General features: G+C 31.7%; 1 protein-coding gene and 1 long non-coding RNA gene across 2 annotated transcripts; both read right to left on the bottom strand.

Annotated features, from left to right (window-relative positions):
- Window positions 1-28,254: 28,254 nt before the first annotated feature.
- LOC134264523 (uncharacterized) lies at window positions 28,255-55,067 on the bottom strand. The gene is made up of 7 exons (XM_062746813.1): window positions 55,007-55,067; window positions 53,425-53,478; window positions 48,474-48,518; window positions 47,508-47,537; window positions 43,359-43,970; window positions 31,565-31,867; window positions 28,255-29,102 (listed from the first exon to the last, which is right to left on the bottom strand). Exons 5-7 carry the CDS (start codon window positions 43,894-43,896, stop codon window positions 28,651-28,653), a joined length of 1,293 nt encoding a protein of 430 aa, XP_062602797.1. The 5' UTR covers window positions 43,897-43,970; window positions 47,508-47,537; window positions 48,474-48,518; window positions 53,425-53,478; window positions 55,007-55,067; the 3' UTR covers window positions 28,255-28,650.
- LOC134264522 (uncharacterized) lies at window positions 50,916-53,185 on the bottom strand. The gene is made up of 4 exons (XR_009991545.1): window positions 52,871-53,185; window positions 52,412-52,512; window positions 51,699-51,749; window positions 50,916-51,318 (listed from the first exon to the last, which is right to left on the bottom strand). It is a non-coding gene; the product is annotated as an uncharacterized LOC134264522 (long non-coding RNA).
- Window positions 55,068-72,089: the final 17,022 nt, after the last annotated feature.

Below are 72,089 nucleotides of genomic sequence, written 5' to 3'. Positions count from 1 at the left end.
ATTTGAAGAATAAATCTTCCTTACAATTAAAAAATATATAACCGAATTTAACCGGCTGTGACATTCAAAGAGAGGTCATGTAGAACACAGTCGAGGTTGTTTTTTCAGAGGTGGTCAAAAGGCCTTTAACCCCCCCCCCCCCTCTTTGAAGTCGCCAAGAAATGGTAAAATATTGATGATCAACAAATATGTTCTCTCATAAGCTGTATTCCTGACACTATGACTATCTCTGCTAAAATGTTGAAGACATATTTTGCAAATATGTGTGAATGACAAAAAAAGATTTTCAAAAAAAGAGAAAGAGGTTTTTTTTAGCTGAAATTCTAGACAATTTTATCTTTACATTATTTATACATTCATAAATAAATTTGATTTCATGCACAAGATGAATGTGAAAGTAATTAATGACGCATAATTAGATACGATCGACAATCCTTTGTTTATACATGGCATCATATCTTGTGTGTGAAATGTGTTTCCGTATAATTTGATTTATTTAGAAATTGCGCATGTTTGTCGTGTTGATGTGGAATTATTATAAATTCATGAATTCTGATACTTTACAATTCTGTTGTTGTAAGGAATGGACATGAGGAAGATGCATATACTTTCAACATTATGAAAAATATAAAGCAAATCGAACGCCTTTTTGTGTGCAGATCATAAAATGTACAGAGCTCCTCGGGTATTTGTTGTCCTGAGCGCATTAATCTTGACGTCCAAATTCTTACTTGGCTAGTGATACCTTTAGAAAACATGTATATCTAGATAAAAGTTAACTCGGCAACATGCGCCATCCCATTGTTTATGTTTGATGAGGTGATTACATCTCCTATATCCGATTTTGCGGATTCAACGATACCCTAAAATCGCTTATTATACGCGATTTCACGGATAATACCCGATTTCGAGTATTCTCTCCGACCTGTTAAAAACATGGATAAGCCGGTTTATGTACATATATACCCGATGAACTTTACTATTGTAAATTACCTGTCCAAATAACTCAAGAAAGAGAACTCTGATTGTATTTATGTTTGACTATGGAGATTTTCAGCACAGCAAACACTCATCAAATTTAAGGAAGAATTTTTAAAGATATCAAGTATCGTAAATTTATTTTCTGTTCATTTAATTTTACGGTTATTTTTTTTATTCATTTAATGCTGTTTCTTTTTTCTTTGCAACATTTTGAATCATTATCCAAAAAATCATTTACATAAATTTTTAGATGGATGCTACTTTTGTACGAGATTAAGTTCTTTAATTTTCACAATACATGGCTTCTTGTCGTATGAATTTTGAAAAAAATATTATATATATATATTTTAACTTAATGCCGTCCATTTTTTTCTAGGCAACTTCAGAGAATCAGAGCTTAAAAATAAATCATCTTCAAAAATTTGTTAAATGTTTTTCTTTTGTTCGAGATAAAATTCTTCTAACTTCAAATTACATGTCTTCTTGTTGTAAAAAATGTACTATGTAAGGCTTGCTTCATATTCCCCAACGATCACAACTAAAATTTCAATATAGGTTAAAATCTAACAAATCGGAATCCCGTAAGTCAAATAAAATATTCTTCATATATTGAAACTAAGAAGTTTGTATTGGATATTGGGCATATCATTCGGCTTGACATACAATAAGGATAATAACTCGGCACATTTGTACATTTAGACAAATTTATACGAAATAGGAAATTAATGCAAAATTACAATTCACTAGAAAGGGGTCCTCTGTTAATGAAAAGGAGACAGTAATAAAAATAAAATAACCCTCAAAGAAATATTAGACTGCAAGAAATTATATAGGGTCAACTAAGTTTAACTTTTCAGTTAGGAAATATTAAAGGAACTATTTAAAAATCAAAATTGCAACCAAATTTTTCTTAAATATACAGGTTTACGGCGCAGGGCATGCAGACCAGTCAATTACCTTAAAACGACTAAACAAATGTAGGAGTTAAACAAAGTACCAGTGAACAAATACTCTTTGCACACAGACAGTACGTGAACGTAGTTCTGTTTATATAATCCTTGTGAATTTACGAAAAAAATTGTATATTTATTTATCATGTACCTATATAAACATACTCGATTTTCAAAGAAATTGCTTGAAAAGCTTCTTTATATACACTTAATGCATAATTTCTTAGGTGAGGAGAAAAATCCAATGTGTTATGTCCACTGGTAGTTATATTGGCCATTAACACTGGGGAAATTCTGAAATCTAAGAGCTGTTATAGTGCCTCGTAGCATGTAATACATAACGAATATTGTGTTTTAAATACATCTGATGCAAAGGAGCAAACACCACTCATGTTTTATACATAATAGTTTAATGTATTATATATTTCAAAAATGATAATTATACAGTTTGAAAACATTATGAAGGTCTTGTTCTTTTAATCCATACTAATTTTCAAATCTAGGTATTAATTTACTTGTCCAGCAAAAAAGGTAGAGCTATTAGAGAAACATAAGGATGTGTCTTATAGCAACTTAGTCATCTAATCTGTAAGTTTCAGAATAGAATTCTTGGACTTCATTTAATGATTCCCTCATCTTTTGGATGTGGTTTATTATTGCAGCCCGGAGGACCGGGCTGCTCTATACATATAAGTTTAAGTGTTGGAGTATGGGGATTTGGGTGGGAGTAGTCATTTAGAATTAAAGGTTTTCTAAACATTGAAAAGATTGTTAATCAGAATGTTCTTTCCGTTTATAAATTACGAGATACATGATATATGTATACTTCCATAATGTGAATCTGTAAAAATATATATGTTTTTTATATTCAATATATAAAGTTGCTTATCATTTACTATCGAAAATGATAGGTCCCTTTTTTTTAGAACATCGAATTTTACTTCTCGGATAAAAACGTACTCTGCACAGTTCGTGTTTCATGTTCTATAATTGAAAATTAATACATTTTCAAATATAGGTGATGCGTGTGTCTAACTTCAATTTATATTTTATGCAGCCAACATTTACTTGAGGAATTGATCAAGTTAAAAGTGGTATCGTTTTTGATTGATTTTTATCCGACTACAAGTTTTCAAAATATTCGCGACCATCGTCTCCATCAATAAGACGCAAACCTTTTCACCCATATCAAAGCGGTTTGATGATCAAGACTCATTTTCAATTTTACTTTATATATTTCCCGGGCGACAATTGATGGTTCATCAATGTCTTCTTGTGTCTTTTCCGAGCCCATACTTTGAACCATTAGCGATATCTTGACTTGAGGAGACGATTTCCCAAATGTCGAAACCTACACCAACAAGAGCAAGAGCAGCTGTTTTACCAATAAGTTTTCCGGCAGTCATCCCGATTCAATTTGCTCTAAATCTCTGATGGCCCTTCTTCTACTCCTAACCCACTCTTCATACTGGTTGACAAATTCTTCAAGATACCTTTCATAATTGTTTATGGCATCAATTTCCTGATCTGACATAATTCGTCTGGAAATTGAAAAATATAATGATTATCTTAAAGTATTAAAAGTAAAGTACTAATAGTTTTATTTCGAGATTCGACCCTTATGATATTCATCTAAGGCAACAATTGTTTCTCCTCCTTTCCAATAAACATTTTTATTGTTTAGCTAAGGCTCTTTATTCCATATTCCTTTTTTTTTTAGATTGCCTCGAACCGTCCTGGGTGCTGCTCCTGCTCTGTTAGGAGACAGATTAATCAGATTTAAAGTTCAACTCCCGGTTTTGATGGAAGTTAGTATACTTGTAACAGTGAATTATGACGTCATCTACATTATTTTTCTTAGCTTTATGCACTTATATTAGCTTAAAATTAATGTAAAATATGTTTTATATATACGTATGAGCAGATTATGTAAATGATATTTCTCTTTTCAAATAAGCCAAGTAGGATATAAATTTTCAATATGAAGAAGTGGAAGCATTTTATTTCTGCCTCAAATGAATCGAACGTTCTCTCAATTAAGGATCGTAAATTTTTTAACATTTTCAGCTTCTTTTGTGTTACTGCTCAGCCAATTTCAACCAATTTTAGCACAAAGTATATATTGGTAAAGGGGAACAAAAATTGCGAATTTCGTGGTCTCTGCCCCCCTGTGACCCGAAGGATGGGTCCAAAACAACTAAAATTATTGTTACCTTTTCAAATAATCTTCTTTACCCCTTGACATCAAGCAGTCAAACTGTTGGCATTTGTAAAAAGCACTGAGTCTTCTACCAAAATTGAGAAATTCAGGGTTCAGGGTCAGAGGTTCTAGTGCTAGGATGGGGCTATATAGATTATATAATAAAATGCATTATTTCTTTAAAAACCATCTCCTCTGTTTCTGGGCATGAAATAAGCTAACCAAGTACATAGTTATGTTAAATAATGCAACCTCTTCCAAAATGTGAATTTCATGGCCCCAGGGTCAGGGGTTCTGGTGTTAGGGCAAGGCTCTATTGATTTTATATTGAAAATGCATTAATTCTTTAAAAATATTCTTCTCTGCTCCTGGGTATTAAATAAACTAACCAAGTACAAAGTTATAAGCAAGAAAGTCTCTTACACAATTGTGAATCTCATCCCCTCACCCCTGGGTCGGGGGTTCTAGTGTTAGGGCGGAATCCTATCGATAATATAGTCAAAATACATTTTTTTCTGTAAAAATCTTCTTCTCTGCTCCTTTTTTTAAATATTGAATAACACTGCTTCTTGCAAAATTGTAAATGTTATGGCTCCTGGGTCAGGGGTTATAGTATTTGTAAAGTGAAAATGCACCAATTCTTTAAAACTCTGTTATTCTGCTCCTGGGTATTAAATCAATAAATTATATACATAGTGAAAATTCAGGGCCTCTTGAACTTTCATTCTGGTATTAAGGGGGCTCTAATGAATACATAGTGAAAATGCATGAATTCTTTAAAAATCTTTTCCTTTGCTCTTGGGTGAAGTTTATGAAAAAATTCAAGAAGATTTGAAATATGTGGCTCCAGCCCCAGGGTCAATGTTTCCTGTGGGACAGGTTGGACAACTTGTGGTTATGAAGTGGAATTGCAGTTTTTCTTTGTTACTCTGATCTACCTCTGGGTCTTAAGTAAGTAAAGTAAGCATGATAAGTGTAAAATAATGGTAAACAATGGTGCTTTTTTTTTCAAAATTTTGAATTTGATGGCCTTTGGTTTAGGAAAGTTATATGATACTAAGGTGACCTATAAGGCATGTGGGCCTCTTTTTAAAGTTCCAACCATGAAGTATTTTTACTTATGGTATAAAATATCACAAAAAAACTTCAAAAATCTTATTTCATCAGAAAAGGTAATGAATGTTGAAATTGTAAATTACAAAGAGATCATATCGTCTTAATAACCTATAATAACCTATAATATAAGGATTTTCTTTTTACATATAAAGGGAAAAATTAAATGTAAAAAAGAATTTCCATAATTTTAAGAAAATTAAAGGAAAATACTTCTCTGACAAGCTCATAGGGTACTTATCGGTATAACAAAACAAAATGTTTAATTTCCTGGAATAAATTACATGTATATCATTTCATATATACTTGTTGTATTTGTATGCACAGTCATCTTTTTTATAAACGTACTTTAAAGAGCTTTTTGATCAGTTATGTCGAATGACCTTGGTTGTCTTATGTCACACTGAGTTATCTCAAAAACGGAGTTATTTGTTTTTGAAAGGCTTTTTAAACGGAATGTTTTTTTTTGCTTTTTGTTTGTTCTATTTTTTTTGTAGTTTATGATTGACAAATAAATAATAAATGTTAAAGGTACATACAATAATGCTGTGAATCAGAACATTTGCTCCCTTTCGCTGCTGGGAGTATCCATAGTGCAGCACAGTTTAGACTACAAAAATGAGTTAGGGCCTGTGGCCCTTTTCCAAAAGAAATCTTACGACTAAGACTAAAATTTTTCCCATTCTACATCAAAAATCTAAGATACAAAAAAAATTATTTTTCTATAACATTATACAATTTTTTTTATTTAATTGCAATGAATTAATTAGGAAAACAATACCTTTATTAGGTCAAGAGTTACAGAGTCATGAAATTTTAGTCTTAATCGTAAGATTTTTTGTGAAAAAGGCCACTGATTTATAAGGGAAATATTTACTTCGGAATTATATACATATAAATACTTAAAATTTCTTTAGAATTAATTTTGAGAGATCTGTAAGATCACAAATTATTTTTACAACCTTACAACTTACAAATTTTTATCGAGGGTATAATATTGGCATTATTAGCAAACTAAATGAGATCATTAAAATCGAATAAAAATAAAAATTAATTGATTTCATGTGTAAAAGATTCTTTAGAGAGGAATTAAAGTTGTATAAAATACTTCTACTCAAGAGATCTTTATATGTCCAGAAGTTTTTTGTTTTTGTTTTTCTATCTTCCATGTGGCATGTGCCGTTTACTAAGAACAGTCATTTGCTGAACTTTTAATATTTAAATTTTGATTTGTGTGCTAGCATGTATGCCCTACCCACTGCTTGGTGTGTGTTTCTCCCCTGAAACAATCGACCACATATTTCACAACTTCACATGATACATTTTTGGGCACAAGGAATTCTATTTTGTTCAACCAATCTTCTTTCGAATGGAGATGATGAAGATTATGATTTCGGGAAAATTGTGTTGCATGTTTTAAGCATCTCCATACGAACTACTCGTATGCTTGTCTCCTCCGTAGAGGTAAAAGAATATTTTCTATAATAGCAACAGTAATAAGCAACAGTAAATTATAAAGAAATAAAGTATCATTTTAAAACATCTTTCGGGATATAAATACGGATTGGTCACAAGATTAAATTCCATAAAGCCTGATGAATTTAATCTCGTACCAACCCGTATATATAGCCCGATAGACGTTTTAAAATGATACCTTATGACTTATATTTTATTTGTGACTTATTCATACTTTATATTTGCCTGATTGTGACTTTTATCGTGTGAAATGCAATATTTTCAAATCTAACGGCATTTATGTAACCCACTGAACGCTTGTCGACCCTCTATGACGTAACTTAGAAATTACGTCGAATGTTTGTTTATACGCACATCTATGACCTCTTGACCCCGTATCGGTATTTATACAGTTATAGATACACATTGCTTTCACTAGCAGGAAAACATTTGCAAATATAAATATTTACTTTTGAATTTCAAAAATGATTATTTTGAAAATAAGATATGAAAAATAAATATAGCACATAGAAGTATACCATGAAACCATATTTAATAAGAATTTTTAAGGAAGATTATGTGAGTTCTAAAAATAAGATTACAAAGTTTCATTAAAATAGAGGGCAGTTCATCAAGTTTCATCCACTTTGACTACGTTGAAATTATGCATTTTACACATTTAGGGCCTCAAGTATGGGTTCAGTAGGTATAACAACTATTTTATTGTCTGATGTACTACCAACTACCATTCCAATGCATACAAAGCGCTGATCGTTTGTTTTATCAGGATTACTTTAGAAAACCAAAGTCCAAGAATCCCAAGATTGTGCAAAAGACAAGTTCTGCATTCCTAATATTTGGAGTTGTTTAAGATATTTTACTTCTGAGCTAGTACTTGAGTTTCCTAAAGCAATTAAATCTTCATTCCATCTCAAAGACATTCCATTTTACCAGAACATACCTCTAATTAATCCGGAAATTCCACCAAATTAAACACAAACATGCATTCGTTGGGTTTTTTCTTCCGAAAGTCAAAAATAGCGCCATTGTCGTACTCTGGGAGCATGTCCAAACTATATCCGAAATGAAAAAGTTAGCACTTACATGATTAAGCTTTGGTGTAAGATTGCAAAAAATATCCTTTTATAGAAAACTATATACAATAATACAAGTGCTCTTAAGCTGACATCAACAGATGCTATTCAACAGTCTCCTATTGACAAAATCTATGGTGTTTTGGAGATCGTGTCTTCCAACAATCTATTGGAATCCCCATTGTTACCAATTGCGCCCCGTTATTATCTGACATATTTGCATTTATATGAAGAAGAATTTGTGCAATTTCTTATGCATGTTCCTGCCGAAGATTTAGATCTCTGTAATTGGATATTCGGAGAACTAAATCTAATTTAAAAATGAGTTCCAAACCGTTCCATATTTAGATTCCGTATGTTTATTACTTTTTCTTTAATTCATACTTTAACATCCTACTACCTCTTTCTTTAAGATCTTCAGTTTATCATAACGATCATGTCTAAGAGCACTCAGCGTTTGTGCTCTGTCGACAGGGGATGCGCACTCATCCATGGCATTTGATACCACCTCTGATGTTTTTAAGGTTGGCGTTTGCTCTGCTTCTGGTTTGTATTGTTTAAAGTACTTTTGAGCTCGTATATTGTTTGTTATCTCCGTTTGTTTCATTTACAGGTTCCTCAATTCAAGTTGGAAAACAATGGTGTTGTTATAATTAGAAAGAATATTTAACTGGACTTCAATGAACTAATCTATTTAATGAGTTAATTGACTAAAATCTGATAAACAAACAGTAAAATAAATTTGAAAAAAAATCTGCAAGAGTTGTCACACAGATCAAAAGGTCAATGCATTTAATCCTTATTTTGTGTCATATTTTTAAATAAAGATTAATTCATACACAAGTTTATAATAGCCTCAAATAAAACACGTGTATACTTACAACCCTATCTGATCATCTCAGACTTGGTTTTGTACCTTGCCTCAAAAAATAACATACTATGATAACTAAGACCTAGTTCTGACGATTTGATACATTGTAGCAGGGTATTCAGTGGAATAAAGATAGTTGTTTTCCTAAAAAAAATTCTTAAGTAATGTATATACATTTAAATCAATTGGAACTTAGTTACTGCACTTGTCTAGTTTTTGTCGAAATGTAGCACCAAAAAGGTATAACAACGATATATATGATAATGAAGTATTGTGTATCTATTAAAAAAGTACATTAATACTATTGAAAAGAAAATTCTTTAACATTTACGGCTTGTAACTTAAAAATAATGCAGTGGGATGTATGCTAGATTTTTGCGGTTTGGCTTATAGTTGGTTACATCAAAAAATGAATTATATCAAAAAATGTTCCTGACTTTCTTATTTCTGGAAAAATTAAATTCTTGTAATAAATTCTTGTCACCCAAACAAATGATGATAAGGAAGTAACCATTTTAGTCATACATTAAAACTTTCCTGAACTCAAGCACGTTATAATATTTGATGTACTGCTGTACATCTATGAATATATAAAAGTTACGTCTTGTTAAAAAAGAATTATCGTCCAAAGGATACTATTAGTTTATATTTTTTATGTTTTTGGGGAAAAAAATTTGAATTTTTGATTTTTTTAATTAAATCTTTTTTGTAGAGACAATGAGCACACACTTTTTAAATATCAGGATTTATTTTATATAAACAAGTTTCCATACTTCTTACAATCTTAAAAAGGCAAACTTCAAGGTCATTTTTATTTCAAATTTGAGGTATCAATTTCTGTAGCGTTTAATATGTTGAGGCCTTTCTTTTTTCATGTGATGCCGAAATATTTCCTTCTTAGATTTAGACGGCCCGAAAACATTGAACTGTTTTAGATGTCTACTATAAACGGTTTTGCATATGAAGTACTTGAAGCTTTATTTTCTCTTTATGTTTTTCCTGTTGTTTCCTGATTCCTGTACCCCGTAATTGTTCCTTTACCAGTCCATTTATTCATTCGTTTTATATTTCAATTCATTTTAACTTTACTTCCTTATTCTTAACAAAACTGCTTTCAATTTTTCCTTGTGAAGATATAATTTTACGAATTTTACGTAATTCTTCTTGTCAAACTAGCCTTTGAGTTATAAATATTCAAATCTCAGTTCAGAATATTTTCTTACATGTTTTTTTTTTTTTGTTTTTTTTTTCAGATCCTATTCATTTTTATTTTTTAAAAAGACAAATATGAAATTATACTGAAACAAGCTGTTAATCTTCAAAAAAAAATATTGAGCATTTATTGCTTGATACAAAAGGGTCGACTTAAAAATAACGGTATCATTTAATTGGCTATATTGATGGTTGCATGCCTTAAGTCAGGAGTAGTATATAGTCAATATCATTTAAAGGGCACATTCGATCTTTGCATAAAAGAAATAAATTTTAAATACACTGAGTAATTAAACAGGATGTTTGCATTCCCATTTAATCAATCTTGTGTTTTTTTAATGGTAGAAAAATTAAAGTACAACCATTTAGAATGGAATGTAATTAATCAATTAATTAAAATTTAACGCTTGTTAAATCTGATTCTGCAAATACACCCTGGCAGAAAAAAACCGAGGGCTGTTAAAAAATTACGTGGACTTGTTGCACAGAAAAATTATTTGACGACGAAATCAAACAAAAAGTCGAGAATCTTATAAACTATTTTAACTTATCAAAATTTCATATTAGAATTTTGTAAATTGTTTAGAATTTTAGATTATCTAACGGGAAATTTCATGATTTCAAGATGCAGTAGAATCTTCGAATTCATAGATTCCAAAAATGTGAGCTTTCAGTTTTTCATAACATTTACCTTCGGACATTTATTTGATATAATAATTAAAGTTTTAGTTTAATACCGTATCGACCACTACGCATTAACATTCATATACCATTTCTGGTCCAGCTTAAAAAATGCCAAACAAGCGTGATCTGGTTTGTGTTAAACCCCCAAAACTGCAAACAATTTGACGTCGGTAACATTCTAAAAAAGGTTTTTGTCGGGTTGCCTTTTAACTCAGATCTAATTATCTTAATTCTTTTTTTTTTTAACTTTTTTATTCACATGTCGGAAAATGTCTGGCTACTAACGTTTCATCAAGCATGCTTTGAATCAATATTGGCACCATGGTACATGTCTTGATAAAAGTGCTCTGATGAGTCACATCATGAGGTATCCTTTTGAAGGAACGTTTGGAGAAAAATTACAATTCAGTTTGTTTGTACTTCAAATAATACGTCTGCAAAATAGATTCACAATGATACAACATTCAAAGTAAATTTGATAGAAACTGTTAATTATTTTTTCAAATTTAAAATAAAAATGTGTAAAATCATTTGTGTTTTTTTGAATTTCGTCAATGCGCCGTCAATATTAACAATAAAATCAAAACAGCAACAATTCTAGCAGAATTTGAGAAATAAAATCAAAACATTTATCTATGATTTACTTGAATCCTTAAAGACTATTTTTCTGTGAAATTTCAATTTCTAATGATGTTTTGAAGAGGTAATGATGACAGAGAAGGCGTATTTTTTAATCATCCTCCATTTTATTGTCCAGTAATAATGCTATGAATAAAACAGAACATCTGTTCCAGACTTTTTAATTTTATAATACTTTCAAAGTACAGTGTGTACCAAATAAATAATATTCATATTTTGTTTTAAGGTAAATAGTATCAAATTTAACTTCACGATCACCTATAAGAATTGTAAAGCTAAATTAGAAGTCATTTTATGTGAAAGACGTTGTGTAGTGTGTTTTCTGTCGTAAAAAAACGAAATCCTATGATCTGGAAGGCCTTTAATCATTTTGTTTTCCAAATTGACGTACCGTTATACCTAAAATACTGTTCAATATCAATGAAAATTTTGGGAAATTTAAGAACCATTAAAATATTTTTTCATGTATCAGTTGAAAACGATATATTAAAAAAATAGCTTATTGGGACAAAAGGGTTACTTTATCCCTAACATATTGTGCATATTAGAATACTGAAATAAAACAAAGGTTTGTCATTCCCAGATTTTATAAAGGGACTCCATCCCCAAGGGAAGGTATAACCAGTAACGTTAATTTATAATTATATCTGATAAAAGGGCACAGTTGGGAGTTGTTGACAAGGAGGACGAGCTACTTTGCCGCCCCGTGATCGCCGTAGAAAAAAGCATAGACTAGAGTAAAGACGCTCGTCTTGAGACTTAGCAATTGTTTGAATAAATCTCTTTAAAACATGAATAAGCCGGTTTATGTACATGTACCCGATAAACTTTGCTATTGTAAATTAACCAATAAAAAAAGAAAGATAACTCTGATTTTATTTATTTTCTATAGAGATTTTGAGCACAGCAAACACTCATCAAATTTTGGGGAAGTTTAAGTTGTAAGATTTTAAGATTTCAAGATTTTAAGAGATTAATATTAAGACAAAGGCAACAGAATAATGATATAACTAAAACTCCTTACATAAAGTCTGCCTGATACGCATCTTAGGTTTCATCAATATTGTTCGTACTAAAATGGTGCATTTTCACATTTAACGCATCAAGTATAAGTACTAAAGGAGTGATAACCGTTTTATTGTCTGAGGTCTTTTTTGTTATGTGATCTCAAAATATTTCCTACCTGATTCTAGATGTCCCGATAACATTGAACTGTTTTCTATGGCTGTTATAAACGCCTTTGTGTATAAAACTCTTGAAGCTGTGTTCTTTTTTGTCTCTATCATTTTTTTTCTGCCTGTTTCCTGCAGTGTTCCCTTACTTGACTATTTAGATGTTTATTTTTATATTTTTATTCATTTTGAAGTTAACTTCTTTAATTTGCTATTATAGGTTTGGTTTAATATCGTATTCACCACTCCACATTAACATCCATGTAGCATTTCTGGTCAAGCTTAAAAAAAACTGTCAAACGAGCATGCTCTGATCTCAACCCCAAACCGGAGTAATTTTCTAAGTATAATTTGACGTCGGTTAACATCACATAATGACATTCTTAAAGGTTCATAAACCCTCTTCACACTCACTTAAAATGTTGTTTGAACCTTTATGACTTTCCATAAGAAATGAATAAATACAGACAATTATAGCATAGCTTGTGAAACAGAATTGGACAAAGAAGATACTTTAAGTTAAACTTTCATGTCATAACGAGTTATCTCTCTTATCAGAGTTTCGATGAACCTTAAAAGAATTTTTGAAGATTATCTTCCTCTGTTCCTTCAAGGAATACCTTTTACTCAGCTACTGAATACCCAGGCCTTATTTTTTTTTTAACTTTTATTTTATTTTATTTTTTTTTATAGAAATTTCGGAATATACCTCTGGCCACATAAGTTTTATCAATCATGCTTTGGATCTTTTTGGCGTCACGGATGTACTACTGAATCACATAACCAGATGTCATTTTTGTAGGTGTTTTGAAAGGGATCACATTGGAGAAAAATTTTGATTTATTTTCTTTTTAATTCAAACATAGATACACAATGATGTATAATTTTTTTTTAGAGAAACTGTAAGATGCCATTGCGATTTTTAAAAAAAATGAAATGTTTGAAAAAAAAAATTTGATCTTTAAAATTTCGTCATGCTCCGAACAATACTTCTAATAATCTCAAAACAGCAAAAAAATTAGCAGAGTTTGACATATAAAATCAATACAAGTATCAATAATTTATTTAATCCTTAAGAAATATGGTTCTGTGAAATTTCAATTTCAAATGATGTTTTGAAGAGTTAATAATTACAGAGAAGGCGTTATTTTTTATCAACCTAAGAAACCTAAAATACGTGTCGAATAAAAAAGTAAAATAGGAGGTGCACAATGGCAATAATATGTAATAAGGATTCTGTGAAAGTTTCATTAAATTTCACTCAGTAGTATAAGAGGAGTTGCGGATAAGAGAAAAAGCGTAACAGACGGACGGACGGACTGACGGAATCCCGATTACAATATACCCTCCCATTTTTCAAGCGGGGGGTATAATAAAATCTTATTTCCATATTCAAAGAAAGAAGCTCGAATCGGTTGTATCATAAGGTTTTACATACAATAAATACCATAACACGACCCTTCTGTGAACTTGGAAGTTACAAAATCAATGCAAAATTACAATTCACCTGTAAGGGGACCTCCATTAATAAGAAGGGATAGTAATAAAAAATAGCCCATAAAGGAAAATTAGATTGTAGAAAATTCTGTATTCTGTAATAAATTTTACTTTTTAGTAAGGAAACAAAAAAAAAGAACTCATTAAAAAGACATCTAAAAATGGACATTGGACTTCATATGTTTAATATTAGCTTGAAGGGATATATTGAGGGAAAAACAATATTTGATATCAATCGAAACAGTGGAATTTTTACGGGAAAAAGACGTACCACAATACATTGAATTAGTTTGAAAATACTCAAGACATTTGACAGAAAAATCAGAATTGCAACCAAATTCTTATTGCACAGCTTTACGGCACAGGGCATAAAGGCCAGTCAATTACCTAAAATTGGATTAAACAGATGTAGGAAATAAACTTAGTACCAGTGAACAATAATTTTTGCACTTTAGGGAGGGAACTAAATGTTGTCCTGTTATATAATTGATGGAATTCTCGTGCATATTTATTAAGTAAACGTTATAATTCTAGTTTTACCATGTAACTATAAACATACTCACTTCTCAAATAAATTGCTTGAAAAGCTTTTATATTTATTCATAATGCAAGATTGACTTGTTGAATTCGTCAATGTTAACAAATTAATTCAACTTGTCATGTGTGCACAAACATTTATATATGCCAGATGCCAAAAGTAGAATTAATTATGATTGACGGAAGCCGATCGTAGAAAAGGAATTTTCTTTCTGAGTACATTAACCCGATAATTTCTGAAAGTAAAGAGAAAAATCCAACTTGTAATTTGTCCACTGGTAGTTATACTGGGGATTAAACCTGCGGAATTCTGAACTATAAGAGTTTTAGTGCCTTGTAGCATGTAATACATGTACACAGCGAATAATGTGTTTTAAATACTTTTGATGCAAAAAAGCAAATACCACTCATGTTAAATACATATCAATGGGGGCTGGCAGCCATTTTTAGACTATTTCAATCTCCTTTAAAAGGAGAGCTCCATATACAAAAAAGATCAAATTTTAAAACAAAAATGTATGATTTTTTTCTTTGTCAAATGATAGTTGACAGCAAAAGATACCGTATCTAAAAAAGTAAGTTAAATCTGGTGGTTAATTTGGGATTAATTTGTTGACCCACCAGCCTTCTTAATATTTTACAAATTTCAATAACGATAATTATAAAGTTAAGAAAAAATTATGAAGGTCTTGTTCTTTCAATCCATACTCGTTTTCAAATCTAAGTATTAAAAAATTTTTAAGTATTAAAAAACTTGTCCACATAAAAAGGTAAAGAAATTAGAAACATACGATGTGTCTTTATAGCAACTTAGTCAGTTATTCCGTAAGTTTCAGAGTGATATTTTTGGACTTCATTCAATGATTCCCTCATCTTTTCGATGTGGTTTGTTATATCTTTTCCGAGCTCAGACTTTGAACCATTAGCAATATCTTGACTTGAGGAGACGATTTCCCAGATATCAAAACCTACACCAACAAGAGCAAGAGCAGCCGTTTTACCAATAAGTTTTCCGGCAGTCATCCCGATTCCTCGACCTCCTTTACCGACCAAACGGGCCGTTTTCGACATGACCTGCGCAACTTTCTTTCCTCTTTTAATGGTTTTGAGCATCGTTTTTATTTCCTTTTTTGTAGATATAGCAACCTCCTTCAAGGTTTCCAAAGCTTCTGTAAAACGATTTTCAACGGTTTCCAAAGCTTCTGTAAAACGGCTTCATCTAGGTCGGTTGTTCTTTTTTGGTCACCTAGTATGATGTTTTCAGATTCCTTGCATTTTCTCAAAGCATAATTCTTATTAATTTGGTCAGAAGTGAGGTTTGTTATTCCACCAGCTAAATCTACCCCCGCTGCTATTCCAGCACCAACGGCGGCAGACGCACCTGCTGTGAAGGGTGCAAGAAGCAAAGCTCCAATCATTATGCTTCCGCTTAACACACCAACGCTACTACCTACAATTTGAGTGACATTGTTTTGAAATTCGCCACTGTCCATGTCGGCCACAATTTGCTCCAAATCTCTGATGGCCCTTCTTCTAGTCCTAATCCACTCTTCATACTGGTTGACAAATTCTTCAAGATACCTTTCATAATTGCGTATGGCATCAATTTCCCGATCTGACATAATTCGTCTGGAAATTGAAAAATATAATCCTGAAGTAATAGAAATAAAGTACATTTAGTTTTATTTCGAGATTCGATCCATATGAAATTCATCAAAGGCTAAAATTGTTTCTTCTACATTTCAATGACACATTTTTAACGTTTAGCTAAGGCTTGTTAACCCTTATTCATTTTTTTCTTAGATTGCCTCGAGCCCTCCTGGATGCTGATCCTGCTCAGCTAGGGGACTGATTCATCAGATTTAAAGTTCAACCTTGGGTAGAAGTCAGTATACTTGTACAAGTGATTTATGGTGTCATCTTATTTATTCTTCCTAACTTTAGGCAGTTATTTAAGCTTAAAAATCAATGTAAGATGTGTTTTATATATACTTATGAGCAAATTTTTCAAAGAGGATATAAATTTTAAATATGAAGAAGTGAAAACATTTTATTTCCGCCTCCAATGAATCAAACGTTCTCTGAATTAAGGATTCGGGTAACTATTTTTGCCGTACTGAGCCTTGTACCTTTCTTGGAAGTGTATTTTCCGGGTTATTTTGCTACGTGATGCATATATCTTCAAATAAATGCCCAGACATTTACAAATTATTTGAATACATCGGAATGTTGTTTTGGTTTTTTGTTCGTTGTTTTTTTGTAGATTTTGATTGACGAATAAATAATATATATATAAGGGTTAAAGGAAGATACAATAATGCTATGTTTCAGAACATATACTCCCTATCGTTACTGGAAGTATTCATAACTCAGCACAATTAACATTTCCTCAAAATAAATTTTGAGAGATTTGTAAGATCACAAATTATATTATTACAACTTTACAACTTACAAAATCTTAGCGACGATAAAATATTGGCATTATTAGAGAACTAAAAAGTATCACTAAAATAGAATAAAGATAAAAAAGTTTAAGCAATTTTTTAATCGTGCAAGCGGCAGAGTCATATGATATTAGATATTCAGTGGCGGAGTTTTACGAAAACATAATCAGTGATAATGATAAAATGTTGTTCGTGGGATACTTGCAACATTGACAATAGGTACATGGACCGAGACTATATGAAGGGGGTTATATTTTTTTCCTATTCCAAACCAAAATTTAGGTTGGAAGATACCCAAATATGGTTGAGAACTTGTGGATGAAAGTTTTTGACAGTGGACAACGTCTATAAACATGCATATGTATGCAGTAAGCATTTCGTTGACGGTCGCCCAAATGATATGCACCCTTATCCAGTGAGCCGAGACTCACGTCGAGTGATTCTAAAGGCAACAAAATCTGTGGCAAGGTAATAAAATAAAGAGAATGTTGGTCCAAGAAATGTGTCTAATTCTGAGTGTAACATTATACCAGACTGTTCAAGTCCACGTTATTTGTAACAATGGAAGAGGGAAGGGGGGGGGGGTAGAAGTGAAGAAGTGTCATTTCAACACACACAGGGTATGAGTAAACAATTTTCACACTCACCCATTCTCAATATAAGGGCACAAAAGCATCTATGATTTTTTTTAAAATGAAGTTCAAGATAACAATTTTACTATCAATTACCTTTGAAAGAACGTATCTGAAGATTTTATTTCCAGATTTTTTTTCATCAAATTTTAATACATGGAATAATGACAAGACGTTGAAGTAGGGGGGTGATTTTACTCAGAAATGTACTTTGAAATGTACGTTACTCTTTCTTCAATGTCCAAAAAGATATGTCAAAAAAATGTAGTCATTAAAATCACAATTGGAATATCTCATCTTAACACCAGCACATCCTACCAAATCTGTCAGCAACATATTTTCTCGGCATACGAACGTGCATTTGACTTTTCCTTTCAAAAACAAAGGTTACTTTTTTGATCCAGATGTATAAAACATTTTTTATAATATATGCTTTAAATATATTCTCTCTGTTTTGTTTAGAGCGATCAGTTTGGAATCTTGTCATTTTCTATAGATACTGGAACTTAACATGTACATGTTGTAAAATTCTATTTTGTAGTTACTGTCTTTTTTAACATATATCCATGCCAATTTAGAAAACTACGTAAATATAACGTACATTTCAAGATATATTTCTATTTAATAAAAAGCTTAAAATTCATCTAAAAATCCATCGTTTTGTTTCAGTTTATTCCAAAAAGTATTCTCAATGTAATCACATTGTATTATATGTCACAATCACCACTATAGAGACACGATTGCCTCAGAATATGAGTAGGTAACATACATTTCAAGCTTGTAATAATATGTAAATTAGTAATAAGAAAATATTGAAAAAAAGCAATTATTGACATAAAAATCATTTCAATGAAGCATTTTAACGCAGTAATATAAGAAATCATAATGTAAAACGAGGTCATTTGTCATCAACTACATGAATGTGACGTCATTTCGGTAACATTCATTTCACATATTATTGGGGAGTCCCCTCCACCTCAGTTCATTACCATTCTTTTGTGCTGTTTCGCTGAAATTGACACCGGTCGTAGCCTAGTTACTTCTGCCTGTGTGCAAGGGTACAGACAAAAAATAAGAGTCAGACTTTTTTTGCTATGATCCAACAAATGCTCGTGTTTGGCCATTGAAATTTAACATAAATCTATTCCGAATATATCCATCGACAGTCTTGTTAACAATTTCATTTAGTATTTTGCAACATCGTTCGTCAAAACACAAACATACGTGCTTTTCAGCAGATCTGGAACAATATAACCAAAATGCAATGATTCAAACAAACTGAGTATTGTGTGCCTTTCAGTATTTGAAATGCACGTGACCGCCTTGTGTTCTGGGTTTATTTGTTTAATTTCTTTTTTTCTTTTTTTTTTTTGTTTTGTTTTGTTTTTTTTTACCAATTATAAGCCTATGCAAACCATGTTTTAAATCATCAACAACAATTAAATTAATATTGACGAAAAGTCGCATATTAAAAGTAAACAAACTGCAAAAAGTTGCCAAAGATGAATTTAAGACACTTAGAAATAAATTTTCTAGCATGTGGTAACAGTCTACCACATTTACAAGGATTTGGGGGTGCATTGAGATGGATTTATGTGGTCAGTTGTCAAATGGATTGTAACGATAATTTTGTTTCGCTCGTGTAAACGCAATCCATTGACTAAATAAAAAAATGTCAGTTAAAAATACGCAAAATGTACGTTACCATACGTAACGTAGATTTCAAATATAAAAATCAATTCTCTTCCACAAGCGTACGTTAGACACGCAATATATTGATACTATATGAACTTGCATATCATAAGAAATGCATCATACAGGTTTCGTATTCATAAATATATACCAAGTATCAAAATTATATTACATATATAATTGACCTTAATATATTTTTTTTCATCAGCAGAAACGTTTCTTTTCATTAATTTTGGGGTTAAGCCAACCTCCAACCTATGAAACTTTCCTTTGTTTACACTCGAGTGTGTGAAAGTATGAGAATACATGAAAATTCGTGCGGGATTCACTTAATTCGTATTTTATGGTAACGTACATTTCAGTCACGTACATTTCGAACGTTCACTTTTCATGTAAAAAATAATTTTTAATTGTGTTAAGCAAAACGTCTTTGCCGGTTTACAGGATACAGTTGGTTGCTTACTCAGAGTCGTCTCATATTTTCTACTTAATATATATTCTTAATGGGAGAATATAGGTAATGTACATTTCTTTCTTATCTCTACGATTGAAAATGTCTTTCATTCCGTAAACATATTTATAAAAGTTGCTCAAATTGTTCAATTTCATGTTACATTTTCTAAGTAGGAGTAATTAATCCTTTGAAATTTCAAATTTAGCCCATCAATAAATAAAGCAGAACAAAACTATCAGGTGTATAATCTTTGTCTTTGCTTGTAATGTGGTTGAAACAGAATTAAGCGACAGGGACATTGCACAATAAAAATTATTATTATCACAAAGAAAATGTATTTATTGTTATGAAAAGAAATATATATGATACAAGGTTTAACTTATCAGAAAATTTTTACTTGAGAATCAAAACTATATATTACACAGAGGGGATTCAGCATAATATTTGCCTCGGCGACAGTAACAAGCATTTCAAATAGGCTACTATATTTGAATTTGGAACTCCTTAAATACCCTTTCAGATCGATAATTATATGAATTCTTATTCATTGTTATATGACTATTTATAATGTTGATTTAAAGGTTACATGAGTGGTATTTCTTCTAAATGAAAATGAGGTGTCATTATTTGAGCCCTTATGGTGAAAATGGGTGAATACAAAATAGCTGCAATGTGATTTCTTAGGATGATTCTTTGATAGAGGGTACACAAAGAGGAAACTATTGACAGATGACATATTCCAATCTACGCTCTGCCACAAAATAAACGTAAAATAATGGTAAGTGAAAAGACGGTAGATGTCATGAATGTGTAACCCGAGTCACTGGTAAACTATAAATGGCTTTGAAGTTCTTATTTACTAAGTAATCGTGTTATGTTTTTGAAAACCAATTCATTTCAATCAAAAAATAGTAAAAGTATTAACAAGAGGAACACTCTGCTCACCTGAGCAATTCGGCTAAACAAAGCACAAATCGGATTAGAACTAAAGAGTTAACTGAAAGGGGGGGGGGGGCTTGAAATTAATACTAGTTTAAAATGCCTTCAAATCGCAGGTACGATAAGGCTTCCCAGAGAATATTGTAGTGTACTCTCTGCATGCACTTCTTTGAACTACACATGTATGACGTCATAATTGAAAATGACGTCAAGTCACTGCATTCTTGAGCTGTAATAATGGGGAGAGTGTCATAAACTTTACACCTTATTTCAATCTGCACATAAAGTCGCAGAGTGCTAGTTTAAAATAAACGTGCTTTTATCACGTTTTAAATGTATAATATATCCGAATAATTTAGATAACTTTGCTTTATTACCCTTGCTTAAGAGTCAGCGTGTTCAAACTACATCCGAAAATATACGTTTGACATTTACCCCTTTTTATACCCGTGAACTAAGGCAGCATTCATAATATGTGTATAAAAGAGGCTGGCGTAGGTTGTTAATGAGGATTTATTTATCTTTTGTGGAAATATGTAAGAAGAGTTTCACCTCTAACTAAATCCTGCTTTGGAAAAATGTACGATGGCTTTGTTTTAAAACAGATGACGAAAATACCCTCAGATTTTTCGGTAAGTTGAAGTTAATATGAAATGAATTGTTCCAAAGTAATAGTATAACTTTTCCCAAGCACATTTCGGTTTCACAAGGATGCAACGAGTTCATTTATGTGACGAAAAGTTAATAATAATTGTGTTAATAACCTGCACCGAACCGATTTATGTGAAACATTTCAAAAAGAAGAAATGACCGTCAAGTAATCACCAAGGTCATGTGACACCGTAGCAAATATGTTTTATATAGCCTAGAGGATTCTCTGTATGAATTTGGCGTACTGAAGTACATAACTTAAAAATAAAACTAAAAATCATCTTTGCAATGCAATGTTACGTTTTAAATGCATTTTAAACTCCGGGAAGCCTTAACAGTACTGCGATTGGTACAGCTTATTACTTTGCTGTTCTTCATATAAAGATTTTTTAAAAAAAAAACATTTCCTTCATACATATAGCTTCATATAGATTTGAAGTTGATTTCCCCTTGTTTCCCTCCCTAACCCAAAGGGTCATGATTTTAATAAATTTCAATCATGATTTGAATAAATTTAAGTCAGGATTTGAACAAATTTAATTCTACACTTCCCGTAAATGCTTCCATATACTGTAAACCAAATGTAATTTGCGTCATGTTTTATTTGCGATTCGTCAGTTTAAAATCAATCTGCGACGATTTATTTCCGCGACCGAGGAAATATTCCTTATCAAAATAAATGGTTCGCGGCGATTAATACTCGCGTTAAAAGAGGTCGCGGAACTCGCGGACATTTCTCGCTGCACGCGAATAAAAGTCGGATTACAGTAAATACTAAAATCACTAATCATGATTTTGCTATTCTGGAGATTTTTTTAAATATATATTTCAATGTAAAACTTGGATCCCAAATTGTGTCCCCATCCTATCCCTGGGGGTTATAATTTGAACAAACTAGAATCTACACTACATGAAAATGATTCGATATAAATATCACTAATCATGGCTTTAAAGTACTTAAGAAAGACGACTTTTAAAGATTTCCCTATCTAGTTCTACGTAAAACTTTCATCAGCTATTTTTGCCCCATCGTAACCCGGGGGTCAAGATTAGAGCAAACCTGAATCTACACTACCTTGAGGATGATTTCAGTTTAGTTTCATCTTTCCTGGCCCAGTGGTTCTTGACAAGAAGATTTTCCCTATATATTAATATATATAAAATTTTGATCGGCCATTGTGGCCCCTTCTTTCCCCGCGGAAGCATGATTTTGAAAAAAAAACAACTTGAATCTACTTTACCTGAGGATGCTTTCACATGAGTTTCATCTTTCCTGGCCCAGTGGTTCTTGAGAAGAAGATTTTTAAAGATTTTCCCTATATACTCCATGTTAAATTTGAAAGACCATTTCGGCCAACCCTATCCCCGGGGGTCATGTTTTGAACAAACTTGAATCTACACTACCTGAGGATGCTTCCACATGAATTTCATCTTTCCGGGCCAAGTGGTTCTTAAAAAGAATATTTTTAAAGACTTTTCCTTTATACACGTATGTAAAAATTTGATGGACCATTGTGGCCCCACCCTAACTCAAGGGGGTCATGATTTGAACAAACTTGAATTTACACTACCTGAGGATGCTACCACATGAGTTTCATCTTTCCAGGTCCAGTGGTTCTTGAGATTTTTCTACGTAAAACTTTCATCAGCTATTTCTAAAGTGTTTCACTATATACACCTATTTAAAATTTTGATCAGCCACCGTGGCCCCACTTTACCCCTTGGCGTCATGATTTGAACGAACTTGAATTTACACTACCTGTGGATGCGTACACATGAGTTTCATCGTTTCATCTTTCTTGGCCCAGTGGTTCTTGAAAATTAGAATTTTCACGATTTTCCCTTAATATTTCTATGTAAAATTAAACTGTTTTTGAATTTAAGCAAGTATTTCAAAGTTATATTACATTTTTAGAAAAGGACAACAAAAGTTGGGGTATGTGTTGTATATTTTCAGATATTACTAAAAAGTATAAATTTTATGATAAATTAAAATTGACTCAATTTTTCTCTGGATTTTCAGAAAAAAAAGAAAATATACTTTCTAGCTTAATTTTACTTATATGGAATTTTATCGTTTTTTTTATTCATTATAGTTCAATCTGAATTGTAGAATCAAGATTTAATGTAAGATTTTATAAATGATGCAGATTCTTTTAAATAAAGGACAGAATCAAAATCTGCTCAGAAGCTCAAGATCGAACGTCCTTTAGAAAAACTTTGTAGTATATTTTAGGATAAAAATGTATATAGGATAATAAAATCTAATTTGGTGGGGGTATAAAACATAGGTAATCAGAGATTACAGAGCTTACCCCAAGGAATGTCGTTTTTAATTAAGGCTAAGTTACACAATAAACCAACATTTTAAAACGTGTACATCCAAAATTTATGTAATTTTGATCTGATAGGGCTTTTAGTTAATTTGGAATAGACCTATCTAAAAACTTCAAAGCAGTCGCCCATCAAGAAAATTAAATTCAAATCTAGCATCTGAAGCTCGTTTGAGAGCTTTCATACTTTGATGCATTATTTTCGCAAGTTTGGTTGATATAGGCCTTATAGTTTGTTGGTGATAGACCTGTGTCAATCTTTTACCTGCATGGTCCATTATCTCGTAAATATATGTCAGCACCCAAAGCTAATCAATTTGTATACATTCTTATATGCATCATCCATGCAAGTTTGCTCAGCATATGACTCATAGTTACTTGGAAATGAAACCTGCTTAAAGTATTATCTTTTCACTCAACTAGAAAATTTAGGTGAGTATCAGGATCCGAAGCAGGCCTGGTAGTATGCATCCTTCTGTGTATCATCCATGCAAGTTTGGTCATTAGAGAGCGCATAAATACTAAAAAATGAACCCGCACCAAAAACATTAAGCTGTTCACTCATCTGGAAAATGTAGGTCAGATTCAGCATCCGCAGCAAGCCTAGTAGTATGCATCCTTCTATTTATCATCCATGTAAGTTTGGTCAAGATAGGACTTATAGTTTCTTGGAAATGAGACCTACACCAAAAAAATCCACCAAAAATGTTAACCTTTTCCAAAATCATTAACCTGCTCATTCCTTTGCTAAAATTGCAGCATCTGAAACCTTGACGGGTGCAATAAAACATACTAGAAGAATCTTCCATCCATGTTAAATCAATATAGGGCATAAAGTACAAGTATTTTAAAAGAAACTAAAAAACTTAACCTTAACATTAGACGCCGACACCGACAACGACGCTAACGCCGATGGTAATATATATGCTCCCCAAACTTTGATGAGGTCAGCTCAAAGTTGATTAATTTGTATTCTTGTCAATTTCACAAGATTACAGAACGTTTATCACAAGATTATAGAACACATATCACAAGATTTTGAATATACATCTCAAGATTATCGGAGAAAGCTAAGTTTAAACGCCATAAAATATGTGTGGATAATTGGCTTCTTTAATCAAGATCAGGCAATGATTTTCACCAATATATTAACCTACAAGACAATCCAAATGATGCCATACATGTATTAATAAACTAAATATAAGAGAATTGCTTTTCACAATCGTTGTTATATTTGCATAATTTGTACATCTTGTTTTAAATAGTATTTATTATTATTAAATTATGTTTGTGAGATATGCAGCATTGTTAAGTCTGAAATAAGGAGGCGTGGCATACTTTATACGGGAATTGTCACAAATTTTTTTTTCTTCTCATTTCTCAGAAAATGAAATAATTTGCAATTTTAAGTTGTATTAGCAGAATAAACAACAACAAAACTTGTTAATGCATTAAAAATAGTTGATTCAATCCCAGGATATTAATAAATCACTGATCGCAACGAATTCATTTTGGTAAAATGTTGAATGTGCAGAAAGAGGCACAGTATTTTTTTGCATAGAGAAATGCGTATTATTAATAAACTGAATGTTACTAACAGATTTTAAATAGTCTATTAATACCAATGTAAAACCTTTGTATGGCGTGATTGTTCAATACTTATCGAGAAAATCAATTAAATTAATTTTCCCGTGCTTTTTTGGACATAGTTGGCATAAATTTAACATCGACGTAGGCAATCAATTCACCTTTTTGCAAGAGCTTACACAATTTTCTAACTATATAATTTTACAGTTATTCGCTTTTTGAAACAACCAAAGAGAGAAAAAGAGAAACGTTCGAGGGAGGAGAAACGCAGATTTGTTTAGGCTGAAATAAGGAGGCGGGGCCTAATTTATACGGGAAATGTTTACTGTGACGTCACACTAAAATATGACTTTTATGTACTCCACATAATACCTGAAAGTGAAATAATTTGCAACTTTAAACTGCATTAGCATAATAAACAACAATAAACCTTATCAATGCATTTAAAAAAGTTGCTAGTTAAATCCCATACAGCTGGTTATAAACAGATCACTGATCTCGATAAACTTGTCAATCATGACGTCATTTTGGTAAAAATGATGTACTTCAAGTGCTGTGAGAGGCAGATTGAGGAATCTTTTAACACTGAAAAATGCGTTTTATTATAAAACAGAATGTTATTTACAGGTTTTAAATAGCTATTAATACCAATGTATACCCCTTTGTTCAGTGTGATTATTCATTAACTATCGAGAGATTGATCTAAATAATTTTGTCGTGTTTTTATTTTCAGGTTAGGTATATTTTAAATCGAGGTGCCTTTTTAAATCGTTCTTTCGCAAGGGCATACACTAAATAAATCTTAACCAATTTTTGAGTATAAATAAAGAATATGTTCCTTAACTTGAGAAGTGCTGCTGCTTTCTTTAAATCGAGAAGTTGACTTTAAATTACATAAAATATTTTTTAAAAGTCAAACATATTTCGACATGCGCCTATTTACTTGAAATTTTAACTATTAAAACACGGATTCTATTCAAAGCAGCAGCACTTTCCAGAAACTGCAAAGTATACAGAAACAATTAAAAGCTTGAATTTTTAATTTCAAATAGGGTATGCCCTTGCGTGATTGAAATTTGTTAAAGACCTACATTCAGTACACGTACTATACATTTTACACGTGACTGTCCATCGATGGGACCAAACTTCATACAGTGCAGAAAAGGTAACACTTTGCTTTTTCCATAAGTATTTAAGTTCTGTGTTAATAAAACAGCGGAATAAAAATAAATTCAGTTTTAAAAACAATACCCGTTTTTGCACTTCTATTTTCCGTTGATTTCTCATAGTAAGCCTTAACAGTGCTGCAAAGAGAGGAAGCGATATAATCTGTTTATTTAGTATAAAAAATGAAATCATTTATTTGCAGGTTTAGTTTCACTTTCACACACCTCTTTCACACATCGCAGTCACGTATAAATGCAGTTGCTACCGAATATTTCCATTTCCAATTGTTTTCTCTTTGATAAACACTACAAAAGTCGATCTTGTTAATTTCTCCGTGAGACCTGTGGCATGTGAATTTCTCTATAAAAATATTACTGAAAGGTCAAATGTCAACCTTGCATGTTAGGGGTGTTCCATATATTTTTCAAAAGCAGTGCTTAACTACAGAGATATGGAGATAACGAACAGTACTCAATATCAAAGTCCACAAAACAATACAAAATAACAGCAGAGCAAAAAAGGACCTCGGAAACATCAGACGTGGGACCAGGTGCCATGGAGGAGTGATCATCCCCTGCTGACCGGTCACAACCGCCGTGTGATCATTGATATGATCAGGAAGTAATGGGAAAATCCGTCGTCAGTTCAGTGTATAAATAATGGACTAACAATAGGTATGAAAACGTCAGTCAGCATTTAACTCAATGATAAATTGTATTTGCTGAAAAGGTCATTGTATCTTACGTAATGATTTTAAACGAGACAGCTGATATTCTTGTTTCATCGACTTGTTTTTCAATAATTTACCTCGTTTTAGAAATTGTTCATACATAGAACATACTCTTGCGTATCGAATCAGCTGAGATATATTTCCATTTCTAATTTTTTCTCTGTGTGATAACCCTTTGAAAGTTAGCGGAGTTAATTTCTTGATGATTCTACCGGAATGTAAATTAGGCATGTCAATAGGTCAGAATTAAGGAGGCCTAATAAGCATGCAGATCTCGTGCGCAAATGTCTCTGAGTCTGACGCCAAGGAAACCAAATATGCATGAAAATCTCGTGCGGCTGCCTTTGTGTTTGACCTCAGTGGGCGAGGAGTATTGAAACTGGGATGGGAATCCTCGTGTCATTTAAATCTATATCATTTACCATTAACGTTTTTTTTTCAAGTAAAATATCCAAGTATGAATCAGATGTGTCAGACTCTGTGGTATCTTTTATCTTAAGCTCACCAGAATATAACATAGGAATAGAAATCACCATTGTAAATTGACAATACGTTGTCGATATATCTAAATGTCGAGTTGAAGGCCACATTAAGTGTTCTCTTCGAGAGGAATGTTCAAGTACATATTTAAAGCACCTGCATGATAGAAATGCAGGTCATTTTGATTGACAGTAAAGGATAGTTTTACTTATTTCTTCATATCTTATCTTGTATCAGACAAGATGATGAGCGTAGATAAATGAACGATAAATCACTTTTCAAAAGAATATGTTTGTCATTTTGAAAAATTTCGACTTGATAATTTTTGCACAGTATTTGAAAGGATGTTTTGATCTGTTTGCTTAATACTTGTCACAAATATGCGTCATTCATAAATTGTCTGCACAGACATTATCTGTTTTAATACCTGCCATCCACCTATTGATTTAACAAAAGACAGTAAAAAAACCTTATTAGTAACAAGAATGGCATTGCAAAATAGTTCTGCACTCCATCATCTGATACAGACATCGTCCCTCAGTCATTACGATCCGATTTCTTAAGTGATTCAACTTCTTCTATTATTTCAACATCCACACAATTCTGTTTCCTGACCATGCTGACCAACTTCCGTTTCAACTACAACAATATGGCGGCAGAGAAGTGACCTAGGGCCTATACACGTGTTCTTGCATCCGACAACCTAAATCTACGTCTCATTTATAATTAAAGTTAACAGGATTGCTTTGATCATAATATAAAATCCTTTTGTTGTATGCTCTTGCAATATAGAATTTTTTTGCCCTAAGCACATGAAATGAAATATTGTTTGTTCCGAATCCAGTATAAGATTTTTAATATCCTGTAAAGAATCTGTGACAACAATATGGAGGCAGTATCACCTACGTGTATACAGTATTAATGATCTAGTCGAGAAAAATCCATCAAAAATCAAAAGTGTAATGTCTATGTAAAAACTATACAGTTAACTAAACTTGAAATTTTATCATTGTTGTACAAGGACAAGTCCAGTCGTATAAATAGTCACTTACTTATCTGTATGAGGAGAACACTTCATGCGTCCGGAAATATGAGGAATAATTTCTGTAACAAGGTCTTTTTAAAAGTATATATTTTTATGATTTATCTTGTGGAAAGGTATACATTTCAGCACCAAATGTCTGGAGTATAGGTACAATTGGGGTTACAACAGTGGAAAAGTTAGTGTTTCCAACTATCATTCCAATGCAGTAAAGTCGATGTTTGTCTTCTTTTGTTGATGAGGAGTCAAGTTGATAAACGAATGCTCCTGAATCCCCAGCATCGGCAAAATCTTTATCAGATCCCTTGATTTCAAGTTGGGAATAGTATTTGATTTCTAGCGGGGTTGAAGAATGGCTTACATCCATTTCATCACTGTAACACCTGACAGATATTTCATTAAAACGCAGATAACCTTTTGTAAATCCAGATTTCGCTCCCAATTTGAAACATGGGTCTTTCAGGTGGTTACCATGATCCTGCATCTGATCATAATCTCGTACATTATCACCTTCACTGTACTCGGGAAGATTTTCCTTGCTTAAACCTGAATAAAAAGACATGATATAATAATTGTATTTATATGATTTTCGAGAGGTTTATAGTGTAAAATATGCAAAGAAATGAACAAAAATAATTTCCCGGCATCTTTGGGGCGTTCAGTTAAAATGTGGTAAATTACACTGTTAAATAAAACAAAGTGTAATAGTGAATTCAAAATTATTTATTTTGTATATCGTGCTATTATTAGCAATTAATCATTTTTATGCGCCCGGATTGATAGATCTGGGGCGTATATCGTTTTTGTCCTGTCTGTCTGTTTGTTTATTTGTCTGTTTGTCTGCAAACTTTAACCTTCGCCATAACTGTTGAATCAGTATAGGTAACATCACAGATGCCGAGTAGTATTGATTATATCGTTTTCATGGGGCGTGGAAACCGAGGGCGCAGAGCGAGTTGAGAGTTGTAAGCAACTTGTCGCATGTCTGATGACGTAAATTTCATTGAGAGTGTCAAAATTCAATAAAACAATTTTGACCTGATTTCTGGCTACTGCAGTGATATATGGTGGGGCTTGGAAAGTATTATCGCATATGTGATATGGGATATATCACCACCGAAAGATCAAAGACAATCACCGCAGATATGCGACAATGAAAGATAGAGACTTCATATTTGATATGCATACTTCACTAACTTAATTCTTTCAAATAGCACCAAGGTCAATGGCCTTGTGACCTTGACTGTGACATGTATGCTAAAAAAAGTTTTTTATCTGCAAACTTTAACCTTCGCAATACTTTTGAACCATGACAGTTAGAGACTTCATATTTGGTATGCGTATTTCACTAATTTAGCCGTTTCAAATGACATCAAGGTCAATGACCTTTTGACCTTGTCTGTGACCTGTATGCTAAAAATAGTTTTTTAGTACCTTAACTTTCGAACCATAGAAGATAGAGACTGCATATTTAGTATGCATACTCCACTAATTAATCTCTTTCAAATGACACAAAGGTCAATGACCTTGTGATTTTGACTGTCACCTTTATGCTAAAAGTTTTTTTCGTACCTTTACCATAAGTTATGAAGCACAAGAGATATAGACTTCATATTTGGTGTCCATACTTTACTAATAATTTCTTTTAAATGACACCAAGGTGAATGACCTTGATTGTGACATACATGCTAAAAATAGCTTTTTTAGAATTCTGTTGCCATTCTGCGCATAGTGTTTCACAAAACGTCTTGTTTTTTTAAGAAATTAACTACTTTCAAAAATATACCATCAATTATACGTGGGTTTCTTTTTTTTTGGGGGGGGGGGGATTTGAAAGACGTTTCTTTGGCTCTTTATTTTAACAATATAAACTCCCCTTTATCCAAGGACGCTTTGTACTATGTTTGTTTAAAATTGCCCTAGTACGAGGGGTGATCAAAAAGTTCAAGAACTAATTGAATAACTTACATAATAGAAATAATATTTGGTTTCAGTGTTGATTATATTTTAAATTAATCCTCTCCGATTTTAATGCACAGCAACCACCGTTTTGCGCATGCGCGAATCACGTGATACAGGCGGTCACGTGACCCCCTCCGTAGCGTTCTGTCACAAAAGCTGAACGATTTTTCTGAGTTCTATATTTCTCTCCATGTAAGCTAATTTTTATAACAAGAACAGTTTATAATGGTCAAATCTCGGCAACAGAATGGGTGGATAAGAATACCCTTTACAAAAATAAGCATGGCGACCATCAAAACCAAACTCTTCTGTCTCGGGAGAAACGTTTATTCAAGGTGGATAGAGAATGGATGCCTTCTTCCTATCATATCTATTATGTTTTAAATCTAAAGTAAACGATATTTTTAATAATTATATTATTGTGAAAATATTCAACTATTTTTCAAATTGTTAATTGGACGTCTTTGATAGCAAATTGCTTAATTAAAAACACACCTCCTTTTAAACTTGCTTTCACTGGGCAACATAACAAGTATCATTTTTAACCATCTACCTTTCTTCACTAAAACGATTAATTCAATCATTGATTGCCTTTATAGGAAGTCATTTGTCTTAATAAACTGTGTACAAATTATTATACGTTTCTTTCAAGGGATTTTTAATAAATATACAATAAATTTTACAGTCGTTTTTAAACGAGTACAACTTAGACAGCCAGTTTTCGTCACAATTGACCTACATAGTGATATCATTTTCACATTGTGAAGTCACAAACAAGGAGCAAAACTTTATTTAGCATATGCTATTTATAGAACTTGTGCATGGCTATGTGTGTTTTCTAATTTGAATTGTGGCTTTGTAGATATAGAGATAGTTCGCGAACTTTTTGATCACCCCTAGTACTTCAAACTGAAAATGTGAAAAGTTAACGGAGAGACGAACGGACGACGGATAACGGGTGATCAGAAAATCTCACTTAAGCTTTCTGCTCAGATGAGCTAAAACTTTGCTTTTATTGAAAACCAGTGCACTAAAAATCAAAATACCATTTCCGAGAAGACAAAAGTCTTCAGCAGTAAGATTTGAAAAAAGGCCTTTTTCAGGTTTTCGACTTTTAAGAATAACAAGAGAAGCATCCATGGTGCAGTCAGGAAATGGTGTCGTGGGAAAACAAGAATATGTATGAACACCGCAAATGTTGTTGCTATAAGCAGGCTGTACGATGTCAAACATCTCTGTTTCATAGCACTTCTTCGATAGGTTGAAGAGGACATGTGCACATGTAATAAATCCTATATCTCCATTGCTTGATTTTACAAATCCTCCAAGGGTACCCATAATTGACGAATCTGAAAAAAAACTTTACATATAAATATTTATACATAAGAAAGTACCCTTTCCCTTTAAATGTTAGTGTGCCAACGAAAGAATTGATGTGGTTGAAATAAACACATTGTCATGTAACTTAATACTTAGCATAGACGTTTCTATGCAAGTGAACTAAAATAATGCATATGGGCTACAAGCACTGATCCAGATTTTTTTTTTCAGGGGGATGGGGATCCACCCCCAGTGAAAATAATCTGACCTAGAAATTTGTTGAGAAGCCAAAAAAAAGATATCTCTCATAAAAGTGTAAATCCTTTTTTATAGGAGGTGTATGGCAGGGTTACAGGGTCGCTAACTTCCAAATCTTCTTGATAACTTTGACTTATCATACCAAATTAACATAATTCCATGTCTTTGAGGTTGGGGTGGGTGGGTTCCAAGTTCTACTTGTTTAGTATATAAAATACATAGCTCTGCAAATTCCCCATTCTAGATCTGTGCATGGGCTATACTTATCACTCGGATAAATTAAAACGTTTATTAATACAGACTTAGTACCTATGACATACAATAGGCTGTAGTTATTTTGACGTAATATTATGACGTCATAGTCCTCTTCTACACAAGTTTAATTAGAAGCTTCGGTGCATACCTTACTTTGTTCCACAAATATAATTATACATTTGCAATATCTCTTTATAGCAAATGGAAAATATCTGCATTTCCGTACGAAGTTTTTTTTACAAGTCATAGGTCATAATGTGACCTAATTGATCTTACGGTGCAATAACATCGACATAAAATTGTTTACTTTAATAAGCAATTAACATACACTTCATGTAAAAAAAGATTATATATACAAAATACTCAAGAAACATAGCAATAGTTTTATTTACAATGTAAACAAATATTAATTACAGTTATTGGCAATCAATTTAGCCGTGAACGCTTAAACTGTGTGTATAAGTTTCATGTCAACAGCTCTCTCTCTCTTCGTTTACTGGACGTTAAGCCTTATTTCTCTTATAGAACTGTTTTTGTTAAATCCTCACCATAAACTCTGCATGCTATCCAATAAATTTTCTTCCATCAAGCTTTACTCAAGAATAATTTGTAAATCGTTTGGAAAATATCGTAAGAATTGGTTCTGGACTCAAAAACTTTTTCATTTTTCCCAGATTTGTACCAAAATATATTTTTTACTGGACCGAGGTTAACTTATCTCAAATAAAACAACTTGTTAACGATGTTTTATAAGATTAAACATGCAATGATACTAAAAAAAATCAGTAATAACTGATTCAGGTGGAAAAGGTGTCACCCTAGTCAATGAGTATATACACTGCTGAAAATTTAAAGATATTTCATGATTTAAATAGCCAGAAGAAAAAAAAGAAATAAAAAAGACCAATAGATACTTTTTATTCTTGACTAACAATTGACCACAGATAGCCAAAGTATATTTCTCGAGAAGCCGGTATTAAACTGAATATATTTAATTCTATAAAGAGCCAAAAAAATCCACTACAATTTAATGCAATGCATCACGCCACAAGTAGCTGGCAAATACTTCGGCGTTGTAGTAACAATGTACAAGTAAGAAGTCGCCAACGTCTCTGTGTCTACATCATAAAGAAATATGTCATGCCGAAATCGTAGATTTAATGTTTTGATCAAATTTTATACTTGATTTCAAGTTATTTGTCTCGGACATGTGTCTCAATCTATTCCTTTCGACCGGAACTCCTCTGACTTTTTTTATCATCAAAATTTGGACATGTTTCTTGTCCCTTTGCAGCATCGAATATCGATTCACACAACTACAAATGCTTCCCAGAGAGCAATCAATTCATTTTAACTGATCACAAATTAAATAGCCTTTTACAAAAACAATACCTTCAAAATAGAATCATTTTTTATTGAATTCGAAGCGTAACCGTACAATGGCCGATATCAACATGTCTAAAATGAATTAAACAACCTGTAATTTTGTCTTCTGTATATGAACATTTCTTATTTGTACACGTACAAACTATAAGTATTTATAAAAGATTTTTTCACCATAATTATACTTGCAAATACAATTCTTTTATCTAAAATTATAATTAGCATACTTCTACTTGACGTTCGATAAATTTTACATGATAAATAAAAGATAAGTGTATACCATAAGCATTAACCCTTAGCAACGCAATTCTTAATTTAGAGGACCAGACACAGTGCTGCAATTTTCTTATTTCTTTTTTATATTGACATCGTTCTTAATACGTTATTGCTTATTGATAGTATTATTATAACAGCAAAGTGTTTCGTCATTGACATCAAATTGGTGTTCCAAAAATTTAAATCACGGCCCCAACTCCATCAGGGATCCAGCCGTTATTTCCAATGTGGCAAGATAGCATTTGTAAGCAAATTACCAATACTTTAATATTTAGTTGGTTTTGTTTGAACGATAGACATTAATAAGCGAGGCATTAAAAAGACGACTTTGATAGAATGAATTTAATGTATCAAATGTATGTTAAAATCTTGTTTCAAGTATTTAAAGACATTATGGAAATTATTTTTCCTTCTGTGTTAAAATTATTTTCAGACGAAAAAAAAAGATAACACTACACGCAAAAACCATTTTTGACTGAATAAAGGTTGAAAAAAGAATCAGATTTTACGATCAATGTGTATTGGTCCCGTTTGACAAACTAGGTAAACCATTGTTTTTTTAGCAAGGCGCATTATTTCATAGTACAATGTATTTATGAGAAAATGGATTGAATTCTACAAATTGTAACTCAAGATATACCAAGACCTCCATGTGTACATCAATACAAATCATAACAAACAGACACATAGCAGTTTCTAGTCAACTTTCTACCAATGCTCTGTCTTTGCAGGCAGGCAATGTTGTTTCCATGTTGAAAATATTTGAAGTAAGAGTTCCAACGTTAAATAACTATAGTTAAATGTTGTTTCAACTCTGAGAATTCAACATTGAAACATCAACGTTTTACAAGGTTGAAGCAGAAACATAATTTCAACGTTGAACTGCAACATAATTTCAACGTTGAAGCTGCAAAATAATTTAAACGTTGAATGCTCTTTGATATTTGTACGGTGGAGCAACCTTAAACATTCAACATATTTTCCACGTTGAATGCTCGCTGATATTTTAAAGTTGAAACTCCGACGATTTGAGAATAATTTTAATTAATTTATGATGCATATCATTTGAGATTTGAGAATAATTTAAATCAAATTATTAAAATAATTTACGATGCATATCATTTGTCGTTAATATTCAATTTTTTTTTACAATGTATAATAAATTGCAAATAATTACATTGATTAAACGTTGAAAATCCATGATGTATTGGCGTTGAAAATAAGGTGCTTATTACATGTACGTACATGTTGATTAAACGTTACTTTTTCTCACTATTTCAGCATTAAACATATTTTTCTATTTTTAATGTTGCTTGAACGCTAAAAATGAGGCATTTAGACGTTTAATAATATCGATATTTTCAAATCTCTTCATTTTGCATCTATATTACAAAACAGAAACACCAACTTTATCGAACAGATCTAGTTGACTGTTCAAAGAAAGAATATATAAGCGATTTTTTTTCTTAAAATGTCATTCATGGCCTTTTGTGCTTGATTAATAGGTGTTTCTTGACCTTTGAAAATGACCCTGATATTGAGAATAAAATACCCAAGTAATTTAAATCTTTTACAATTTCTAAAACATCGTCATTGTATTTAATTGTATGTTTGGGTGATGGTCCTTTTGAAAACAATGACAATTTCTGATTTCTTAACATTAACATGGAGTTTCCATGTTTTGCAATATACAGAAAATTCATTTAATGCATGTTGTAAATCATATGTTGTTTTACAATGCCTATAAGCCATTCGTCCGGTACCATCATAGAGTCAAAGATGAGACAAGAGCAATGAATATGGTGGTACTAATATGTTCATTGAGGAAATGATCGCTTCCGGGAGATTCGTTGTTTTTATTAGATCGTTTACCGACAACAAAATTTCATTCTGCATAATTGGACAATTAAGTGTTTCATCATATTTCATGATTTTTATTGAATCTGTTTCCTCCAAATCGACTTCAATAATATTTTTGAGAACGTTATACTGATTGTTTAAATCAGCTGTACGTGTGTTATTTTTATTTTGGATATTTTATATTTTCTAGTTTTCCTTTCTGTTGTTTGTTTGCAATTTTTTATATTATTTTCTGTGATTGATTTTGTCTATAGTCATTCATTATTGAATTCAAAACTTTTTTATACTCTTTGCTAGCTAGTTTAAATTTTACGTATAGCTAAGTTTTTTTTTCTCGCCGTTCTAGTACAATGACGATTAAACCAAGATTTTTACGGTATTTTTCTTTGCATTTTGAATTTTATGTTTGATATCAAACGATTGGGGAAACATTCATAATTTTTAAAACAGCACTGAGGTTACACCAAACCTGTAAATGAGCCTATGAGCCACAAAGATCACCTAAGTCAACATGACCTTGTGTTCTTCATCATTAGATATTCCTATGTTTAAAATAAAATGAAACCCCATTGTGGATCCCACCCTATACCCCGGAAGTCATGATTTTAAAACTTGAATCTAAACTACAATAGAATACGTCCATTTTAAAGTCTAATTATGGCTTTGCTGTTCCAGAAAAGATTTTTTAAAGGTCTTTTCCATATTTATTCCTATGTAATATAAAACTTAATTTTCGCTCCACATTATCCCAGGGGTCATAATATGAATATACTAAAATACACAACCTGAGGATGCTTCCAAATGAAAATGACCTTTCGTGGCTCTTTTGTTTTTCTTAGGAATAATTTTAAGATCTTTTAGCTTATATTTAAATTCTATAAATAAAAAAACAATGATCCTGAGCTGTATCCCCAAACTACCTGCGGGAATCATGACTTCAATAGTCTTGAAACTACACTACCTGAGAATACTTATTTATCATTATGATAGTGTATGGTTTTTCTGTTCTGGAGAGGATTTTAAAACATTTTACCCTCCATGTTCCTAGACTAAAATTTGATCCTACATTAAGGTTCCATAATGATTTGAACAAATATGAATGTACATTATGTTTTGAATCTTCAACATAGTGTTCAATTGTCTTGGACATTTGTTCTTGAGAAGGATCTTAAAAGATGCCTCAAATTTTCTGATATTCTTGATTTTTTTCGATTTGAAAGAAGATACGACCCTTTATTTGAATAAAATATATTCCTTTTTACCCAAGATAACAACTTAGATTGGATTGGCCGAATGGCTCTTCAGTCGTAGATGTGAGAAGACTACATAAAGACGGAAAGACCTGCAGATAGAAGGACAGATGATAGACAAAATAATTTTCAATCTGTACATATAAATTACATATCAAACATATCAACAAGAGGCCCAGGGGCCACAATGCTCACCTGAGCAATTGGCTAAGAAAAAGCACATTTCAGATTAGAACTGAAAGTTTACTGAGAAGGTGGGTGGGTGGGGGGGGGGGGAGGGCTTGAATTTTAACCCCCCAGGGGGTGATGATTTGAACAAACTAGAATCTACACTACATGAGGTTAGGGTTAGGGTTAGGGTTATAAATATCACTAAGCATGGCTTTGAAGTACTTGAAAAGAAGATTTTAAATGGTTTCCCTATATATTCCTATGTAAAACTTTTATCGGCCATTTGGCCCTTACACTACCCCTGGGGGTCATGATTTGAACAAATTAAAATCTACATTGCCTGGGGATGATTCCATAGGAGTTTCATCTTTCCTGTCTCAATGGTTCTTGAGAAGAAGATTTTTTTTCTACGCAGGGGGGATAAGTAAGCATACAAAACATTCTACCTTGACTTATTCAGTGCTACATTATGACGTCATAGAAGGCGAGATGACGTCAATTTTAAAACACAAGTTTTCGTAATATTGGTATTTAAGAAATAAGGTATCATTTTTAAACATCTATCGGGATATAAATACGGGTTGGTCACGAGATTAAATTCCATAAAGCCCGAAGGGCTTTATGATGAATTTAATCTCGTACCAACCCGTATTTATAGCCCGATAGATGTTTTAAAATGATACCTTATTACTTATATTTACATTTGTGACTTATTCATACTTTATATTTACTTGATTGTGACTTTAAGCGTGTGAAATGCGTTATTTTTCAAACTCAACGGCAAGTATGAAATCTACTGAACGCGCGTCGACCCTTTATGACGTCACTGAGAAATTACGTCAAACGATTATCCATACGCACATCTATGACCTCTTGACCCCGTACCTGTATTTATACAGTTATAGATACGCATTCCTTTTGGTAGTGTTATATAAAGGAAAACATTTGCAAATGTAAATATATAGAGATGTAATTTTACTCAAGAAAATGAATAGAAACGCGTAAACATTAACAAAAATCAAATGCTTTTATTTTGTTCTGCTGTATTTTGTCATTTTGATTAAAATCTACCACCGATGACGTCATATGTGTACATCAAGTAACTTGAGAAAAGATCAAGTCATGTAAAGAGAATTTGGCTTAGATGACATATACAAAGATACGTAAAATGGAGTATAAAGACAAATATCGTGAATATTTTGTGAAATTCATATGGAGTTCAGTTAATAAAACAGGCATGCTAATTTATTTTCATCGATTATATTCACATTCGAAAACAGTTAGCTATATACGTATCCCGGTCGGCCTTTCTTCTGTCATTCTTGACAAAAATAATGCAACAGAACAACAATAAGCTAGATATTTCTGAACATAAGATTTGTACAGACGGAAAGTTTGCCTTCTGACAAACTTGGAAAGTGCTGCTAGAATCCCGAGTTAAGCGTGGTTTTACGAAAAATACCTGTTAATATGTATAAAATTCAAAACACAGGGTAAGGTTTCCTGCGAATGTGTGGATTAATTATTTTACTGACAAAAGACTGGGATTCTAGCAGCACTTTTTAGTCAAAATAGATGTTTTTCAACTACATTATTTACTCAAAGAAATTATTTAACTCCGGGGGTATTGTTGTTCTGTTAGCTTTTTTATTAAGGAATATCTCGCTATAAATAGAAGTCACGTGATCTCGTGGTGGTGGTGCACGTCGCTGTGTTAGACACTCTTTTATCTCTTTGCAATAGATGAAAATAGTTTACGTTAATCAGCGGTTTTGGTAAATTTATCAAACCTAACTTTCTTTAAAAGTCTAATTTTCCCGAAAAATGACTTATATGCTTCCTTAACATACCCGCGTATATATTCCTATGTTAAACTTTGATCGGCCATTTTAGCCCCACCCTACTCCCGGAGATTATGATTTGAACAAACTTGAATTTACACTTCCTGAGGGTGATTCCCTATGAGTTTTATCTTTCCTGGCCCAGTGGTTCTTGAGAAGAAGTTTTTTAAAGATTTTTTCTATAAATTCCTATGTAAAACTTTGATCAGCCATTTTGGCCCCACCCTACCTTGGGGGGGTCATGATTTCAACAAACTTGAATCTACACTTCCTGAGGATGATTGTACATAAGTTTCATCTTTCCTGGCCCAGTGGTTCTTGAGAAGAAGATTTTTAAAGATTTTTTCCTATATATTCCTATGTAAAACTCTGATAGGCCATTTTGGCCCTACCCTATCCCCGGGGGTCATAATTTGAACAAACTTGAATCTACACTACCTGAGGATGATTGTACATAAGTTTCATCTTTCCTGGCTCAGTGGTTCTTATGAAGAAGATTTTTAGAGATTTTTTTTCCTATATATTCCTATGTAAAACTTTGATCGGCCAATTTGGCCCTACCCTATCCCCGGGGGTCATGATTTGAACAAACTTGAATTTACACTACCTGAGGGTGATTCCCTATGAGTTTCATCTTTCCTGGCCCAGCGGTTCTTGAGAAGAAGTTTTTTTAAGATTTTTTCTATAAATTCCTATGTAAAACTTTGATCAACCATTTTGGCCCCACCCTACCTCCGGGGGTCATGATTTCAACAAACTTGAATCTACACTACCTGAGGATGATTCTACATAAGTCTCATCTTTCCTGGCCCAGTGGTTCTTGAGAAGAAGATTTTTAAAGATTTTTTCCTATATATTCCTATGTAAAAATTTGATCGGCCATTTTGGCCCTACCTTATCCCTTGGGGTCATGAATTGCACAAACTTGAATCTACACTACCTGAGGATGATTCCACGTGAGTTTCATTTTTCCTGGCCCAGTGGTTCTCGAGAAGAAGTTTTTTAAAGAATTTTCCTATATATTCCTATGTAAAACTTTGATCGGCCATTTTAGCCCCACCCTATTCCCGGGGGTCATGATTTGAACAAACTTGAATTTACACTACCTGAGGGTGATTCCCTATGAGTTTCATCTTTCCTGGCCCAGTGGTTCTTGAGAAAAAAATTTTTTTAAAATATTTTTTTTTTTATAAATTCCTATGTAAAACTTTGATCAGCCATTTTGGCCCCACCCTACCTTCGGGGGTCATGATTTGAACAAACTTGAATCTACACTACCTGAGGATGATTGTACATAAGTTTCATCTTTCCTGGCCCAGTGGTTCTTGAGAAGAAGATTTTTAAAGATTTTTTCCTATATATTCCTATGTTAAACTTTGATCGGCCATTTTGGCCCTACCCTATCCCCGGGGGTCAAGATTTGCACAAACTTGAATCTACACTACCTGAGGATGATTCCACATAAGTTTCATTTTTCCTGGCCCAGTGGTTCTCGAGAAGAAGTTTTTTAAAGAATTTTCCTATATTTTCCTATGTAAAACTTTGATCGGCCATTTTGGCCCCACCTTTGCCCCGGGGGTCATGATTTGAACAAACTTGAATCTACACTACCTGAGGATGATTCCACATGAGTTTCATTTTTCCTGGCCCAGTGGTTCTCGAGAAGAAGTTTTTTAAAGAATTTTCCTATATTTTCCTATGTAAAACTTTGATCGGCCATTTTGGCCCCACCTTTGCCCCGGGGGTCATGATTTGAACAAACTTGAATCTACACTACCTGAGGATGATTCCACATGAGTTTCATCTTTCCTGGCCCAGTAGTTCTTGAGAAGAAGATTTTTTAAAAATGCCATTAATTTTTCTCTTATTCATAATTATCTCCCCTTGGAAAAGGGTGTGGCCATTTATTTGAACAAACTTGAATCCCCTTTATCCAAGGATACTTTGTAGCAAATTTGGTTGAAAATGGCCCAGCGGTTCTTGAGAAGAAGTCGAAAATGTGAAAAGTTTACAACGACGACAACAACGACGACAACGACAGACGACGGACAAATTTTGATCAGAATAGCTCACTTGAGCCTTCGGCTCAGGTGAGCTAAAAACCTTGAAAACCTAATATTGTAAAAAAAATTATTAAAAAGCAAAATTTTGATTTCTTTTAAGAGGGGTAAAAAGCAATTTCCGGTTATGGAATGAAAATCATTCAATGGTAAAATAACTGATTTGGCAAAGTAAGAGAACTTTTTTGGTACATAGTTTTATCCGGTATATAGTGTTCACTCTAAAATAAGGGTGTTGCGTTTCTATTTATTGTGTGTATGTAAAGGAGGTTTTTGTCTGTTATCCCATGAAACCTGAACTCAACGTAGCTTGCAAATTCAGTTTTACAAATATATATGTACATACCACTGTTAACATAAGCACTATAGTTCGAATTGTTCATAATATAATTAAATATTATTTTCTCAATCATCAGTCTGACATGTCTGTATCATATTTTGACATTTTACTAGGAAAAAATAAACGTTAATGGTAAACTATCAGCTAATCTTCATGATAGACATGTCGTCTTTTAAGTAAAATATATAAATATGAAATGATGTGGCAATCTCTGTAATATCTTTTATTTCAAGCTCACCGGGATATAGCGTAATGACATAAGAATAGAAATAACCATTGTTAATTGATTATATATCGTCAATATATCTAAATGATATAGCTGAAGGCAACAACAAGTGTTTTCTTCTTTTTATATGTAAGAATTTTATCAAATCTGCTTCATATGAATATAAAAAATATTTATGCTAATAACGGGGCACAAGTGATTCCCATGGGATTTTCAATAGACTGATAGAAAAATTGTCTCAAAATACCGCATATACATATTGATATTGTCAATTAGAAACTCAAACAGCTTCAAAATATCACTTTCAGAGTACTTTATCTGTTTACAATCCGAATGCTTTTTAACAAAATAATTTTGCAAAAGACCAAAGACAAGGTAAGCAAATTTACAAATTTACTAGTTTCATTTTATTTCAAAAAGCTGTCAATGATACCAAAAAGCCTTTATTTTATCTTGGGAAATGGTTGTACATTAAAATTTGTAAAAATGTAAATTTTAATGACTTTGATATTTTTAAAATTGTATGATTTCAAATTTTCAAAAGTACCCTTATCTGATTTACACCACCTCTTCAATATATCGTTGCACAGTACTCATGAAGTGTCTCCTAGGTTCACAACTGTTAATAATAATAGTGTGGTAAGGAGTAAAGACATATATTTGGTTGAACATTTACTTCATATGTATCTTTGTTTTAAACATTTTTATAATTTTAGAATTCAATATAGAAATGGAAATTCAAGTTCTTCCGATTAATAAGAATTGTTGAATTATTCAATTTTGACATGATTTTGACGAATATTCTCCTTAGAAAAAGGGCTATGGGTTTCCTTTGGATAGCCACTTGTAGAATTAAATCCCAGTTCTCTAAAATACAATTTAAATAATGAGCATTACAAACAAAGATAATGCTGTTTCCTGCTTTGCCCGCAGGGACCAGTATATACTGAGTGTGTAATCTATCTAATTATTCTTTTTTCACGTCTCAATTACTGAACACGGAAAAATTGTTGGTTTTCATGAACAATTTCTAAAACGAGAGAAATTATTGACAAAGAAGTAGATGAAACAAGAATATCAGCAGTTTTGTTTATAGTCATAATTTCTCAAATCAAATTGTAGAAACAATGATCTTTTCAGCAAATACTATCCATCCTAAAATCAAATGCTGTCCAACCTTTTTTTTATAATTTCTGTTAGACCATAATTACACACGGATTTTTCCATTCTTTCATAATTCTGGCACGGAGCACAGAGTTTGTTATTTTATTGAAGTATTAACCAATATCTTCAAGCCTATTTTATTTTCCAAATTTAAGGAGAACAAAAAATCAAAGAACTGTTCACTTTTCTAAGCCTGTTCGATGATATTAAGCCTCCTCCAAAGAAAAACAAATGTTTGTGTCATCTGTCCTTGATGGACTCTTGTGCTTGAATACTGTTCGTTATCTCCATATTTATATTTATTAAACGCACAAGTTGTACCGAGTTCACAAAAAGAAAGAAATAGTTACTTTCATTTATACATGATCAAAAAAAAAAAAAAAAAACTGGTGTTTTTGAATATTTCTTTAAAAAGTAGATCAAATAAAAGAAATACCTTTTGAGCTAATACTTGCACCTGTCAACAATGGATAAATATCTTCCTCAGACTTTGCAGAGTATACTTCGTTCGTGGATTGATAAAAGAATCCCTCCCTCACATCGGTCTTAATACCGTTGACAGTTGTCGGAAAATTGGATTCCTCAAGCGGTTTTACTCCTTTACAAGAGCAGTAAAATACGATGCATGGTTCAGGAACAATATCACATCCATTTTTCTTAGACCGATATGCAGATGCACCTATCATCTCTAAATTTGAGTGTTTCTGAAAAAGACTCCTTGAATGATTACGTATACAGTTTCTCGAATCTATATAGAATGTTTCATCAAATTCAATGTCTTGTTCTTTGCTAGCCACTTTTTCTCCTTCTTGAGACGGAAACTTAAACAGTTTGCAAACAATAGGGTAGGATTTTCCAGAATGATTGAAAATCTTTTCTTTAATAATCTTGACATCGTCAATAACCAACACAATAACTTTCTCGTTTGATCTGAATGTCCCACATTTTTTCTCACCTATATACAGTCGGACCATTTTTGAGCTCTTGTAATTCTTGTTGAACCAATTCCTGAATGCGAATAATATCTGCTCCTTGTCAAAAACATGACCTTCAAAGAAAAACAAAAATGAAAATATTCTTTAAACATGTAGGGAAAAAAAGCATACAATTTTCAATTTAATAGAAAATTAATGAGGCCATTATTTAATTCCTTATGGATAAATTAACGCAATTTCACAAAATACTGTAAAACAATTTTTATCTGCGAATTCTGCGACCTTCTTTAACTCGCTATTATTCGCCGCGAACCATTCATTTTGCTAAGGATTTGAAGGGAATGTTTCCTCGGTCGAGGAAATTAATCTTCGCGGATTGATTTTAGAATCACGAATCACGAATAAAAGATGACGCGAATTATAGTTGGTTTACAGTACTTAATGGGATAAACTCCAAAATTCAATTCACTTTAGAGATGAATGACGAAAATTTACAATTTCTTAATGTGTTGGTGGAGAATTAGAAGACTAGGATAACTACAGTTAATTATTATAAAACCATTACTTCACATCCATGGGCGGATACAGGATTTATGATTGGGGATAATGTTGTTGAGGCAAGGGGTCTGGGGGCCGCCATGAGGCCCCCAGTGGGTCCAGGGCGAAGCCCTGTTGGGGCCCAGGGGGCGAGACCCCGGGAAGCTCCTGGATTTTTGTGCATTTTAAGAGATAAACCAGGCACAATTATAGTGCATATTAAATTATTTTTGTTTAAAGTGACATATATGTCCGGATGTTTGTATTATTAAATAATAATTTCTCTTTGTATTGTATTAACACACATGCCACTAAAATAAATGATTTACTTACTTATTTACTAATATTGGTATTGGTTAGTTATATACCAAAGTGCGGGATTATTAATACTAGTTATATCATACTTTGAATGGTGGGGGTCAAGGAGTCGAAGCCTCCGGAAGCTCCTGGGTTTTCGTGTTTTTTAAGAGTAAAACCAGGCACAATAATAGTGCATATATTTTTCAATTATTTTTGTTAAAGTGACATATAGGTATGGGTGTTCTTTGAAAATTAATTGTATTGAATGTTTCTCGTTGTGTTGTATTATAACACACGTCACAATAATAAAGGATTTACTTACTTACAAACGGTGGTATTAGTTAGTTATGTACAAAAAAAAATGATGACATTATTATTACTTGTCATATCATACTTTGAATGGCGGGGGCCCAGGGGGCGAAGCGCCCGAAAGCTCTTGGGTTTCGTGTATTTAAGGTAGGATTCTTCTCATATTTCTAATATTTAAAAATTAATGAAATTTTCACAGAATCAAGAAGAAAATATCAGTAAGTGATAGTATCAGTGAAATTAATTTTGACCGTTTTATATTAGAGGCAAGGTCAGGTCAAGGTCATTATCTTTTTCCTTGACATTAAGAATAAAAAAATACTGTTGCCAATCATGTGATACCTACATCTTTTTTAAAAGTTTAAAGATTGTTCTTTTTGCATAAAAACACATTACTATATCGGGTCTATAGCTTGATATTACCAAGTTTACATTAATAATTTAACTTAACTGGATATTGGCTAATCCGAATTTTCTCTGTTTTCCTTAATTTTTTAGGATATATTAGTTATTTTCATATGCTTCCTATATTTAACTTTTTCTTATTTTCACATATAATAAAGTAGTCTTATAAATGTACAAGATGATACAAAAACAAAAAGTTTTGATCGTTTACTAAGAGAGAAAAAATACTTTTTATGGATTTTTGGCTCAAATCTTCACTTTGATTGGACGCGTTTAAAAGCTAACAACGTTCTAGTTTGTTTGAAAAATCATATTTATTTGATATATTTTGAAAGTTTAGTCCCTCTTTATTAATTTAACTTACATTTGAAAATTTCTCCAAGTCTTCGATTGTGTAAAAATTATAACTAAATTCATTGTTCTATTATAATTTTGAGAGGCAGAAAAGAAGATATTTTCATACGCCACCATTCCGCCAAAAATATAGTCCCTGCTAGTTTTCAAACGCAGTTTACCATTTCTATTTAAAATTGTACAATTGTCAAGAGGAAAGAAAAATATGGTCTTTTAAATTCCTTACACCTCAATATATAAGACATATAAGCAAATGTACTTTGAATGGTTCATCTAGTCAGAAACCAGAGAAGAATCCTACCTTAAAAGAGTAAAACCAGGCACAATACGAAGTAAAAAGTAAAAGTGGTTTTGGTTAGTTATGTACCGGCATTATCAATATTAGTCATATCATGAGTGCCCCCCCCCCCCCCCTTAAATCCGCTAGTGACATCAGTTCGATCCACATTATCGCATTGCAGCAGATAAACATTAGTACCACCGTATACAACGCGTAATATGGGGGAGTCGCTAAACAATTTTTCTCAAACACTTCGAAACTATTTGACAGATTTCATATTATTGTTGTTCAAGCGGTAAAAAAATGCATGATTTGCACAATTTACAAATCGTGTAGGGATTCTAAATGTCAAAACAGCAAAAAAGATCCTAGTTTGAGAAAACTAGACATATATGCTAGCCGGACAAATGACCAAGACAAAGCTGAACTATTTCTACCTTGCGTAGGCTATTTGTTTTGTTTTGTTTTGTTTTTTTTTCTTTTTGTTTGTTGGGGTTTTTTTTTTGTAAAAAAGAAAAAAAAACATCTTTCATATACGGGAAAAAGACATGAAGCGCATGTCTTCTGACTTCAAAGCGGTTAAAATCTACTCACCATACACTGAAAACGACTCCCCCATTCTTTTTAATGACTCCCCTGAATTACCCCTTGTATATGGTGAGTACGAACGTGAGACTGTCCCTAACAAGAACATACTATAGTAAACTATAGTTAACTAAAGTTATCAATGTAAAAACATTGGAACTTTGATTTACTCAATAGTGAAAACTTTGGAACTTTGATTTACTTTGGTAAAAACTTTGGAACTTTGATTTTCTGTATTAAAAACTTCGGAACTTTGATAAGGTACTATAAAACCTTTGGAATTATGTTTTTGCTTCCCATTTTATATTTTTATATTTTATTTAATTTCAAGAATAAGATTTATTAAAGTTTCAGAGAACGTTTAAAAAACTTGTCTCTTGCACAGATAAATAAGCAATATTTATGGGGAATAAATCAATAAGATCATTTAGAATCAAAATTTTTGCTTCCTTAATTTCAGATAACATTTTTTATTGTTAAATGTGAATATTGCATTTAAATTAATAACTTTGCATATTTAAATAAAGATGAACAACGAAACCAGCCTAAACAAATCAATATCACCCCCTTAAAAACAGACTAATAATAAAAAGAAAACATAATAAAACAAAATACAAACTTTAATACTTTGATTCACTATAGTAAAAACTTTGGAACTTTGATTTAAATTTAAAACTTTGATTTACTATAGGAATAGCTTTGGAACTTTGATTTACTACGGCAAAAACTTTGATACTTTGATTAACTATTGTGAAAACTTTGGAACTTTGATTTACTGTGGCGAAAACTTTGGAACTTTGATTTACTATGGTGAAAACTTTGGAACTTTGATTTACTTTAGTAACTGTTATAACTTTGGAACTGTTGTTTTCATACTTACGCAAAAACACTTCTGATTGTTCAACAGGGGCTAAAAAATAAAATTATTCAAATATTAAGTTTTACAATATTTTCTGCATATTTTATACATTTTATTAATATTAATAAAATGGATTGAACAGTATACATAAATTACTATGACCGTATAAATTTTGAATTTAGGGGAGGGGGGAGGTTATATGCAAAATTTACAACAAATACTGCACCTTTCTCACCCTAATAAATTCAAAATTTACAACATGTTACAATAACACGTACATTTGAGCATTTAAAATGTGTGAAATGCATAATTATTTTCAATTGGTACACATTTTTAAAATAAACTCTTAAATAAGTATGTGAATGGCTTAAAATGAAAAGTTGTTTACTTAACAATATGAACCAACACCATATAACCATTCATATTAACATTCAGAATCTCCATGTAGTGAAAATTCCAGATTAGCTTTGCCATAGGCTCTTGAGGTTTGTCTAAGCCTTTATATTTGGTGTATCTTTCATGAAAATACGGAGAGAAAATCAAATGAACGCCCTCTATTAAGAACAGAAAAGCTAACAGAAAGGGAACTAAAGTTAACATTGTTTCATGTAATGATTTTCTTCCTAATGTTGATTGAAACACAATTTTATTTTGCAAGTCAATGTATTACCTTTTTTGCGACGTAGCCAAAGTTTAAGGGCAGTAAATGAAAAAAGAGTAACAAACACTGCCAGAGAAATTACAATGACGAAGATTATGGGTTGTCTGTCCACTTCAACTGTTACTGTAACTGGTTCCGGGGTAAATGTAGTGGATGGGAATTCAGTGGTACCCTCAGGTCGTGACACCTTACTGGTGTTGACGAATCTTTAAAAAAAATTATAAATCTTAAAACAATTAAGTGAACGGCGAATAAAAACTTTTATATAGGCACACAGAATAAGATATCCTAATGTAATAAAACAAAAGAAAAAGTAGAAAACTTACAGCAAATGCATCGTTCTTCCGATTTAAGAAGAAGGCAGGCTAAATCTAAACAAAAAAGATTCACTTGGTCAAACATTATTTACAATGAAATATGCATTACTATTTATTATGAGTCCTTTTCATTTTAAATACATAAATATTGGCGTTTGAATAGGTCTGTATTTTAAAGTTCATGTACATGATGCACTCCCTTGAAAACTCTCTATGATTTTTTTTTATTTTACATCTGGTTTGACTTAGGAGACGCTCTTTTGATTTTCTGAGAAGCTAATTAAGGGGTAAAATGCGATTATTTTTTCCATTAAAAATGTTTATTTTCATGTCCATGAAGAAAAGACTATTCATATTCAAGATGAAGGGTACAGGTTACTATTTTTTTTCTTGTCATATGAATGAGAATTGACGACACCAGAAGTGTGATTGCTCAAACTCCAAACACCTTTTCGTCTGTGTGAGAGTATGGGAATATGTATGGAAATAAGGGGATATGTACATGTTACACCTGGTACATGTATGCACAGAATGATTATTTATTTTCCAGTGTCGTAGATCGATTTTGAAAGTGAACTCCTGCCAATATATTCAGTCTTTCTATTCCCTAGAAAATAATGTGTAGGCTACAGCCTTAAGTTTCTTGCCTATATGGAATTTACGCTACTGAATTGGCGATATTGAAACTTCTTCTCTTTTGTATCTTGTCACACTTGGAAACTTTTTTCCAAGACCAAATGAATTTATCTTCAAAGAACTTGATAAAATCATCATAACTGATAATGTAACCTACCCTACTCGTGGAATTAATTGGATAACGGTGCAATTTTTGTCCTGGTTTACATTAATAGATACTTTATCTACTTCAAAAGCACAAAAAGTAGATAGATAATCGATATTTTACTGAGACAGGGTGTGAAACACTCATGTACCCTCTTGTAGAAAAAACAAAATGATCACTGTTATAAAGACTGTCTACATTCTATGTCATAGCACATGGCAAATAAATACTTTTGAACATAAATTACAAGGATAAGGATAATATTTAATAATTTCAGGCTAAGGTACACATTTCTGCTTAAAACTACGTAAATGTTGAAGAATTAATCTGATTTTACTAATAAAGTAACAGAGCTCAAAATAGAAAAAAAAGCTCTCTATTAGAATAATTAATTTGTTTACCCTGATTTTTTGTCTTTATTTATAGCAACCAATGCTTGAAGTATCCTTTAGGCATGATACATTTATTGGTCATCTGTTATTTCACTGAGATATGGGGTAAAACATGCAGGTACCCCCATTGCAGTTCAATAGCTCAAGCCTTTTATGTTGACAAAGATATATATAAATCAGCTTAAAAGTGAAATATTCCTTTTAAGAACAATTTTATCATTATTTACACACCCTTTCCTAACCACAAACATAAATTTTATTCTCAATTTAATTCTTTATTCATTATATACTGTGGATATGTCCACTACTGATGATCTGATGACTTTCCGGGATGCTTATTACTACTTATAAAACTAGAGGTACTGTGAGCAATGAGCTCACTAAATGATACCCCCCGCCTCCCATATGATTATAATGGCAAAGTCCATGTTTTGCGGTGGCCGGGAAACCCAAAATATTTGTCAGATCAAAAAATAAAATAGGAGGTGCACAATGGCAATATGTAATGAAGATTCTGTGAAAGTTTCATTAAATTCACTCAGTGGTTTAAGAGGAGTTGAGGATAAGAGATGGGTACCCCAAAGCGTAACAGACGGACGGACGGAATTAACGATTACTATATACCCTAATGTAGATTTTCCGCAACTTCCATGGAATTCCAAAGCATATTCCATGGAATTCCATGGAATTTTTGTTCCGCGGAATTCTTTAGAATTCTCCGGAGTATTGGGACGGAACTTTTTTCGGAATGATTTGGAATTTTGAATCTAGCCTGGAAAAGAGCGGAACAATGCCAGAATGGAAATTTGCGGAGGAAATCCGTGGAATTCCAGGATATTTGTAAATCTAAGGAATTCCATGGAAATCCATGGAATTCCAGGATTCCAAATACATGTACAAAGAAAACTGAAATAATTAGTGCCAAATAATTACAAAAAAAAATCGATAACATCACAATGTTTCATAGATCAAATCTATATTTTCAAAATAAAAAATTAATTGTTTCTTTTACAATGTTTTTTGAGACAAATATTGCATATGATATAACTCTCAGATGTACAATATAAGCACACTTTCATAAAATACTCTCACGGAGAGTATTTTACATTAAAGGTTATTTACAGAGAAAATATGATTACCGGAGAATCAGTCATTTTGGTCAAATTAATGATAATCATGTTATGATATACATGAATTTAGTAAACTCCAGTCTGCATTTCCTAAAATAAGAAGTAAGTTTTAATAAATGAAATTAGCTATGGAATTGGAATAGTCATTGAGACCTCAACAAAGTATACATTTACAATGAACTGCCAGTGGCTTTTCATGCTTATGTACTGGTACAAAGTTATTGACTAGAGTGACAAACACATGTATTACATGCAAAAAATATGTACTACACAACTATATTGATACAATGATCCCATAAAATCAACAGATGATATTTCTCCTCAACGTACGTGCCAAAGATCCCAATTAATGAAGATCCAAAACTTCTGACGTGTTTGCTAGAGAATCATGCACTTCCTCACTGATATTCTATGAAATTAGTAAATGGTTATGTTAGAAGGTTGACAGTTAATTGGTGTCACGAACGGATTCACTTTCAGTACGAAAGCTCAGAAAGTTCGATGTTGATCATTCCAACAGACACTTCAAACTTTCGATCCTTACACGATTTCTGAAAGAAAAAGATGACCATTAAGATGCATCATTATTGATATCCATATAAATATATGACAAACAATAAACAAAAGCTATACAAAACAATTGATTTTTTTTGACCTGGCAAATCAGTTTACTATGGAATATGAATTAATTCACTATCTTGCAATTTTTTGTTCAAATTAGGATTAATTCTGATGAATGTATAAATGTGAAAAGTTTATAGATGACAGACAACATCAGGCACTGATCAAAAAACTCACTTAGGCCTTAAAATGGTTCAGGTAAGCTAAAACAAAAAGGTTTGAGCTCAAGCTCAATGCCTGACTAACACTGAAAAAGATAATTTCAATTCATGTGATTTTATTGATTTAGAAAATAATTCAGAAATCTTACCTTTATGTTTTTCTTTTCATACACCTCTTGTCCTTGTGAGCACCTGGATTCCTGTAAAGTGCATGTATACTTCATATTAGATGATTGCTATTTGATCTAAAGTAATTAGGCATGTCTGTGCAGTTTTCATGTTTACATTACCTGTCAGAATGCATTGTTATTAATTATTTGAATAAGGAATTTAAGCGTGTTAAGAATATAAACCTTTAAATTTTGTTTCCTTGGCAAAGTTGCAATAATTTTTTTAATAGCGAGCGCAGCGAGCGTCGTGTAGCGAGCTCAATATACTATAACGTGTATGAATGGAGGAAATTTGGGTTGAAATCTTCACGTCGTTCCAAGAAATTTTTATCTCACAGCATGAAAGAATTCCAAACTCCCAATAATCCTTTGCGGTGAAGAGTCAACAGGACTTTTTATTTGACGTCATACTTTCGTCACTTAAACGGCTCAGGTATTTCGGATTTTGTAGGAAGCTTCCGAAAAATTCAGAATCTCTATCCCAGTGCCTGGGAAGTGGGAATTGACTTGTTATTCTGTTCAACTGAGGATAGGCAGTGCAAGTAAAATCTGTATAAAGGATTTTGAAAGTAAATAACTGCGCTCGCCCCCAACGGTCGCACCGTAGAACACATTATTATGCTAATAGACATGGATTAATAAAATCAGAGTTAGTTAACTTGGATTGAGCGATAATTTGAGCTCGTTCTCACCATATTCACAAGCCTAGAGACTGACTGGCTAAGCATCTACATCCACCAAGTTATCAAACGCCAGCGCTGAGGGGATCATCTCAGGCACAATGCAGCAACAGCTATAAAATAATTAAAATAAGAGCTGAAAATTATCATGAACACGCCTTATAATAAATATAATTAATTACATTGTACATCATACTCTGTAAATGTTATCTTGACTTGAACAAAGGAACATATAGGTAAAATTCTTTACACAAGTTCGATCCCAAACGAGGACATTCGGGTTAAAATCCATGATCTTAATGAGATGTTTAGAGTTTTTAAATAATTATTACAAAATTGAAATAGTGCAATAACGATTTCACCGTTAGGCAGTTTATGTGTGACTGTGTGGTGCCCAGACTATAAATGAACAGGTAGCAGAAGCGTTCTTCATTCAAGGACACATAAAATACTGTACAATATTGTACCTACCGGGTCTTAAAATGTCTTCATCTTCTTCCATCTAAAGCTAATCAAGATTCCCCTGTTCTAGACACTCTCTTTCCAACTTTCCTTCTGTGCAACATCAACATGACATTCGATATTTTTGAATTTCGGCTTGTTGTTTAAATTAATTGTTCATCGAGCCCGACTTCGATCCCGATGTTATTGTACTATTGGTCGACAGTTAAAAAAATTCTAAGTAATTTTCCACAGTTTTCCAGAGCAGAAAATGGCTAAGTTTCTCATTTTATCATTTTTTCCAAAGAATTCCACTACTTTCCAAAGCAAAAAATGTCTAAGTCCATTTATTTTTTCAAGTTCCAAAATATTCCAAAAACTTCCAGACACACTTTTCGACTTTAGTATGGAAACGAATGGAATTCCATGGAATTCCAAAACTTTTCCAAACCCTTTGGAAAATCTACATTAGGGTTAACCCTCCCGCTTTTCAAGCGAGGGGTATAACAATTATAAGCAATATATAAAATGTCTTTCCAGCAAAATTGTCTAAATCATTAGTAACATGTGTTGTTGGTTTTTACCTGAGTTCGTATGTAGAAAATTTGCCGTCAAAAACGAAAGTAGGAAAATCCCATCTACAGAGCATACAAATTGTGTATAAATGAAAACAATAAACAGAAAGTTTTATTTAATGACATAATAGCTAATTATTCACCATGTTTTCTGTACATAGGTATCAGAAATATTTGAGATATACCCCAATGCAATCATAAACGTCTAGTGTCACTATAACCTCTTAGGCAAAAAAATATACCGCATCTGAAATGCATGTCCGGCTTTTGACCTCGCGCTTTTAATTTAAATCAATTCAATTTTCTGCTACATACTATATGAATCTCAATCCTTGCACAAAAATACCCTCAGTCATCTTTTTACACCCCTTCAACATTTCTGTAGACGTTGTCGACAATTTTGCTAATGATATATGTACCATAATTTTCTAAACCGAAAACGGCAAAATCCAGCTTCCGGTTTACCACGAGTAGCCCTTTACTTTAAATGCAATATATACAAAAATATACCGATAAAATGCAATATATACAAATATGGAAGACACTTGCCTAGTGTAAAATTAAACAATCTGTTCAGAAATCCCTGCCACTTGGCTATACCAACGCCAATTGCCACTTCGCTATACCAACGCCACTTGGCTAAACAAATGTCACTTGGTAATACTATACCACCTTGGCTGTATATATTCCACTTCGTACTAACTCGTGAACTGGTTAGAAAGCTCAATGTACACTGTTTCAGCTACATTATTTAGTTCAACAGTTGTAAATATGGGCCCTTAACCTTACAACTGTCACCACCAACACTTCTTTCTCCAACAACTTGATCCCAAGCGTCCTACACTGGAACCACCGGCCATTTGCTTACTTATAAAATCTTCATATCAATGATTATAAGTGCGGGAATACGTATCTCTCAATTTTCGAGCATACTTTGCTATCTTAACAAAAGTTTTGTGTTTGTGGTTTTTTTTATTTATATGATATATTTTGTTGTAGAGGCAATTAATCAGATAACTTGTTAATTACATTATTTACAATAATTTATTGATTATACAACATACAACAAGGGAGATAACTCCCTAACGTTTCAATAAAATAACAAAATGATAATTTTGCTTCTTCACTGCTGTAAAATAAACTTTTACTTATATTTACGAAAAGAAATCTTTAGAATTTAGATTAAGGACATAACCTACCGGGTATTATCTGCTGTAATAATTCAGACGCATATATAAACATTTGTGCACACATTTCTTAGTTAATTTTAAAAGTTCATTGGTTTTATAAGTGTAGATTGACTTCTGTAGTAAGATGTACTCTATAATTAGCAGTGATTGTTTATAAGTACATGTAATTGAATCAATTTTGATATACAGACTGTAACTCTTAATACAGTTTTTCTTAACAGTTTGAACGACTTGTTACCTACTGATATACCTTACAACGGAAAATTAAGATTTTTTCCCTCATTCTTAGATTGAAATTTATCGAGATTCCTGCCATGTTTTGAAAAATAATATCAATATGGCTTTGAAATCGTTCACAACGAAAAGGCAAAAAAAAAATAAAATGTAACACAGTTTCTCACCTAAGAAAATGACCTCGGTACAGGAGCCAAACTGAATTCGACGACAACGGGGGTTTGGAATGTTGCCATAAGCACTTTAAATGGTAATTTACACTTGTTATACACAACCATTGATGAAAATAAAAAGTCAAAAAAAATAAACGTGTATTATTATTATCTAATATTTCAATGCGTCTGAGACAAAAGAATGTATCCCACTGCGAGTTAATCATGCAACATCTATAAATACAAGAGGCCCACGGGCCTTATAGGTCACCTGAGTATCATGTAACAACTTTCCAGCGGTTGTATTTGGTTCGTGTTTTAAGCCAAAAGCCGTGAAATTCACAAATTTTGAAAGAGGCACCATTGCTTATCAAAGGGCAGATTTCAAAGCATTAATTTATTTTTAGTCAAAGTACCCCCCCCCCCCGGTACCCCTGACCCAGCAGCCTTGAAATTATCTAATTTGAAAGAGGCCCCTTTCTTCATTATAAAGCCAGCATTAGTTTTTATGTTTAGGTTTAGTTATGAAAATGAGAATAAAAATGTTCCAAGGGAGAAGGAAATAATTTTTTTTTTTTGATAAATCAATTATTAACATTTGTACATTCTTTTTTATGCATTCCTAATAGGCTCCTTACCACTGGACACATAATGCTTACAAATAGGAAAGTAGAACATTTAATTGCTTATTTCATCATCTGCCAGTTTGGGCCAGTTATATAAATTTTGTGATGTTGATCAAAGTATATTTTAAAAAATCAATTCTTTAAAAGTCTTTCAATATATCTTCATTTTTTTAATATGTGTTAGGTGAATGTGTAGACATTGTTCTAAAATTTACTTGATGCCTAAAATTATAATTCCTATCATAAAACAGACAGGGAGTATTGGGGAGTAGAGTCAACATTTTTTCAATTAAGTGTAAAATAATTTTTCTGGCTGATACAAATGATACTACATGCCTGTATATATTTGTATATTCTTGCCTTTTAATAGTTGAATTTTTTTTAATTTCTTCAGGTTATTGTTTATTTCTTCCTCAAATGGACTTCACTTCTCCCATAGTTTTATTCATTACATCTGATGCATAAGCAACCCTTTTCTGAAGAATGATGCTTAGACTGTAAGCTATAACAGAGACCTAAACAATGTCCCTGGCAATATGCAATAGCTACCACGGGCAGTTTAAAACATGGGGGAGGGAAAAAAATTTACAGTTACTTTTGAAACGAATACATAATTATCTCACCAGCATGTCATTGTGCAACAAAGTCGTCAGCATTTTATTTGTCCTTTGAACGGGGAAACGTTTTGAATGGCACTCTTATCGATGAATTTTACACTAAACCAAGCTATCTAGATCTAGCTTTATTTACCCGCCGTTTCAGAAAACCGGAAGTGCGAGTTCGTAAATTTGATATCTTGATCCCGACTCAAATTTGACATCGGAAAGAAATTTTTTTTTATCTTTTTCTGAAAATTCAAAATCTGGAGCGGAGGGTTTGTAAAACTGAAAATAGAATAAATCCTGGCCTTCAATATGTAATTAGATCATTAGCATATTAACCAGGAGCAAAGGATAAGATGTTCAAAGAATCCATGCATTTCACTATATAATCAATAGAGCCCCACCCTAAAACAAGAACCCCTGACCCTGGGGCCATAAAATTCACAATTTTGGTAGAAGCACTCTTGCTTATCATAACTATGTACTTAGTTAGTTTATTTAATACCCAGGAGCAGAGTAGAAGATTTTCAAAGATTTCATGTATTTTCATTATATAACCAATAGAGCCCCGCCCTAACACCAGAACCCCTGACCCTGGGTTCATAAAATTCACAATTTTGGTAGAGGCACTCTTGCTCATCATAACTATGTACTTAGTTGGTTTATTTAATACCCAGGAGCAGAGAAGAAGATTTTCAAAGAAATAATGCATTTTCACTACCTACGTATTTAGCCCCGCCCTAGCACTAGAACCCCTGGCCCCAGGGCCATGAATTTCACAATTTTATTAGAGGACTCATTGCTAATTACAATCATGCAAACAGTTTGACTGCTTGATGTCCAGGAGTAAAGAAGAAGATTTTTGAAGATTGCACTAATTTTAGTGGTTTTGGCCCCACCCCTCAGGCCCCAGGGGGGTAGGGATCGTGAAATTCACAATTTATGTTTCTCTTCACCCATAGATGCTTTGTGCCAAATTTGGTTGAAATTGGTTGAGTGGTTGCAGAGAAGAAGCTGAAAATGTTCAAATGTTAACGCACGACGCACGACGAACGACGAACGACGACGGACGAAAACGGATAGCAATAGGTCACCTGAGTTTACTCAGGTGACCTAAAAAAAAAGACTTAATGAAGAAGAGTTCAACGCTACCCCGAGGATAATTAATTTCTATTTGTAATAATAGTCATCTAAATCATCTCCAGACGGTGAAAAGTGCTGCTCCAATCATACACTCGTATCACAGAGATAAGTAGTCAACATGATTTAAGCTGCACTTCCCAAGAACCTAAGAATATGAACTTTCAATAGAAACAACAATTTCTACTTTAAAGTATGCGATGCAGAGTAACGTTTTGCATCTTTGGTGTTACGAGCGACAGAGAAATATGCTGATAGACAGATATTTATGTGGTATCCTTCATATAATCATATAATAATAATAACTAGATACGATCTCGTTGCGAGCAACGAGTGGGTCTTCCGTCCGATTCTTGATGAGATGAAATGAAATTTTGATTGAGATTTTCTTTTAAAATAATATTGTTAAAGAAATACGATTTTACTGCTGTAATGTTTTTAAAAAGTATTGAACATTAAATAGTCATAAATTCGAACTTTGGCCCTTCTTGGCCCCTTATATGAGGGGGGCAGCCCCTTTTTTTGTAATCATCTTAACGTTCTTGTGCTTTTAAACACTTTTTATTCAACAAGTGTTCAGAGATTGAAATATTCATCCAACTCCTTTATGGGGATGTTTATCGAAAAATAAAAGATTGTATCTTGTGTTCAATGTGTTGTATATAACAGGTTGCATCTTGTGTTCAATATATTTTTTTGAATTTTATACTGGTTGATGAATAGTTTTCTGATATAGTAATACAAAGCTACTTCTGAATACATGTTGAATGTAATTTATTCCACAAATTAGCTTAAAACTGTATGGTGACTATGTGTATGAATATTGTATTTATTTTAACTTAAACAATCATGCAGTACTGCCCTAAGTGCATTCATACTCAATACATGCTTTGACTCAAGTCCTTTTACTAATAGAACAAGTAATCAAAGTGGCGTAAAATTTATTGACAAAAATACATCAAACGCATATACACGTAAAACATGATTAAAGAAATATGAGAAAAATAATAGTTACAAAAACCCATACACACTATTACAAAAATTACCAAACATACAAAAGGCAGTGCAGCTAAAAAGAAAAGCTACTTTAAATGGAAGCAAAATTGGGTTTGGTGGGTGGGAGAAAAACGAGCTGCTCGCCGAACAGCTTGCATATATGGTGCCGAAACAAGACATGAAAATAACAAAAAAAAAAAATGTTTACAAATTGAACTCTAATTTCATGAAATTAGAGTTCAATTTGTAAACATTTTTTTTTTGTTATTTTGTTATTTATACTGGGTTTTATTGATCATAAGGGTTTAGATTACATACAGATTAATCATAATAGCACATTTTACCAACAAAATAAAATTCTCAAAAATGCAGCTCATATTGCTTTAAGTTTTAGTACAAGAGGCATATATAAATGATGTATTCAATTCAGGTAAAATGATTTTTAAATGATGTCTTCAAAAGCCAACATTTCCTGCAGTTTTTACAATTAAGAAACGACATTTATAATATCAGGGTTCTTTCAGAAAAGTGCAAATAAAATAAATTCTGACTTATCATTCAGAACTAGATATTTCCATAAAAAATACGGCTGGTATGACCGGTCGGCAGGGAAAAAATCACTGAAAAATCACTTGAATACTGTTATAATCTCCATATGTTTCATTTCATTATATTTTATGTTGCTTAAATGTGTATCTTTTGTGTTGAGTGATTTTTCCCCAATGTTGAATAATAATCAATCAAGAGCACTGCATAATTACTAATATATTATGAACATCCATTTTAACAAAGAAAATTGCTTGAAACTATTTTTTTTTAGCTTTTGAAAGACTTTTTCAACGTCTAGTCTAAACATTCTAAATTTTATAACAAATTTATTTAGCATAACCTCTATGTATTTAACTGATCTTCCAAAATAGGAAAATTTACATATGTTTGAAAATGATGTTGCAGTGTTTTCAACATCACGTTTTAGTGGATCATGATAGCAATGAGATATGTTGCAAGACTTTTATTTTTTGGTCACAAACACGTGATCTGTCGTAAAAGTATATTATCGAAGACTATTTCTTGGTATAAAGGCTGGAAATTATGTGTCTGATCACTTTTGATTCACTCAAATACACCATATAATGAAACAGACATTTTCGCAATTACTGATATTAACACAACATTCTACCAAAGGCGTTTAAAAATTAAAAAAAAACGTTAATATGCCTTCGATCGTCATTACAAAATGGCCACTTATTATCAAATTATGGGGTCTAAGGGATGTAATTTTAACTGCCCTGTATCTGTAAAATACGAGAGGAAATGCAGTGTAAAAATATCCTACAAAATCTTACCTAAGATTTAAATATCTTTAGTAAATCCTTACTGAAGTTTAGCTGTCCAATACATGCTAAGTGATAGAAGTGATTGAAATGCATACATGGCTGCCAAACAAATAAGCGTCAATTTAATCTGCACATGCGTATTGTAAATATATTTTGCATACTTCTGAAATATTTTATGCTAATTGCGCTGTTTTAGGCAGATCTAGACTTATTCTAAACTTGAGATAACGAATGGGCATCTTTTTTGTAAAGAAATTATTTAAGATGAATCTTCATTTTAAATGAAATTCTTTAAAATTATTATTAAATGATTTTTCCAATCTTAAGCCTCATTTTATTTCAACTCCTAAAAAACAAATTACTTCCATAGAGCACTTCCAAAGAAATAAATAACATGAATAATCAAAGTTGTCTCTGCTCCAGCTCAAAGAAATTAAAAGAAAACTAACTAAATAAGACAAAGAATAATGCAGAAAATGCTATAAGAGCTAAAAAGTTCTTTTAAAAAATCATATTTTCTTATTTTAAAAAATATCACTGATATCCATTTTTTTCTCATTTGATTGATTGTCTATACATTTATCAACTAGCTTTAATTTAAAACACTTTAACACTTTAATGTTAAAAATGAAAAAAAAAATAGCCCAATCATTTTTTTCTTAACTTTTTAAATTCATTTTCTAATATACACAAAAGGTTTATATTTCATAAAATGTATCATGCCATGGACCTTTGGAAATGACCCATTTGAACATATACCTGAAACCTACTGGCTAATAGGACAAAATAAGAGTATTAAAAACTTGTAAGCTTCCTGAAATATATGTCTCCCTCTAAATATTGTACCACTGACTTATTGGAACATGTGAATGTTTAAATGGAACATGGATGGGAATGTAAGATTGATCTAGCTTAATATTGACCTTTCATTGTACAATGTTAAGATTAGAATAGGGTCTTACAACTTGTTTATGCTAAAAAAAGTGAAACCTTTATACATGTTTACAAAAACTCAGGTTTTAAACTTTCACTAAAGTAGGCTTTGCAACAACACCTCCAGCAATGAAACTCATCTTAAATGATTATTCCGATTATGCTGATTTAATACTCTTATAGTAAAAATATGAAAGGTAAATTTCTTTCTTTTTCTTTTTTTTTTCTTTTTTTTCTTTTTTTTTTTTTTTTTGGAAAATCAAATTGACGTATAAGAGAGGTTCTATTTATGGGTATACGAACTTAAATCACTTAGATGAATCAAAGATACCTCTTATAACATAATTTTTTTCTTGGTAAGTTGACGTTTATGTAGATAAGTTTTGGAGATACACCGTGTTTTATTTACATTTCACAACAGAATTATCACTACAATGTAAAAATACAGAACTTTAATGACTTTATCGACTGACATTATTAGATCAATAAAATCGTGCGCTGTTTTGAAATATAATAACATTTTAATTATTAATGAGAATGGTTCTCAATCCTCCAATACATTAAACAGAACGTTGTCATTATCACAAACAAATAGGAAGTATTGATCATGTTGAAATAAAATATATGGTCGATTCTAACTGTTTGAAAACATGAAAAACTGCATTGTCACGATGCCAACATTAGTCCCCCGTCATGTTTAGAGATGTTTTAAAGATTTATCCCCGATAGCATTCATATAGATTTGGTTCTCAATGTGACCCTATATAATAAAAAAAAAATAAATGAATAAAGAACATCGCTTGCTAACTCTCGATTCTGTCTACATTTTATTCAATATTAATGTATTTTGGGCATTAACACATTAAAGAATGCAAGAAAAGGAGTTTAATAGAAAGTAATGTATTGTTGTAAAACCAGTGTCCAAAAGTTTTTAATTTTTTTACAGCTGTTTTTATAAAGGGGGTTAGATATTTGATCCATTGGACTCGGGTTCAAGATTAACTACATCTAAAATTTATCGATTTTATATTGTTTAACGTCACCCTCAGAAAGTTTTCACTCATATGAAAATAAGACCGTATGCCGGTGAAGTGCTTCAAAGAACTTTATTCGGTAATAACCAATATTTGCCCCCCAAATCAAACTTTGATGGAGATATATTTAATTAAGTTCTTAAACAGGGGAGTATATGCTGACTTCAAAGCACTGAATATTTTCATAAGTAATGATGCCATATGTACGTAATGACGTCACAAACATGACGTAAATTTCAGTGTTTTATGAATTTGACAGAAAAATGTACATATTTCGTCGATATTATGAGTAAAAGTCACCGAGGGCATGTCTGTTCAGGATCAATATTTCGATATAATGTGTATTAATGTGATATAAACCTTTTAAAAAGATCCAAAAATAAAAATGTTTATAGTTTGATTAATAAATCAATTCAAGACTTTGGAGACGTTCAACAAAATAAATACTTTTACAAGTCCAAAGCAAACTTTGTGCAAAATACACACTTTCGGCAAAGGTAAATACAAACAAAACGAAATAGATCATTATTCCCGGTATATATATTGTCAACTGTTTAATTTTTTTAACGTAATCCTTTAATAACTTGTTTATATATTAAAAACTATTTCATTTGTAAATTCCCCAATAATTTTTAATTTTGTTTATTTTACGGAAGTATGATGCCTTATTTTTTTTTCATAGTCATGAAATAAATTGTCAGGTTTTATTTGAGGGTTGCATGGAATACTCTTTTTTAGGTACTTGTAAAACATGTAGCTTTTTCAATTTGAAAATGAGATTTTCTGCACTTCCGGAGATAAAATGATTTTTATAGAAATAGATTGATTTGGTGGCTAATTAAAGCTACCTTAGGTAGGTAAATCAAGCTAAGTAAGTAAATCAAGCTACATAGCTTAATCTAGAGATTGTAACCAGTGCTGTCTCAAACAAAACCCATTATATATATAGGTTCCATATCTGTTTGAATATTGATAATCGATTTATCTTTTAATGGCGTCTTCTTGCTCAGAAAAAAAATAGTTGCTGACGAAATTTATATGATACTACTTTTTTATTAAAGCTTCTAGAGTATCTGAACCCTTGCAAATAATGAATGACTTAAGCAATGACTCCTATTGAAAAACTAAATCATGTTCATAAAATTCGATGAAGGTGTCTTTGAAAGGCTTCAACTACTGCAAAAACAAAATAACAATTCTAACAGATGAAGAAGAAAAACGAAAGAACAATTTTCAATCAAAAATTTAACAATTTCAATAAAATATAACAATTTCGATACTATTTAGGAACCATGGAAAAAGCATGTACATACACCATCAAATGTTATACAGTATATTAAATATACATTAACAAAGGATGCCTCAACAATCAAAATAATTTGGTTTGATCTAAATTTGAACGACTAAATGAATGGTTCCGTTCTAATTTCTAAAAAAAAAATCACCACAATGTAAGAAAATAAATCAAAGTAAAACATCTTTAAATAATGCAGGGGGCTACACAGAAGTTCGATTTTTTCTCCTTTCATGGACTTATCTAATCCATAAAAAGGCAAATACTTCGTATTTTAATCCTTTTAGATATCTATTATTTTTACGTTACCTATCAATAATTAAATTACAAGTATCTCGAATTATGTAAGCCATTTTTTAAAAAAATGCATAAGTTAGCAATGTTTTGTCATAAATATTGTTATATCAATGTAGGGTATTGAATTCAAATTAAACAATATTGAATAAAATTATTTATGACATATAGATTTTACATTGTACACATATACATGGCCTTCAAAATTCGAAGCATTTTTTTTTTTTTGGGGGGGGGGGTCAATTTCAGCTTGGAGGGGGGAACAAAAAAATGTCTTGAATTGAATAAAGTTGAAAAACATAAAACATATACATTTCAGGTTTTCTATCGTTTATTTATTGTCATTTTTCTTTTTTTAATTGTTTTTTAGGGGGGGGGGGTAATGATCGGAATGGTCTGATATAGTCCAAATGATTGTTTAATCTCTAAAAACCGTTTATCTTTGAATTTTCTTGGGTTTTTTCGGCCAAAAGATATACTGTAGCCAGTTTCACTTTAGACTTATAGCATGTATCTAGCAGTCTTATGATTTTGAAAGATCTTAAGATTATCAAATAATATGACATTTTTGTGAAAAGGCTATGGTGCAATCTCAAGATAATTTTCTGTCTTAAGAAATAACTTAGTCATAAGATAGTTTTGTGAAACAGGCCCCTGTTTGCAAAACCAGTTTATGTTTCGCGGGTGTATTCAATTTCAATTGTTAAACTCTGTACAGAATACTGAGCAGGGGCTGACGACCGAAGAGGGGGGTTTAATTTTGTAGATTTCTTCTTTTAATGTTTTGTATTATAATTTAAATATTTTTAAACAATACACAACGAATTGCCACATTTGTTAAGTATAAAAAAAAGAATTATTTTCAGTGCTTAAAGTAGGATTCTTCTCATACTTTTTTTTAGATAAATGAAAATTTCAAAGAATCAAGAAGACAATATCGGTAAGTGATGGAATCGGTGATGATATCAGTGAAATTAAACTTGACCCTTTAATATTAGAGGCAAGGTAAAGTCAAGCTTAAGATTACATTTTCCCTGGACATGACAAATGAAATATTACTGTTGGCAATCATGCGATCCCTACTTCCGTATCAAAAGGTTGTATAATTTCTTTTCGCATTAAAAGATGAAACCACATAGGGTTCATAACATGACATTATAAAATGGACATAAATAATTTAACTGAAATGGATATTGGCTAGTTTGAATATTCTCTTTCTGTTTTTCTTAATTTTTAAAGATATATTAGTGATTTTCAAATGCTTCTTACTTTGGAATATTTCTTTTTTAACATTTTGTAAACTTGTCACAGGAAAATACAAAATGACACAAAAAAATTTAAATTTGATTGTTAAGTAAGAGAGAACAAAATTGCGGATTTTTGGCTCAAATCTGTACTTTGATTGGAAGACTTTAAAAGCTAACATTGTTCTTGTTTGTTTGAAAATCATATTTATTAGATAAATTTCGAAAGTCCCTTATTTTTAATTTAACTTACATTTGATTTGTTTTTTCATGTCTTTGATTATGCAAAAATTACAACTTAATTCATTGTTCTATAACAATTCTGATAGGCAGAACAGAAGATATTTTCATAAGCCACAATTTTGCCAAAAATATAGTCCCTGCTCGTTTTCAAGAGCTGTTTACCATTTCTATTTCAAGTTGACAACCGTGCTGAGGAAAGAAAAATATGCTCTTTTATATCTCTGACACCTAAATATATGACATAAAAGCACATATACATTGAATATTATCTAGTCAGAAACCAGAGTAGAATCCTACCTTAATAAATAAATCCTTTGCAAAACATTTCACATTCCTATCTCATCGGTTTTAACATGTATTCGAAATCTAAAGTCATTTCCTTATATCATGTTTCAATAATTAAAAAAAAAACAGTTTTGGTAATTTTTCTAATTTGAAACGCTGTTTTATGTCAAACAAAAATACATACCAATAGATATATTGAAATTTTGATAGTATTCCAATTTTTCTTTCAGTTCGCACGCAAATTTGTCTCTACGGTGTCAAATGGCTTTGTGAATAATAACTTTTGAATGTAAAGAAAAAAGCATTTGAAGGTAAATCAGAATCGATAAATTTAAATGTCTTTCCAGAACGTTATGCTTGGTTTCTTTAATTATAATAATTGATTGGAAATGGAATATCCGTGCATCACATCTAAAAACAATTTTCAAACCAAACAGACAAAATCAAAGGATATAAATTTTTGAAAGTTGTGCAAATGTGAATTGACTAATAATTGCTCTCCGTTCTGTTTATTCTGTTTTGAAGGGTAGATTTCGTTAAAACAAGTACTGAAATAGTGCATTAGCAAGTTCATAACTGAAATTGATACTCTCTACTTAGGGAAACTGACACTTTGTACAAAACATGAAATCAATACTACTAGAAGTTTTTTTTGTCAGAGTTTCCTAATCGAGACTTCCTCTGAGAAATCATAGCTATCAATTGAAGAAAACATTTTCTTTTATTTTCACAGGATGAAATTACACCATTCAGTCGACGGAATGGTAATGGAATGTTCTGGGAAAGGTCACTGAAAAGATTCTTTCCCGAGACTTTTCCGTGATCATTCAGTTTCCATTCGGTCGATTGAATGGGACAAACATTTCAGTAAATTTTCAGTTCTCATTCAGTAGCATCTTTTTACTGAATAATTGGCTTGTTTTTAACTTTAGAATTTTATTTTACTATTTAGTTGTATAATACCATTAAATTTGTCAAATTATAAAAAAAAATGGAAAAGAATAATGCAAAAAAAAAAAAAAAAAAAAAAAAATCCTGCAGAAGGCCAGAATCAAAACCTGGACTACAGCTTCAGAGTCTGCGACATCTACATATTACGCTACAAATTCTTGTTTAATAAGAGCGAATAAAAAACAATCAATTTGTAGAAATAGATGGAACACTGGTTTCACCTGTTGTATAGATGTATATAAATCTTGTATATATTTTGTATATTCTTTATTAGTTATGCGGATTTTGGGGACAGACTGACTAATCACCGAATCTTATCGGGGTGATGACAATTATTAATGACAAGCACCTCTTCCTGTTTCAAAGATTTGAGATTGTTGGTAATTCTCTATCAAGAAAATTAGTAAAATAATTTTAAAACAATGTCATATCAAAATGTCTAATATTAAGCTTCTTCCAGAAAAGGTGTAAATAATATAAATTCTGTCTCATTGTTCAAAACTAGATATCTCCATTAAAATATAGGTACTATAGAATGTGTTAGATTGACATACGAATGTTGAAATCTATTTTAAAACTGTAAAAATAAGATAATATACATTGAATGCATGATAGTGAGGGAAATATGAATACTCATTCAGCCAAGAAAAATTAAATTTTTTCCCGAACATTCATGCAATGAATTGTTTGTTATACTGGAAAAAGCAAAAACTTTGAAATAGAAATAAACTTACATTCGACACCTCTCTCAAATTCACTTTCATTTTGAACGTAAAAGTTTCTGAAACTTTTTGACTCATTTCTAATCGGCAATTTTGTGCCGTAAACTAGTCTATTGTGACGTTGATTCATTGCTTAAATACTGTAACTGTGTACAGAGTGTGAACTGCGGAAGCATATTAGTGATGCTTTTATCTGAAAATTTATACTTTAATATGTTATTTTTACACTTATATCTGTAAAAGTTTCACTCTACTCTGTAAATTTTACACTTTAAAGTGTTAATTTACACTTAAAAGTGTAAATTTTACACATAAATTTGTAAAATATATTATTCAATTTGTATATTGTACACTTTAATTTGAAAATTTTACACTTTAATTTGTAAATTTTACACTTTTATTTGAAAAATGTACACTTTTATTTGAAAACTGTACACTTTTATTTGAAAAATGTACACTTTAATCTGTAAACTTAACGCGTTTATGTGTAAAATTTACACTTTAATCTGAAAGATTCACACATTAATCCGTTAAATCTACACCTCAATATGAAAAATTACAAATCTGGAAATTCTACACTTTAATGTGTAAATCTTACACTTTAAAGTGTAAATTTTACACTCTAATTTTTTTTATAATTTGCACTAAAATATGTAAATTTTACACATTTATCTGTGTAATTAACACTTTTGAGTGTAAATTTTACACTTTAATCTGTAAAATTTACAAATTAAAGTGTTAAGTTTAAAGATTAATCTGTTAAATTTACACTCTATTCTGAACAATCTGTACAGCGCAGTAGGTACAAATGGAAATATTGACGATTTTTAAGATTAGAAATACATACTTTAAAAGGATAGACGATTCTTATTATGACTTTCCTGATATTAAAAAAATGTAATGTGGTTCATATCAACATGTTGAGGACATTTAGATTTTTTAAATTTATATATACTTGTCACATAATGTCGAAGTCACTTGATTTTAGCAATTATACATGCAGTTTAAGGGTCATATATGATTTGCAATTTTGCAAGGGCATAGCTTAAGTTAAAAAAATTAGTTTAATTTATAAACCATGAATTTATGATATGTGATGCAAACCTATGTACATGTATATTCCTTTAATTTATTGCTAAAATTAAATTTGTTGGACGACAGGTTGCACACATTGCTGGTCAACTACATTAAACATAGCTATAGTTATTTTTTGCAGTTTTTATTACTTAATAACATTGTGCACCTCCTATTTTACTTCTCAATTAGACACTTATTTCTGGTATCCAATGGCAAAGCATTGAATTATTTTCATAATTATACAACAGGAAGGGTATCATTTAGTGAGCTCAGTTATACATTATACTGTATGTACAGTTTTTCGTCACTTGTGATATAGGGTGAAGGTCATTCATTTTTTTTTCAACTGAATGTCGATGTCCTATTTGAAGGGGAGATAGTAACAAATTATTGGAAAGTGTTTTTCAAATGTTTTCAATTGGAGATCAAACTTTATATAATAATAAATACAACAAATTTTTAAAACATCGTCTTCTAAAGAATGGTAAATTAAAGCCATCATTGGTCATATTCATGTTGAAGTATCTACAGGTATAGTGTAGATTCAATTATGTTCATATCATAAACCCGATGAGTATGGTGGGGTAGCTGTGGACGATCTATAATTTATATAGAATATCTTAGAAAATCAATGAAATCTTCTTCTAATAAACAACAAAGCAATTATTGGTCAGGTGATAAGATTCAACTTTGTTCAAATCATGACCTTGGGGTGGAGGGCAGGGCCACAGTGGATGATCAAATTTCAAATAGAATTATATAGAAAAAAATCTTAGAAAGCGTACTTCTCAAAAACACAAAGGCTATGTTAAATATAAAAGTCATATTTATATGGAAGCATCCACAGCTAGTGTCAGGTTAAGTTTGTTTAAATCATGACCACTTGGGTTAGGATTGGACCATAATATCAGTCTCAGTTTTATATAGGAAAATTTAGGGAAAAATCTTTCAAAATCTTCTTTTAAAGAATAGCAATGCCATGATTGGTATTATTCGTAAAGAAATCTGCAAAGCTAGTGTAAATTTAATTTGGTATACATAATAACCACTTTGTTTAGGTTTGAGCAACAGTGCACGTTCTTGGTAAATATAGGGATGTTAAAGTAAAAGAATTTAAATCTTCGAAAAAAGAAATGATTGGCAAGGATTGTAAAGGTTTTTTTTTAAATCATGACCCTTAGAGAAAGGGTGGAGGCACAGTGAATGATCGAACTTTTATGAAGGGTCAAATCTGTGAAAAATCTTCTCCCTGAGAACAGCAAAGCCAAGAGTGGTATTTTTATAAGAAAGCATCCTCAGGTAGGCTTGATTTAAGTTTGTTTTTATAATAACCACTTCGGTTAAGTTGCGGCCACAGTGGGTAATAAATGTTTTTCTCAGGAAAATACAGGGAAAATATTTTAGATATATTCTTTTGAAAAACACTAAATCCATGATTGGTAATTTTTTTGGTTTTTTTCCAAGGGAAGTGTTCTTTCATTTATGTCCAAATCATGACCCCCTGGGGTAGAATTGTACCACAGTGAATGTTCAAACTTATAGGGAACAAGCCACAGTTTGTAAAAATATGTAATCATACTTAGTTTTTGTTCAACTCATACCCTCTCCATTTTTTGATTCTAGGTCGGGGCCACTTACCGTATATACTTGCCTATAAATCGGTCCGCCTAGAAGTCGTTTTTTTACGTTATTTTGGTGGGATATGACAATGACCCGCTTATAAGTCGGTACAAAATTTTGCCAAAACCAGGTGACAATTTCAGGTAATTTCCTTAATATTCTAAAATAGTTTCAATTAATATATTTTTTGGATTGACAGCGATATCTAATTTTAATCATTAAACAAATAGGTAACGCTTCCTTACGATATAAATAAAATTATCAAAATATGTAAACACTTGTGTTTAATCTAAGAATACATAAATTATAATATATATCCAGGCATTAACTTCGGTTATTGTTGGAAATGCATATAACATCAAACATTTCAGCATCTAGAAAATTTCTCATCTCTTTATACTTCTATTTCTATTTTTTTTTCTCTGTGATAACTCTTTGAATGTTAGCGGTGTTGATTTCTTGATTATTCTACAGGAATGTAAACTAGGCAGGTCGATAGTTCAAGGACTAAGCATGTCCTTGCATTCAAATTTGATACATTAGTAGCAAAAATGCAGGAATCAAATATACCTATTCATATTCTGAATTTTACCCGCGTCATTGAGAACTTAAAAAGTTATAGACTTTTAAAGTTTCAGCCAATCAGATTGCAACACACGTGCATGCGCATGCTGTTATGACAATTCTTATATATCATGCTGTAGATCTTTGAAGTGTATGAATATTTCGACGGATTTTTAAAAAAAAAACAAGAAAGCTATTGAGGCTTTAGTTTAAGCCAATCAGAGAGAAACATCACAAAATACATTTTCAAATTGAAACTTTTTCTTACAAAAACAACATGATGAAAATAATTTTAAAATTCTTCTGATGACAACCTTAACACTGTATTGTTACTTTCTTAGGTTGGATTTTTTTCCTTCAAAATTTCAAGACATTAACTACTACGTGAATTATTTTATACTCATTGGCACAAATTTCGAAGATGCCCGATTCATTTATATAAAAGTCATCCTAAGTATTTAAAGGTTCAAAGAGACAGATTTGAAGTTAATATTTCAAATTTTCTGTATAATATTACAACTTATATATTGCCATAGCATTTATCAAGAAAATATGATAAAAATCTTATTTCATTTCGAAGTTATTAAGAGTCATTCTCTGTAAGCATCAAAATGGGCTGGAAATTGATTTTCACGGATTTTGCTGAAACTTTGTGAAATAGTTACATTATAAGCCCAATTTACAAAAATATTATTAAAAGTGATCAATTGGTCTTGTTTCCATGGCAACCAGGTTACCTGTTTTTTCACTTAGTGGTAAATACCTAAAATGATATTTCTTCCCATTCATGTTCATTTAATTAAATAAAGGTGATTTTTCTTATTTTTTCCTTTGAAATAATATGTTATTTGTATTTTCTATCAAAAAAAGTTGAAAAAAATTTTTTGGACCTGCTGTTAAATGCCAAATAACATAAAAAATTGCCTTAAAAAAGGGGGGTTAAACATAACAATGTGTACAAAAAACGCAGGCACTGGTGGAATATTCTGATGTTTTGAATTTCACCTTATACATTTATGAAGAACATATGAAAAAACTGGAGAGGTATTATTTACTTTAAGAAAATAAATTGATTGTAAAGTTTCTGAAAATCTCTAAATTTACACACATTTTTGACAAGAGTTATTTCCCCTTTCGGAAATCTTTTGCTTAAATCAATGAAAGTGAAAGTACACAGCAGAAAACGACTTTGAGGAGTAAATACTGTCTGTTTTGGATATTTTTAGGGGTTTTAATCCAACTTGTGAAGTATTTAACATTACCCATAGTTAAACTGTTAAATGATTGTTTAGGCTTTACTGTGACTGAGAGATATACATGTTTGTGTATAACGTTAGATGTGATAAAAATGGATTGCATCCTATGAAATTCCTGCCTCTGTGACAACAAGTGCTGCATCATTGAAAAAAAGTGTTTAAAAACAAAGTAACATCAGTTAAATAGACTTCAGAGCTAAGGGTGGGGTAATAAGGTTGTGATGAAGAAAATATACATGGCAATAAGAAGATCACTAGACAAGTACCATTGAAATATTTACCACGTACATTGAAAGTTGCACATATTTTGTATGAGTTTATTGATAATAGGGTATGCCTACAGTGTATTTATTTTCAAAAAAACATTAAAGTACCCAAGTCATAAATAATGACATGATTCTAATTATATCAATAATTTATAGTATAGACATATTATCAATCTTATTAAAATCAGATGTTGATGAAATTTTTTTTAAACCATCTGTTGATAAAAATCATATATGTAAACCTAATTAGACTAAATTAATTCTGTGTATATGATAAAAGCTAAATACCCCATAACAGCTTTTTAATTGTGTGCTTAAAAAAGGGGGGGGGGTGTAAAAAGTTATTGCCATGTAAGGTATTTCATCAATTTTTAAGAAAATTAATTTCATTTATTAATCATTTTTTTAATTAATTATTTTTTTTTTTATTTTACAAGTGACCTTAGGAAATCACATCTCTAAACTGAACAGGTGACAAAACTGCGATTTTCTTTTTGATTTCAATTTTTGCAGGGTTGAAATTTGTTGATTCAAGTTTTTTTTTTGAATGGGTCGATGATCGATATCGTGGGTGAATGTGCCCTTTCTTTTAGGAACTTAAAGTTATTGCAAAA

The sequence above is a fragment of the Saccostrea cucullata genome, unplaced genomic scaffold, assembly GCF_032062105.1.
Source record: "Saccostrea cucullata isolate Sc308-1 unplaced genomic scaffold, CSIRO_AGI_Scuc_v1 ctg1065, whole genome shotgun sequence".
Classification (NCBI taxonomy): Eukaryota; Metazoa; Mollusca; class Bivalvia; order Ostreida; family Ostreidae; genus Saccostrea; species Saccostrea cuccullata.
The sequence above is the reverse complement of the archived record's forward strand: the minus strand, read 5'-3'. Positions and strand labels throughout refer to the sequence as shown.

What these genes read in the sequence shown, in the direction of transcription:
- LOC134264523 (XM_062746813.1), bottom strand. Translation starts at nt 43,896, where the DNA reads ATGGTCCGACTGTATATAGGTGAGAAAAAATGTGGGACATTCAGATCA. An exon ending in TGCAAGTATTAGCTCAAAAG is followed by an intron (nt 31,868 to 43,358) that starts GTATTTCTTTTA and finishes GTTTTTTTTCAG; the next exon opens with ATTCGTCAATTATGGGTACC. An exon ending in CTTTTGTCTTCTCGGAAATG is followed by an intron (nt 29,103 to 31,564) that starts GTATTTTGATTT and finishes CTTTTTATTCAG; the next exon opens with GTTTAAGCAAGGAAAATCTT.